General features: G+C 32.2%; 1 long non-coding RNA gene across 1 annotated transcript in view; it reads left to right on the top strand.

The window, feature by feature from the left end:
• LOC136090741 (uncharacterized) overlaps positions 1 to 539 on the top strand; it is a 1,467-nt gene extending 928 nt beyond the window's left edge. The window contains exon 4 of the long non-coding RNA XR_010643681.1: positions 405 to 539. This is a non-coding gene — a long non-coding RNA (uncharacterized LOC136090741). The remainder of the gene's footprint in view (positions 1 to 404) is intronic.
• The last annotated feature ends 71,550 nt before the right edge of the window (positions 540 to 72,089 follow it).

Raw genomic sequence — 72,089 nt, 5'->3', positions numbered from 1 at the left:
TATTTTTTATAATCTGACTGTGCGATGATGTGCTTTGATTGTTTGAATATGTGATAAAATATCATAATATTAATTATCTGATTTAAATATTATATTGTTTTTATAAATAATGCCTAGTTACAACAAGTGGTATAACTTGCAAAATAAGTACTGCATGTGGTGTGATTTGCAACAATTGGTACCGCAAGTGGTGTGACTTGCAACTTTTTTTAAAGATGAATATGGCTTACGTTCTTGTCGTGTCTATTGTTGACAATGATCACCCTTTCCCATTTAAATGAGAAATGGTTACTTGGATGCATCTTGCTGAAATAAAATTTTATATAAATATCTCTCTATGTATATAATTATATTTTTTTTAAATATTCACATATTTTTTATAACCAATATCAATTTTTTTTCAGGTTGGAGAAGGAGGGGGGAGAGGAGAACATACCCCTACCCCTAAGTCACTGTATTCACCACTAGTATATGTTGTAAATTAGTAGAATATGATTTTTATTTGTAATACTAGATTTTCTTTTTTTAATAAATATACAAATATTTATTGAAATAAAACATTTTTTGATAATTGGGTGTGTTAAACCACCATCTCTTTATCCACCCTAACATAAAAGTACACTTATCATATTTGGCGGTGGTTTAAAACTAATTTACATTAAGTTTTATTATATAAAAAATACCAATTTTACAAAAAAAAAGCTCTTCTATAATAGTAATATGCATTTTGGGTTTGTAAAGATGGTGGTTAGGCACCCACTTAGCCCCTTGATACGACCAATGGTTAAACACTATTAATTATATGAAGCCCACTGTTATATTTATTTTTTGATTCCATGTTTTTGGCATATGGATAAGAATGGCCAAAGTTATAATATTTTTAGTGAAGAAAACTAAATTTTGACCACAGTTTCCTCAACTATTCTATATATCAAAAATTTTCTACTAAAATTTGCTTAATTTTTTGGTAAAATTGTCTAATTTTGATAATTTTTCACCTTTAAAATACTGTATTAGAAGGCTTTCGAATAATATAACATTCTAGTCTTTAATCCACTTAAATTTTCATGCCACATACCTAATAATTAGTAAATAAAATATAGGAAAAATTCTTCTTAGAAAATACTGCTATGAAAACTCTTCAAATTTCAAATTGGCTTGCAGTTGAAGGTTCTTTTAATTTCCTTATAGGAAGGTAAGTCGTCAAGTACAGTCTGCCAATACCTAAAAAACAAAACTTATCAATTAACATATATGTTCTATTTTCATTCAAGGAGTTTAGCACCAGCAAACATTGCTTTAGTGGATTTGCAGTGGACCTATATAGGCGTTTTTTTTGGCGGTTCATTGGAGTTTTACTCATCGGTTTCTTAGTGGACCAATAGTGGCAGCCACTATAAATGGCAAGCCGATAACTTTCCGACATTTAATAGTGGCTAATCATTGGCTAGCCACTTTTGACCGCTGCCTATAATGGTCCACTAAACTACCGATGAGCAAAACTGTAGCGATCCGCTCAAAATGCCTATATAGGTCCACTGAAAACCCGCTATAGCATGTTTGCTAGGGCCTTGATTTAAGTATGTGGTGGATTAAATAGCTAAACTTAACTTAAGCTTAAACCAATAAAACTACTATATACATCTACACCTTAATTTATTCAAAAAAAATAAAAAGCATAACATTAAGAAACGCATTATTTTATTGATAATTTTGTAACAGGTAATACTTATAAAAACTAATAGAAATTAGTTTCATATTTTGAATATGCTATCTTTTTTAATAAGGTTATATGAAAATATCATAAAATGATATAAATAAAATCCAAGTGTAAAAAATAGAATGAAATAATTTGAATAATTATAATTTTTGAAATTGAGATATAATCAAAATGCAATTGAATTTTCAGAAATAAAATGAAACCAAAAAATTTGTTGCTTGTATATTCTTTTTGATTTTTGCCTGCACCAATAATATGCCATAATATATGAGCAACTTTGCATGTCATTACATCTGTGATACCTATTTTGAAATTCACAATATTTACTTAGATCATGGCTATACTTAGATAACCTTAGCACAAACATGAAGGTTTTAAATAATCTGATACCTTGTCAGAGGCGGTTCTACAACCAAAATGAGGGGGTGAATCCTTAAAAAGTACAGACTGGCTTCTATTAAAAAAAAAGGTCCTCAAAACTAAAATTTACTCGACTGATTTGTGTCAAATACCCGACTAACCGACTAAATTTGTAAAAAAACCAACTTTAACTTGAAAATTAGTTTGGGACAGGGGAAATAGAGCACCACCCTACCCCACCCACTCACACCACCCCAACCTACCCTAACTCTCCTTAAAACAAACATTTATATCTGTAAAAATATAAAATTTATTAACACTTTTGTTCATTACTTTTATAATGTAATATTATACTCAAATAATCGTTTGAATATACTAATTATAATTCCTAAAACACGTTTTTGTAGCTGTTTATACTTTTTATTCAAAGTAGCACCAGTCTTTACATTCGTTAAAGTCTTTCAATTTTAAAACTGTTGGAATCAATAATAAACTTCGATAATAAAAGTGTTTATCAGCTTAACTTGATAATATGTAAACAAGTAAAAAATTTATCCTTCATAACAATATTTAATGAAGTTACAATACAAGTATACAAAAAAAAAGCAAAATAAAATCCAGACAATTTTAAAATTATTTAGTGTGCTTAATTATAACGTAATGATTTCAAATAAACATAAACTTACTTCATAATATAATCTGATTGCATTTCTCGGTAAACCATGGACAACACTGATGTTTAGCCAGTTACACGTTGGAAGATGAGATATATGTAAAAAAAATTTCACACTGTTTTATATGTATACTATTTATACCTATTAGTAAATATTATTTTTACAAGATATATTTTATCAACTATAAAATTTTATAAAAAAATTTTTAATTATCAAGTGACAAATAAATAAAAAATTTTATAAAATTTACATTTTAACATGCAAGATAAAGTCAAAAAAGTAGTTGTTTTTTCTTAATCAAATAATAAAAAAATAGCTTTTAAGAATGGCTGCCAATTTTCTGAAAATTAGTCAAAGTGTCACATGGAATCATCAGAGATAAACTCATATTTATCTTTTACTTCATTTATATGAAAATTCCACAAATGTTCCTTAGTGTGTTTTTAAAAATAGTTCATTATTTTAGGTTTTTAGACATTTTGAAAATCAATGTTTTGAAAATGTTAATTTTAACAACAACAACAAAAAAAGACATCTTAAGATATATTCATTAATTTTCAAAATCTCTACCTAAAAAGAAAGATAATAATGCAAGTATCAATTTCAAATGTAAAGCTGTGTGTAAAGAAGAGTTAACATAGTGGTTTATCGAGCATCTTTTTGTAGACTTATTTATTATGATTTAAATAATACAAAGAATGGGTAAAAAAAAATTTTTTTTTCTTCTTTTTAACATTTTCGCTTCCATTAAGGCTAAAAGCAACCATTATTAGAATTGGAAGTTACTGGAGGAGAAAAGATGAAGATTGCAGAGCAAGATAACAATTGACAAACGATTGCAAATTATATAAATCAGAAAAGAAAGATGAAGGAATTAAATTTCAAAGAACTGATGTTCGAGAAAAATAACTATAGAAATAATAGTTGTTGGAGTAAGAAAGTGTCGAGCTCGAAGAAGAAATGCAACCTTGGCAGGTGCTATTTTTGCAACGGATTTAATATATGGTTTCCAAAAGTGATTGGAAGTAAGAGTTAATCCTAGAAGATGAAGAGTAGATAACTCATCAAGTACATTTCAGTTCATAAATATAGGAAGATCGAAATTTTTGCGATAACGATTAGCTGAATAAAATTGAGTTTTATCTGAATTAGACTTAAACAGCCACTGTGAGCCCCATGCTGTAGCAGAAATGAGATCCTTTTCAAGCTCAAATGCCCCCTCCAAGTAATCAGAGAGGCTAAGAGAGAAGTAAGAGAGGCTGGCTTCTTATCATGATAAGAATAAATGATAGAATAAAGACTAATAGGACGGTAGTTAGACGAATCAGATCGCTCTCCAGAATTCTTGAAAATAGAAATAATAGAAGCCGCTTTCCAGCAGGCTGAAAAGCTCCTAAAAGTACTTCTGCAAGACTATATCAGGTATATTATCCGGACCACAAACTGTAAAAGAGTCTGAGCAGGAAACTACCGAGGCCCATTGCAAAGAAAATCACGGAAAGCGTCCCAGTCAGCTTTGAGGTAGTTTTAAGTGGTACAATGATAGGAGGATTCAGATGATGAAAAAGAAGTATAAGGTAACAATGTTAAAGAGATCACATCGTGAGCGGAAGCACACGATGTGATCTCTTTAGGGTCAGAGACAAGGCTTAAGTTGAGTAGAGAAAGTACATAGTTCGGGTCATCTTGAAAGCGAGTTGGAAAAATGACTATTTGAGTTAGTTAGATTGAGAAAGACAAAAGATGAGGGTTTTAACGCCAGAAGAGTCACTGACACTTCAGCCAAGCCATTTAGTGTAATGAGCATTAAAGTCACTAACACCTACCATATTGGTTTATGGATAAAGAGAAAGGGCTTGGTCATTTTGATCACCAATAACATCAAAAAGAGCACAGCCTTGAGATGAAGGAAAGCGATATAAAGCAAAAATAAAGGCAATAGAGTGAACTGATGCTAAACGAAAAAACATAAAAGAATAGAAAGTGGATTCAAACCTTGTTTCCCGACAAACTGGTGAATTCTTACGAATGTAAATGCTCAGGCAAAGCATGTAACTTTTTGAGTCTAAAGGAAGATAACTAACATCACTTAGATTACAAGATGATGCAGCTGAACTCAAATTAGTCTCATAAAGAGCAAGTAGGTCTGGTGAACTTTGCAATAGATAAAACTCAATAGAGGAAAAGCTACTTCAAAGACCACGAATATTAGTGAATGATAGGCTTAGAGAACTTGATAATGACGACGGTTTTTTGTGTTTTATAGTTTTTGGTTCTTTATTCACTTTTAAAATTGTTAAAGAACTTGACTCAAAGCAAAGACAGTACTCAGTACGCTGTTTAATAGCCCACACAATTGCCTCAATAATATTAATATACCCAAATTCGTAACAAACGGCTCCAAATGTGGTCTTGACAATGCACACCGAAAGTATGAACAGGGACACCATCCATGCTCAACACGGCACTGTTAATACCTTGATATTTTTCAGCTGTTAATGGAATCAGCCTCTCTGATAGCTACCTTAAATTTACGGAAACTTGATTACCAGCCGGCATCAGAATCATAAATCTGATTTTTAGAGCAGTACCTTCGTTAAGATATTAGAATGAGTTGCCTAGTCATAATAACAGAGACACAAGCAAAACCCATACATTGAGTCAAAAAGATCCAGCATTCAACATCCTAAACTGGAAGCAATTTTTCAAAACTATATTTGTGTTAGTCTAATATATGAAGAAGGAGTGCGTCAACTTAGAGAATCTGTTGACTGGTAAACTTAGAGAATCTAAGGCTGTTCAACTTAGAGAAATTGTTTACCCATTAAGTCTTTGCCAAGGGGGTTTTTTACAAGACAGTAGCCGGATGCATTTAACGAAAGCCCAAGATGAGTGTTTTTATCGAGGCAGCATCTCTAGCCATTACTCAAACAAGAACCCAAGGCAGGGGGATTTAGGTTTGAGTTGGATTCTTATATATATATATATATATATATATATATTATATATATATATATATATATATATATATATATATATATTTATATATATTTATATATATATATATTTATATATATATATATATATATATATATATAATATATATATATATATATATAAATATACATATATATATATATATATATATATATATATATATATATATATATACATATATATATATATATATATATATATATATATATATATATGTATGTCTGTATGTGTGTATGTATGTATGTATGTATGTATGTATGTATGTATGTGTGTATATATGTATATGTGCATATATACAGGGTTGCTACTATAACTCTGACGATACTCTCCACTATAACTCTCACCATACTCTCCACTATAGCTCTGACTATACTCCACTCTAACTCTGTTTATATGTATATGTAGATATATATATACAAGTTTGCCACTATAACTTGTATATTCTTCCATTAACAAAAAATATAACTAATATTTCAAAAAATTAACACGTCAAGAAATTAAACTTTTGACCAATTAAGACATGAACCTTGGTCACTTAATTGTATATTTTAGTGTAGACTTGACCAAACGTACAAACTTTCCAGTCTACTCGACATTTAGTTTTAATAGTCGAGCTGAAAGATTTTTGGCGAAAAATTAACGCCTTGTAGGTACACAATTGATGGCTTTGTTTTGAGGATGTTCTTTTTTAGATGCTCCTTGTTATAAGAAAAAAATATTTATTCACACATTTTTTTGCATATATGATAAGCCGCACACCTTTGCAAAATATAACGAGAAGTTTCCTAATTCTATGTTTCTGCACATTCTGCAATATCCTTTTCTTTCCAGCATGCAACCTCCAAAAAGGTATCTAACCATATTTCTAAACTAAATACATTTAAAGCATAACAAAAGAACAATATACCAACTAGTATAATCAAAGATAGTATTGTTATTTATTCCGATTTTATATGTACAGACTATAATTACGCTATTTCAAAGAACATTTTCCCAGACCTATTGAAAATTGCTGATATTACTCCGATACACAATAATAGCTCCTAAGCAGATAAAAGCAACTTCAGGCCAATCAGTATTCTATTTAACCTATCTTAGGTATATGAATGATGTGTGTATGAGGATATAGCTGGCTTCTTTGAAACAATTTTATCTAGACCTCAATACGGTTTTCATAAAGGTTATAGTGCTCAACAATGTGTGATTGCAATGACCAAAAAATGGAAAAAGCCTTAGATTACAACGGATGCTTTGGCGCTGATTTCTCTTAAGTCTTTGATTGCATACCCCATGCGTTACTAATGGCCAAACTAGATGTCTAAGGTTTTAATTGAAACATTATAATGTTTATGTCTACCTATCTAATGAATCGAAAACAAAGAGTAAGAATAAATGATGAATTTAGTTGTTGCACTAATATGCTTTACAGAGTTCCGCATGGTTTGATTCACGAACCATTGTTATTTAACATTTTTACATGTGATTTTTTTTTTCTTACTGACGTTGAAGTTGCTGAATATGCAAATGACAATACCCATACTGCATGAGAAAAGACGCTACTTCTCTAACTGCCAACCTCCAAAAAGCCACAAATCAATTTTTAGTATGGTTCAAAAATAATGGAATGAAGGCGAATCCTGAAAAATATCATTAGCAAACATAGTAACCTTGAAGTTACTATTTCTAATTTAACAATTACAACATCCAAAAGTGTTAAGTTACTAGGAGTAAAACTCAAGAACAAACTTTCCTTCGAAGAGCATGTGAACACTTATGCAAATATGCCAGCAGAAAAATAAACGCACTTTTAAGAGGCGCACCATTTATGTCTTTCAAACAACGTAAACTTACACTTTCTGCATTTATAACTTCAAACTTCTCATACTGCCCCCTTATATGGATGTTTCACAATAAGATAATAAATAAGCGTATAAATCGAATCCATGAGAGAGCTTTTAGAATTATCTAAAGAGACTATTAACCTCCATTTGGCACTCTCTTACTAGACAGCGGGACTTTGGTGATTTTTGTTAGTTTTTGATACTCTAAATGGCTTTTTTATTATTATTAATATATTTATCGGTTATCTTATATTATACATTTATAACGATATTTATTTTTTAAGGATAATTTTCAGTTGACTCCAATTAGCCAATTATATAGCCATCATTGTAAAAATCATGTTTCAATTATAAATAAATTACAAACAAATGCAAACACAAAAAAAAAAAAATGTTGATATTAATGGATAAAAATGAATGTCGTATTACTTATATTAAAAAATTACACTTTTAAATATAGTACTTAAATTAATTATTGTAAGTCTATATAGTATTTGTAAGGATATTGTAATTAAAATGCAGTAGTGGTGTAGTGGCAGAGCGCTTGCTTTATAAGCGAGAGGTTCCGAGTTCAATCCCCACCACGTCCCTGGCAGGACCGCTCTCAACTTGTTTCTTCGCGCAGTGGCCTTGTTCCTTAAGGTTTGTGTTTCGGAGTTATAGAGCTGAGGTAACATTGTTTGAATATTTCAATGTAATATATTTTATTATATTATTATAAGTAAATATTTGTTTTGAAGTCATGAATACTTATTAACTTTATCATTTATTACTTTATTCAAGTAAAATAAGCAAACAATTTGTATACCTAAATTAAAGATAGGATTAGATTGGTTAGAGTAATTTAGCGTCTAAAGTTATTATATCAATCAAAAAAAATTAAAATGACAAGACTATCGTAGACGTAACTACCTACAATCATTTGTAGTAATTTTAACTAAGTGTATAGGGTGAACGGCAGACTTTAAAAAAACGCACCCTTGACTCGGTTATATATAGAAAATTTTCGTTTTGCTGCTGAAAAACTATTTTTCCTTGGCTAAATAAACAAGTTAGACTTAAATACGTTTTCAAGATTCACCTCCTTACAACAACTTAAAGCAAAACGACTGATAAATAAATAGTAAACGAGTTTCGGGTGCGCTATTTTAACTCATGGAAGTTAAAAACCTTGCTTCGCGACAATCTACTTTTCTAAATGCCAACAAATCAATGGACTCTGATGTTTTAGAAATTATTTATGGCCATTTTAACACAGTGGAAAAATATGAGTTGCTGACTCTCGTTATGATAGCCAGAACTTTTTTTCTAAGTATTGTAAATAGTTTAAATTCATTTTGTAAATGCTAGTGTGATTGTGTAATAGAAGGCATTCATCTTTGTTATAAGAGGTGGTACAAACCACTGCTTATGCTATGTCGCGACGTTGTTAATTTTTTAATGTCAAAATTAAACATGGATGGTACAGGAAATTTTAAAATTTTCCATTTAGAAAATCCTTTATATGTATTTTTGTTCTGTGTAATTCCTATTTTGATTTACACAATGTAACAAAAAAAACTTTTTCTCTGATAATCGATATTTTTTGATGTTTCTTATTTAATTTGAGTATGCTGAGTCTGAGTATGACATTGGTTTTTTTATTGCATCAACCGTTTGATCATTAAACCAAAAATTTAATTAAACATATAATTAATATTAATCATATTGCATGAAATACAATTTTAGCCACTATATAAAATTTACTTGTTCAAAAATGTTATGCTATGTTACATAACGTCATGTTGCATCACGTTACATACATATATTACTTAATGTTAAATTATGTTCTAATGTTATAGTTTCTCAAAATCTCAAAAACCACTAGAAGTGTACAGTAGAACGTGGTTTTTTTTTATGGAGTTTATCCTCATTGCGTATCAAACATTAGATGTAGTTACCCATTATAGCTGCATCCCATCTGCCCTGGTATCTTTTCTCAATTGCATGGATATCCTGATAAAAACGTTCTCCATGCTCTTTACTCACATCAACCAAATTTGGTCTAAAACATTCCAAGTGTGAGTGCATGTAATGCAGCTTTATTGACATTCTACATATCATTTCTGCTAAATACACCTGCTGAATTTTTTGCATCTGACACCTTTGGAAACATCTGCCAAATATGCGTGACTGAGTGTGTGTGTGTGTGTGTGTGTGTGTGTGTGTGTGTGTGTGTGTGTGTCAATGAACCCAATTAATAATGTTTTTACTTAATTAGGCATAATGGACATTTCATGCTAAATTACACAAACAAATAACAAGGAAAAATCATGTTTTACAAAATTCTTAATTTTATTATAAAACCACAATTATTAAAATTTATGCAATTTACAAGAGATAAAATATAGCGTAACGCTGTTATGGTTACAGACACATCGTGACTACTTCAGTATTTGTATACTGAAACTTTTTAGTTCCTGTGTACTGGTCACGCAAGTATCTGTATCGAAATAAATCAAGTGGAAGGTCGTGAGTATTTGTCGGAAGTCGTTTATACAATGGCGTCTTATGCGAAAGTTTCCGCTTCGGTTCATCCCGTCAGCGAACGAATTATCGAATTCAGAACTTATATGGATCCACGACAATCTGGTGTTTATCGTTATGTTAATGATCGTGCCAAGGAAATTAATGACAAAATTCTAGAGAAGGTTGGACGAAACAAAATCAAAAGCCTTACTTATCATCGTGATGGCAGATGGATTGCCGTTTTTATGTCTGTAAAAGATGCCGAAGCAATGTCGCGTAACGAGATTACAGTTTCGGAATGTAAAATGCCAGTCTTCTTTAGAAAACGCGATGAATATGGTTTCTTAATAACTATTAAATGTGACCCAGTTATAGAAGACGAACAGCTTGTCGAAAAACTCCAACCGTACATCGAAAAGGTTTTATCGATTAAGTACTCAACATACGATTTTGATAACTCTATTAAAGATGGTCGTCGTTTGTTTAGAGTACAGCTCAAAGTTCTAGCGAGGGACATTCCGCACCATGTTGAAATAAATAATGCTAGAATTTTGTTGAACTTTGCGGGAAAGGAGTTTTTATGTCGAATATGTCAAAATTTTCACGTACCAAAAGAGAATTGTTCGGCTGTTAACCCAGCTAAAATACGACCCAAAATCAGTAATGTAATACAGAAGTGTGATCAAAAGCAAGTTGATGACGTCAAAGCGATTAAAAATGCAATTTTCCAATTCACACCACCAACTCCTCTCAGCTCTACCAATACATTTTCAAGAGGAGAGATAAATAATTTTGTTTATATAAAAAAGAAAGAAAATGTTTTTGATAGTTTAAGGAAAGAAGACCTCGAGTTACCAAGCGAAATAAAAAACAAAATCCTTGTAACACAAAAAGAATACAAATCGGCTTTTGACGCTGCAAGACAGCAGGAAAAGTCAATACATCCTGTTGAAGATTTAGTAATTGAAGAAAATCCTTTCATTGATGTCGTGTCTAAAAAAACCAAAAATAAAGAAAGAAAGATTTTAAAGAAGACAGAAGAAGGAGAAGTTTCAACAGAGAGCGATATCGAATACGAGTCGGAAGTCGATATAACGATGGCAAGTAACGTTAGTGAACGTAAACGACTACACCCGCAAACACCGGTGAAAGAGAGACAGTATAATAAAGAAAAACGGAGCTTAAAACCGAAATGGATTACTTAAAAAAAGACTGTTTTGTGATACTAATTATATATATTGAGGTTTTGCTCAATAGCTTTCACCTGATCTAAATATGAAAGGTTCCTCTTAAAAATATTTTAAACTAAGTAAGGAAAATCTTAATAAAAAATTTAAAAACTAATAAATAAAAACAAAAAACAAAAAAGAAAAATGGAAGTTTTAAAATTTTACACCTCAAACGTTAATGGATTAAATAACGGAATTAAGATAAAAACAATTGTTAATAATTTCAAACACAACCCATGTGACGTTTTTCTTTTGCAGGAAACTCATTTGAATAATAAAAATATTAATTTGTTAAAGAATGTATGGGAAGGTGATGTTTTTTACTCACCGTCCGATACATCATTTACACGCGGCACAGCCATTTTGTTTAAATATAACCACGATAAACCAATTTTAGTAGGAAATGACTCGAAAGGCAATTATAATTATGTAGCTATAAAAATTAATGGTATAAATTATTTAATCATTAATGTTTACGCACCATCCGGGGTTGGAATATCTCAAAAATTAAGAACAAATTTGTTTAACGATTTAAATAATGAGTTTAGCAATAAAGACTTAAATGATTTTAATATTGTAATGGGTGGTGATTTCAACATCACTTTGTCTGAAAAAGATAGATACCCAGTCATGTTCAGAAGTGAATGTCCCTCGTGTAAAACTTTAAAAACCCTCTTAAACCTATTAGAAATTGAAGATACATGGCGTGTCTTCAACCCCAATAAACAAGAGTATACCTATGCTGCCACTAACGGTGTGTCCCGTTCTCGGCTGGATCGCTTATATATGAGTAAAAAATGTAGACAAAATATAAAAACATTTTTTGAGCCCACTATATTTACTGACCATTATAATGCTCAAGTAGCTTTTTTAAGTAAAAGAGTCTTTTCGCTAAAGTCAGAAATATGGATATTAAATAACAAACATTTAGAAAATATCCATTTTAATGCTCATATAGAAGCGTTTTGGAACGAATGGGGACAGCAAAGGTGTGTGTATGAAAATGTCAAGGAATGGTGGGAGGACGGTAAAGAGAATATAAAAATTATTTCGAAAAAATTTAGCAAAAAACTTAAACAAAAACAAAACAAAAAAGAATATAAATTGATCAAATTATTAAAAAACGCATCAAAAAAAATGCATATAAATCCCAAGATGAAAAAACTCTACGATGATATAAAAAATAAACTTGAAAATATAGAAATAGAAAAAGCCAAATGCGCGGCAATAAGAGCGAAAATTCAGTGGAGGTTAGAAGGAGAAAAATGTTCGAATTTTTTTTTTGGATTAGAAAAACAAAAACTTGCCAAGCAATATGTCTCTGAAATAAATTGCAGAGATGGGCTGGTTAAAACTGACTCAAAAGAAATTTTATTGGAGTTTGAAAATTTTTACAGAAACTTATATAAATTCAAAGAAAACGACAAACATTCTCAAGAGTTTTTGTTTTTAAATGCTAAAGTTAAAAAAGTTACAAAAAAAGAAAACAAAATGTTAAAACAAGAGATTTCCGAAAAAGAGGTAAAACAAGCTCTAAGCCAAATGAAAAATAATAAGTCACGAGGGTCAGACGGTTTAACCATTGAATTTTATAAACATTTTTTCATTTTGTTTAAAAAAGATTTGATTGCAACTTTAAATAATGTTTTGGTTACAGGCGAAATGACAAAATCGCAAAAGGAAGCGTTAATTACGTGTATTTTTAAAAAAGGAAATAAAAACGATATTGCGAATTGGAGACCCATTTCGTTGACAAATGTTGATTATAAAATATTAACAAAAGTTTTGGCCAACAGGCTTAGAGATGTTTTGCCTAACATAATACATAGCAATCAAACTGCGTGCATCAAAAATAGAACAATATACTATAACCTAAGTTATACTAGAGACATTATTAGCATAGCTCAAAAAAGCAAGTTAGACGCTTGCATCCTTTCAATAGATCAGGTGAAAGCTTTTGATAGGGTTGATAGAGTTTTTTTGTTTGAAAGTTTAAAACATTTTGGATTTGGAAAAGTTTTTACATCTTTTATAAAAACAATTTATAATAATATAAATGCTAAAGTTAAAATAAATGGTATGTTATCGCAAAAAATAGATATTTTGAGAGGAGTAAGGCAAGGTTGTCCTTTGTCAATGATACTATACATCATTCAGGCAGAAGTATTTTAATCCTATATTAGACAAAACAAAAATATAAAAGGTATAAGTGTCGAAGGTAGTGAAACAAAAATACAGCAATACGCCGACGACACAAATTTCTATCTAATCGGAGATGATTCCATTAGAGAGGTAGGAAAAGCCTTAAGATTAAACCAAAAAGCTACTGGTGCTAAAATAAACATTGCCAAATGCCAAGGCATATGGCTAGGCAAAAACATTTTTAAAGATAAAAGCGAACATTTAAATTTCAATTGGGAAGAAAACGTCTCTAAAAGTTTAGGTGTCTTTTTCTCAAATAACGCAAACTTCCGGTACGAAACATACTGGAAGGAGCGTTTTTACAAAATGGAAAACTCTCTTCAAAAATGGCAAAAGTACAACTTGTCGCTTAAGGGCAGAAAAACAATAATAAATTCATTGATTATCCCACAAGCTCTGCATTTGGCCTTTATAGCGCCCTTACCTGGCAAAGCCATTTTAAATAAAATTGAAACAAAAATTAGTAACTTTTATTGGGGAGGCAGAATTTGTAGATTAAGCAAGACAAAAACACAACAAAAGATAAATGAGGGTGGCGCAGGAGTTAACTGCTTAATAAATAAACTTAAAGCAATTCAACTGCAATGGGTCAGCAAACTTTTTAACGAAAACTTATGCGGCCCTTGGAAAGATGCAATGTTTTGCATTTTTAATAATTATAGAAATGCAAACCAAGGTAAACACATTTTCGAAACAATCCCTACTAAAATCAAATTATTACCCCCGTTTTATTCTCAACTCTTAGTTAATTGGCATAAACTAAAACAAAAGCATATTGTACCTGTAACCGATATAGAACAAATTTTAAATCAGCCTCTCTTTTTCAATTTAATGATAAAAACATCTTCGAATAAGTATCTAACTCCAAGCGAAATCCATATTAAAAATGATATAATCCTTGTAGCTGACATTACCAAAACATTTCAACCGGGTTTTTTTAATTACAAAAGTATTGGCTTGAGCGAGAAAGAATTAGAATTTATTACAAAAGCATTGCCAAGAAGATGGAATAAAAAAATATTATCAGAATGTCAAAACTATGATTTTAAAAAGTCTCCATTGTATGTAGCTAAAAGAAAACCAAAATACGAATATAAAAATCTAACTGTTTTAACTTTATACAAATTATTAAATAAACCAACGAAAAAGTTAAATTATAAATTTTATGAATGGAAAAATACTTTTGAAAGCATGAAAGATATAAAAGAAAAAGATTGGAAACGTTTTTTTATAAAACTTCAGAAAAGAAATACAAACAATAAGGCGAGTGAAATTCTATTCAAAACTGCACATTTCATATTGCCAACTAATGAAAAAATGCTTGACCTTAAAGTAAGAAAAGACAAACTTTGTCCACAATGCAAACTAAAAGATGAAAATACTGCACACATGATGTATCAATGTGAAAAAGTACAGCCTTTTATATTTTTTGTACTAGATATTTTAGATCAGCTCTACCCTAGCGAATATCCTCATATTAACAATTTTAAGTTTATATTTTTTGGATACGAAAAAAATCAAGCCCAGAGATGTTTTGGGGCTTTGTTGTTGGAGATTTTTATATGAGAAATTTATTTTAACAGAATGAAAAGTCAATATGAAAACAAAGTTTTTACGAAAAAATATTTGTTAGAAAAGTTCAAAAAAAAAGTTAAAAGAATGTTTTTAAATGAATTTTTAATGCTGAAACAACAAAATAAACAAGAAAAACACATAAATGAAATAAGAAACATTTTTATAAATGGAAGATTAAATTTGATTTCAGATATTCGTGACTATTTCGATTAATTCTTATTTTTTCTTTTTTTCTTCGGGAATTAATTTTTTTATTTTTTGGTGTTAGTTATTTTTATTATATTTACGGGTCCGAAGGATATCTTTGTAATCTTTTTTTTTTTTTTTTTTTTTCGTTTCGTTTTTTTCGTTTTTTTTAAAAAAAACCTTGTAAATTATTTATGAAGACGTCAGTATGGCAATTAGCTGGATGACGGAATAAACTACAATATTATACTTCAGTATTTGTGTTAATAAGGTATGCACCACTAATGTTTCGTGTCATTTTCGATTTTCGGGGTTTCGGGCTGGTACATATTATTAAAAAAAAACGAAATTTGTATGATGAGCGGGGTCTTTATATCTTTGTTTAAGCTTTTTCTGTACATTTAATAATTTTTGCGCTGACTATATAACGTATCCGCTGTTATTTATTACGCATATACTAGTAAAATAGTTTTTCGTAACTGCTGTTGATATTTTTTCTTTTTCTTTTATTTTTTTTTCCGTTTTATTCCGAAGAGTTTTCGTTTATTTAAGGTAAAACCGAAAACATTGAAAAATAGGCGGTATCTAGTGTTTTATATTTTTTTGATACGGGTTCAGTTTGTGTGACTTTAGTTAGAGTTGTTATTAGTATTTTAAACTTTATAAAATTGGAATCAGATAGAAGTCGCATAATAAACAAAAAAGCAAAGTAACATGTATGTACAATGCGATATCGAGAAAAATCTTCAACAAAACTGCCGTTAAGAAAGCTTTTTCAAAAACTGCTACTAAATTTTGACTTGACAAGGTGACGCGTCAGTTAGGTTAAGAAGAAAATCAAGTTAAGTAAAACCCAGTAAGCTCGTAAAATAGCAACGCTTATGCATGACGTTTCGAAAGTTTCTAAATAAAAGCTTTAAGTTTTCTAAATTATAAACATCCGATTTAATTAAAGTATTTACAAGTAAGTAAGTAAGTAAGTAAGTAAGTAAGTAAGTAAGTAAGTAAGTAAGTAAGTAAGTAAGTAAGTAAGTAAGTAAGTAAGTAAGTAAGTTACACAAAGTTAATGTTAAAACAGTTCAAAATGAGTAGAAATTACAAAAATCAATGAGATGCTGACAATTTATTTAAAAACAGTATGTCAATGTGAGTTTCAATAAACTAAACATCTTTTTTTCAATTTCCCGCAGTCTGTTTTGATAACAGTGTCGGACAATAAAAATCAGTTGTGCGTGCGTGCGTGCGTGACTGAGTTTGTTTGTGTGTGTGGTTGTCTGTGTGGTTGTGTGTGTGGTTGTGTGTTGTTGTGTGTGGTTGTGTGTGTGTGTGTGTGTGTGTGTGTGTGTGTGTCAATCAACCCAATTGATAATGTTTTCACTTAATTAGGCATAATGGACATTTTATGTTAAATTACACAAACAAATAATAAGGAAAAATCATGTTTTCAAAATTCTTACTTTTATTATAAAACCACAATTAATAACGTTAATGCAATTTAGGGCATATAAAATCAAGCGAAACCTGACTACGGAAAAAAACACATCTAAACTTTTTCAGTATTTGTGTTAATAAGGTATGCGCGGAAAAAAACACATCTAAACTTTTTCAGTATTTGTGTTAAAAAGGTATGCACCACTAATATTGGCATCAATCAAAATGGCGAAAAGTTATGCTGGTGCTCTTGGTTCCGTAATCACATCTGCTCATCCCAATAGTAATCTTGGAATTTTCAACACTAAATTCGAAGTCGACAATGCGAACGTTCTAATTTGTAGGTATTGGGATCTTAACGTTTCCGTTAGTGATTTTCTTGCTAGCTTGGCTGAAAAGAAGCTACTTAGTAATGTGTGGGGAGTCACTAGACATTATTCCAACAAGTTGTTCGAGTTTGCCGTTACAAACAACTCGTCTTTGACATCCTTTTTAGAAGCTGAAATTGAAATTAAAGGTATGGTTTTAAACTTCCAGCAAAAGTTCGTACGAAAAGTTCACGTCCTGGTTCAGAACATTCCAATAGGAACTCTTAGGAATGGCTGCCAAAGCGCCATTATCCTGCTTGGCAAACATCTAGCTGCTGGACGTGGAGAGTTTGACTCTTTCTACCTACAGAAATGCAAGGTCCTAGGAGAGGACATTTTCACTGGAAACGTCATAATAATTATCAAGAACTGGCACAACCCCACTCTAAATCCACTACCCCGCTACCAAAAAGTTGATGGTCTTAATTTACGTTATAAACATCCTGGCCAGCCCGAACCCAACCCTAAAGTAACAAACTAAACCGATCCACCCACCAATTCTTTACAACCAACTACACCGCAGATCGACAACGAATTTGTAGAAATTAAAGTAAACAACGCCAGTATCGAGAACGATGTAGATACTAATCCTGAAAAAGAAATCATCAAGGAAAAAGAAAATGGTGTTAAAACCAAAAAGGCACGTTCCACCCAACCAACGAGAAAACGTTTGGGGCAGTTGGAACGCGGCACCCCCAAAAAACTGATAAACAACGCGGAGTTAAAAGTGTCTCTAGAAGAAGTTTGTTTTTTAGAAGAAAATGAGAAAATGTCTTACGAAGATGATATTGACTTGCTAGTTATAGACGAACAATATGATAGCCAAACATGTGCGGAAAAGAAATCGTAAGTTTATTTCTCTCTCATATGTTTTCTTTTTATCTCACTTTTTAGCTTTGTTCTCAAATCAGACTATTATTTCGACTTTTTTTTTTTTGTTCTAAACTATTATTTCTTTTTCTTTCTACAAAAATTCTTTTTCTACGTTCTATTTTAAACTTCATTAATTATGCATGTCACGTTTTTAAAAAAGCGCTTAAGCTGTCGTAATTTGTATTGTTGTAGTTCGCGCTTTTTTGTGGAATGTTATGGTTTAGTGAATCCTATTGTTCGTATTACGTCAGTTCAAACGAAAACTCGTGCTGTAAGGTTAAGGTTTTTATGATTGTGTTTTTTATGTCAGGTTGTAAAATTATTATATTCATGTTTAAGATACACGAGTTTTCAAATTAGGAAACCTGATCCTCTCCATCATGACAATTAATATTTTAACGTGCAACATAAATGGTCTAAACGATCAAGAAAAACGCAATAATTTTTTTGGGTTTCTCAAAAAATCCACCTTCGATCTTATCCTCCTTCAGGAAACAAAATCCGGACCGTCCACTATTAAACAGTGGAGTGACGAATGGACTGGCGAGTCTATTTGGAACTCAGGTCCGAGTCATAACTGTTGTGGGGTGGCGATACTCTCCAAATCCAATGTGTCCTTGCACGAACTAAAAAGGGACAACAACGGAAGAATATTAAATGTCATGATAAAAATTGATGAACACGAAATGCAGGTGCTGAATATTTACGCGCCCAATGTGCCGAGAGAAAGGCGCCTCTTTTTTGGCGACCTTGGAGATTTCTTGCAGGACACAGGACTACCCGTCCTGATGGCCGGGGATTTCAACATGGTCGAAAGCCTGCCTCTTGACACAGAGGGCACAAACAACGCTAAATATCACACCTACGGCATTGCTGAACTCGGGGTCCTCCAAGGTAAGTATAACCTCGTAGATGTTTATCGTTACAAATTTCCCAACAAAAGAGAATTCACATGGCGCAATCAGACGGTCAAATGTCGACTCGACAGAGTCTACTGCCCTGATAAAGTCGCCAAAAAAACAACATACAACAAAATTCTCACCAACCCTTTTTCCGACCACGAGTTCGTGTCAACAACTGTCATTTTTAGTAAAACCAGGAGAGGACCAGGATACTGGAAATTAAACTGCTCCCTTTTGGAAATAGAGGTACATAGGCAAAAAATTGAGCTCTTAATTCGAGATTGGCAAACAAGAAAACGGTCCTATACGTCAATTTTAAAATGGTGGGACGACTGCAAACTTTTTGTTAGGGCTGAATTACAACACATATCGATACAGGAAAGTGCGAAAAACAAAAAAAATATCAAAAGGATTGAAAACGAAATCCAACGGGAGCGACAAAACGCTAACCCGAATTTAGATAGCATCAAAGAAAAACGTGATGCTCTTTTCTTGCTCCAGTTTCCCGGAGCGTTTATTCGCACGAAACAAAAACTAATCGAAGAAGGAGAAAAACCTTCAAAATTTTTGTATAATTTGGAAAAAGTTCAACAGCGGAACAAGTCAATTACCGAAATTCGCAAGAATGACGGCACATTGGCGAGTGAACCTGGTGAAATACTAAACTCCCTAGTTTCATATTACAAAAACATTTACACCAAAACTAGTTTATGCAAAGACAGCCAAAACTATGTCTTGTCACACATCACTAAACGTTTAAGTGATGATGAAAATCAATTTTTAAACACCCGCCTGTCCGTCGCCGAACTAAAAGAAGCCCTTTTTAAATTTGAAAACGGAAAATCTCCGGGCTTTGACGGACTTCCAGCTGAATTTTATAAAACCTTTTGGCACATTTTAGAAAAAGATTTTGAAGAACTTGCCTACGAAATACTTTTCGTAGAAAAAAACACCAGCCACTCTATGAAAAAATCTATTATTTCACTGATCCCCAAACAAGGAGATCTTACCGAATGCAAAAACTGGAGGCCCATATCCTTAATCGGCGCTGATTACAAAATAATCACAAAAGCGCTGGCCCTAAGACTTGCAAAAGTAATGGGGAAAATTATAGAACCAAATCAAACTTGCGGAATCCCAGGTAGAACAATATTCTCAAATTTACATTTAGTCCGTGATCTTATAGATTACGCGCAATTTAAAAATCTACCTAGTTTCATTTTGTCAATAGACCAAGAAAAGGCGTTTGATAAAGTCGATCGTGCGTTTCTGCTTCAGATTCTCCGAAAATTCAATCTCGGAGAAAATCTTGTATCTTTTGTTAACACCTTATATTCAGAAGTTTCGGCATCTGTTCTGAATTGCGGTTTCCTGTCAGCCTCCTTCCCTACGGAAAGGGGAGTTAGACAGGGCGATCCCCTCTCTCTCTTGCTGTATGTTTTTGTTGCCGAAGCTCTCGCTTTGGTGATCAGAGCAGATGGCAGAATAGAGGGTTTCCCGCTACCAGGTACACCTACACCCCTTAAAATACAGCAGTACGCAGACGATTCGAACTTTTTTGCCAGGGACGTAAAATCAGTCCGTTGTTTCTTCGAAAAAGTAAAACTGTTTGAAAAAGCAAGTGGTTCAGTGATCAATGCCTCAAAAACCAAGGGTCTCGCCCTTGGGGGTTTTTGATCCCAAAATGTACCCGGAATTGGACGGCATAGAGTGGAACAACAACACCGGTTTCAAAATTTTAGGTGTTACTTTTTACACCAGACTGAGCGACACTACCAATTTCAACTGGTTAGTAACTCTAAACAAAATAGAGAAAAAACTCAAGTTTCTGGGACTACGTACTTTGTCACTTAGGGGAAAGACTATGTTGATAAATACGTTAGCAATGTCAAAAGTATGGTTTCTGGCAAACGTGCTGCCCGTTCCCGAATGGGTAATAGAACGTCTGCACAGAGCCATTTTCGAAAATCTGTGGCAAAAGACCAATTACAATCCGGTCAAGAGAGAGACACTTTTCTTACCCGTCAAAAGCGGGGGTCTCGGAATTTTATCACCGAAGGAGCAAAGTCTTGCACTTCGCCTCAAAACACTCTTTCAACTGAAAGAATGCGAAGAGGACAAAGCTCACGATTATTACTACTTTTCAAAGTATTGGTTGGCGAGTTCACTTATAAAATTTACGAACCAAAACCAAAGCTGGAACTTTTTAAAGCAGAACAATTTTCCAAAACACTGGGACAACAAAACGTCTCAGTACTACAAAACAACAATAGAAATATTAGGCAAAAACGGGTCCCTTTTTAACATCCCCCTAAAAACAACAAAAAATTTTTACTTAGAAGTGGCAAAAAACAAAAAGACAGTCGTACCAGCGGAACTTTTTTGGAACAGTTCAACAAAAACAACGATGCCGTGGACCCAAATTTGGAAAAAAAACTTCACCTCCCACGCATGCGGACCGACTCAAAACATCCTCTTTCGTTTTTTACACAACAGTTTACCATCTGCGGCCTTGCTAGCCAAAAGCACAAGGCAACAGATCGTCAAAAATAACAAATGCAAAACTTGTGGTAAAATCGAGGACAACATGCATATCTTTGCCTACTGCCCTCCTTCTGTTGAAATTTGGGAGTATTTTAAACATGTATATAACTCCTTGACATCCCGAAACAGCTTTTCTCCGATAAATTCGATTTTCTCGATTGAAACAGCGAGTTTATCGGAGAAAAACCCCACTTCGCAGCTGCTGTTGACACTCACTCAAACCATCATGAGTGCAATATGGAACAGTAGATGTCACCACATGTTTAGTAACAAAAAAATTGACCCAATGGCAGTGATCAGGGTAATAATCAGGAACATCAGGAATATTATTATCTTAAAATATAATTATCATGTCCGTAGAAACACCGCGGACATTTTCTGTGAGTATTTTTGTATAAAAAATGTTTTCTGCCAAGTAGAGAATGGAAGTCTGAAACTAAACATATGAGCTGAAAAAAAACAACGGCTCGTGGTATGTTTAGTAAAGACTTTCTTCCCTCTTGCCCTTTTTTTATGTTATACAACAAACTTATTATTATATAAAATTAGCAAATCACTGCCAGACCTTATTATATGAAATATTATTTTAAAACATAAATTTTTTTATCTATAGTGTTCGTAACTAAATGTTTATGTTAAAGTCCTGTAATTCCGTTTTTTTAATTTTTATGGATATAAATCTTTCTTTTACCTTATGAACCTCTCCTTAACCTATTTTGAATCTTCTTTCTTCTTTTTACCTAATCTGAACTCATGATTTCTTTCCGCACAACGGCCAAAAAATAAAAAACCAAAAAATACAAAAAAATATAAAACCAAAAAACACAAAAAAATATAAAATCAAAAAACACAAAAAAATTAAAAATTAAAAATACAAAATTTATGTAATAAAATTTAAAAAACAAAAAATGTATATATTTACGCTATATTGTAACAACATATATTGTAAAAACTTAAAAAAATTAGTTAATCATATTAAAAAATTGTATATATTTATTATTTTGTAATAAAAAAAAAAAAAAAAAAAAAAAATGCACGGAAAAAAACACATCTAAACTTTTTCAGTATTTGTGTTAATAAGGTATGAGTATTTGTGTTAATAAGGTATGCACCACATCTGTTTGGCTGAAGTTTATTTAGAGATCGGGAAAATTTATTAAGACACTGCTAGTTTTGCTTATTGTTGTCGTAATATGGCTAGTTACGCGAGTGTTACATCTTCGAAATCTAATCGACTTGAATGCATTTTAGACTTACATGTTTATATGGATCCGACCGAAAGCTTTAATAAAAAATATCAAGAAAACAGAGCTCAAGAAATTTACGAGAAAGTATCATTAATTATCGGGAAAAATAAAATCAATAGTTTAACTTACAACAAAAAAGGAAATTGGGTGATGGAACTAAAAAGAAAAGAAGACGCTATACATGTTAGCGAATCAACCATTCAATTATCTGGAAGTAACCAAAACATCAATCTAAAAATACGTTCTGACATAGGGCTACTAATTACGGTTAAATGCGACCCATTAGTCGAAGACCATGATATTCTTTCAGAATTGGATCCATTTATTAGGGAAGTATATTCAATAACACACACAACATATAAATTTGACCGTAATTTAAAAGACGGCCGACGATTATTTCGAGTTAATCCAAAAGTAAAATTAGAGGAGATCCCTCATACCATTGAAATTGGTGGAATCAAAATAGCTTTACACTATGCAGGTAAATCCTTTCTTTGTTCTACATGCCAGTATTCTCATCCGCCTCAACAACGGTGTATTGCTCGAAAACCTACGGAAAAACCAACTGCAGACACTATTCCAAATAAACACAATAATAAAGACAAAAACGAATCGAATGATTTCGTACCTAGTTATCAACTAGCTGAAAATAATAATGAATTGACATCAAAATTATCCGAAAGCAAAGTAACCAAAATTGCTCCTACTGAACCAGCATTTGAAACTGTGAAAAGTAAAAGTCAAAAAAAAGAGGAAAGAAAGATAAAGAAGACCATAAACGAACAAAATGAGTTTAGCGATATAGAATCAGATATGGAAGAAGGCGAAATACGGCAAAACGATAAAAACATTTATAAAAGAAATGCCCCACCACCGACTCCTCAAAAAATTGACCCGAAGAGATTACCAAGAAAAAAAGCGGTATGAGATATTTTTATACTATATTATTGTTATTGTTATTTTTTTCTCTAATTTATCTGGTTTAATCTTTTTATTTTATTTTTTACGAGAAAACTTTTTTGTAAATGTAAAACATCTGACATTCCATTCCTTATTGCAAGAAACGCATCTTAATGCACAAAACGCAGAAAATTTTATAAAACTTTGGAATAATCCTGGCTACTATTCTAACGGTACGTCACACACAGGAGGTACTATAACATTAATTAATAAAACAAAGCATAATCTAAAAATAATTAACCATTACGAAGACCACGAAAGTCATTTTAATTACATACTTGTAGGAAACGATTATCACAGTTTTTTAATAATAAATGTTTACGGAAAATCCGGTTCAAGTTATGCTGACCAAATCAAAAGGAAAAATTTATTTAAAGAAATAACAAAAACAATTAAAACAAAAATTTTAAATAATATGTCTATCATATTTGGAGGTGATTTTAATATGGTCCTAGATGATATTGATCGATATCCACAAATAAACAGAAAAAAATGTTTGTCAACAAATGATTTTAAAACTTTATTAAAAACTTTAAACATCGAAGACACTTGGCGTATTTTTAATCCACATGCCCAAGAATACACCTATAAATCAACAAACAACGTAACATTCTCTCGACTTGACCGGATATATATAAGTAAACACATGCGCCATTTTACCTCCATTGAACACGAACCAATGACATTTACTGATCATCACAATGCCGTATGTGCGGCGATTTCTATAAATAACATTGATATTGGAAAAGAAGTTTGGATTTTAAATAATAAAAATTTAAAAAAAATAGAATACATTGAAAACATTTCCCAAATTATTAAATCACACGCCTCAATAATTGATCATTCCAAAAATAAAACTACTGACTGGGACCATCTAAAAAAACAAATAAAAATATTTTCACAAAAATTCAGCAAAACGGAAGCTAAAGTAACTCGAATTCAAGAATACAGACTAAAAAAACAATTAAAAAACTCGTTAAAATAAGCCCATAACAACCCAAAAATGAAAAACTTGAGTGATGCATTAAAAACAAAACTTGAAATGTATGAAAAAAATAGAGCCAAAGGTGCTGAAATCCGAGCAAAGGTTAAATGGCGAACAGAGGGTGAAAAATCGAGCAAATTCTTCTTCCACCTGGAAAAATCAAAAGTTCCTAAACAAGTCATAACATTAATAAAAGACAAAGACGGAATTGAAAAAAGTAACACCAAAGACATAACTAAAGCTTTTGAACATTTCTACCAAAAACTATACAAAGACACTAAAAATGATATCACACTCCAAAAATTCATACTTGATAATTCGGATATTAAAAAAATATCTAAACAACAACAACGATCATTGGACGAACCAATAACATTATCTGAAGTCAAAAACGCATTAACGAATATGAAAAATAACAAATCACCCGGGAATGATGGTTTAACAGTCGAATTTTACAAATCAAACTTTGATACTATTGGTAAAATTTTAGTTAATATTCTAAATGATATCATAAAAAAACACGAGATGTCGGAAACACAAAAACAAGCCATCATAACATGTTTATTTAAAAAGGGCGAAAAAACTGACATTTCCAATTGGAGACCGATATCTCTATTAAACACAGATTACAAAATACTCACCAAAATCATAGCAAACCGACTAGCAAAAATACTCCCAACAATCATACACGAAAACCAAACAGCAAGTGTTCCCCACAGAACGATATATCAAAATCTTGCATATACAAGAGACATAATTTATATAGCTAACAAAATTAATTTAGATGCCTCCATTGTGTCAATAGACCAAATAAAAGCCTTTGACCGTGTGGACAGGAATTTTTTATATGATTGCTTATTTAAATTTGGTTTTAGTGTTGTCTTTATCAATGTAATTAAAACATTATATTATGACATCAGTGCATATCTTAAAATAAACGGTTATTTATCAAACAAAATAAATATATACAGAGGAGTTAGGCAAGGATGTCCCCTTTCCATGATACTATATATAATTCAGGCAGAGGTTTTTGCAGGATTTATTAGGAAATCCAGAAATTAAAGGAATCACAATCGACAATAAAGAAACTAAACTGCAACAGTATGCGGATGACACTGTCTTTTTCCTATCGACTGACAACTCAATAATAGCTTTAGGCAACGCTCTAAACATATACAAACGAGGTACAGGAACAAAGTTGAACATTTCCAAATGCCAAGGTCTGTGGCTTGGACGAAACAGATCTATAATAAAAGACAGTTTTCTAAATTTCGTATGGCATGATACTACTCTTAAGAGTCTAGGTGTTAATTTCTCTAATTCTAATCAATATATTAACCGACAATGGAACGAGAGCATAGAAAAATTGGACAAAAAGATAGAAAAGTGGGAAAGACTTAAATTATCGATTAAAGGAAAAGCTCTAATAATCAACCAAACACTACTAAGTGGCCTATGGCATCTTGCTTTCACCCTACCTATACCATGTGACAAAACAATAAAACTATTAGAACGAAAAATCGACAACTTCCTCTGGAATAATAGCTCCATAAAAACACCTAAACAAATTTCCAAACTCCCAATCAATAAAGGCGGTTTAAACATTATCGACGTGAAAAAAAAACTGCAATCGATTCAACTAAGTTGGATTTCCGAATATTTTGATGACAGCAAACAGGGAGCGTGGAAAGATTCAGCCCTTCATATTTTTAATAATTACCGACATGCAAATCAAGGAAATCTTATATTTCTCAGAACGCATTCTTCAAACTCATTAAAAACTCTACCCCCCTACTACCGTCAAACAATAAAAACGTGGAGTCATCTCTATAGAAAATTTAACAACCACAAAAATCTTACCATCGAGGAAATACTAAACCAACCCATATTCTACAATCCATAGAGAAATAAACAATAATATAACTAATGTTTCGTGTCATTTTCGATTTTCGGGGTTTCGGGCTGGTACATATTATTAAAAAAAAACGAAATTTGTATGATGAGCGGGGTCTTTATATCTTTGTTTAAGCTTTTTCTGTACATTTAATAATTTTTGCGCTGACTATATAACGTATCCGCTGTTATTTATTACGCATATACTAGTAAAATAGTTTTTCGTAACTGCTGTTGATATTTTTTCTTTTTCTTTTATTTTTTTTTTCCGTTTTATTCCGAAGAGTTTTCGTTTATTTAAGGTAAAACCGAAAACATTGAAAAATAGGCGGTATCTAGTGTTTTATATTTTTTTGATACGGGTTCAGTTTGTGTGACTTTAGTTAGAGTTGTTATTAGTATTTTAAACTTTATAAAATTGGAATCAGATAGAAGTCGCATAATAAACAAAAAAGCAAAGTAACATGTATGTACAATGCGATATCGAGAAAAATCTTCAACAAAACTGCCGTTAAGAAAGCTTTTTCAAAAACTGCTACTAAATTTTGACTTGACAAGGTGACGCGTCAGTTAGGTTAAGAAGAAAATCAAGTTAAGTAAAACCCAGTAAGCTCGTAAAATAGCAACGCTTATGCATGACGTTTCGAAAGTTTCTAAATAAAAGCTTTAAGTTTTCTAAATTATAAACATCCGATTTAATTAAAGTATTTACAAGTAAGTAAGTAAGTAAGTAAGTAAGTAAGTAAGTAAGTAAGTAAGTAAGTAAGTTACACAAAGTTAATGTTAAAACAGTTCAAAATGAGTAGAAATTACAAAAATCAATGAGATGCTGACAATTTATTCAAAAACAGTATGTCAATGTGAGTTTCAATAAACTAAACATCTTTTTTTCAATTTCCCGCAGTCTGTTTTGATAACAGTGTCGGACAATAAAAATCAGTTGTGCGTGCGTGCGTGCGTGACTGAGTTTGTTTGTGTGTGTGGTTGTCTGTGTGGTTGTGTGTGTGGTTGTGTGTGTGGTTGTGTGTGTGTGTGTGTGTGTGTGTGTGTCAATCAACCCAATTGATAATGTTTTCACTTAATTAGGCATAATGGACATTTTATGTTAAATTACACAAACAAATAATAAGGAAAAATCATGTTTTCAAAATTCTTACTTTTATTATAAAACCACAATTAATAACGTTAATGCAATTTAGGGCATATAAAATCAAGCGAAACCTGACTACGGAAAAAAACGCTTCTAAACTTTTTCAGTATTTGTGTTAATAAGTCTTCCTTGTGCTTTTTGCCGTTTAATTATCGTTTGAAGATTTTTTTCGTCACGCATTTAATTGAGTTTAATTTATTTGAGTGGTGTTCATGGCTAAAAGTTATGCTGGTGTTTTGTCGTCCGGTAGCACTGCTGTTCCATCCAGAACCAATCTTGGTATTTTCAACGCTAAGACAGAGATTGACAATTCAAATGTTCTCATTTGTCGATACGGTGATTTAAACGTGAGCGTCAATGATTTTCTTTTAAGTTTAGCCGAGAAGAAGTTACTTGGCAATGTTTGGGGTGTGACAAGGCATTACATCAACAAGCATTTTGAGTTCGCCGTTGTTAACAACTCGTCTGTCGCAACTTACCTTGAGGCAGAAATTGAAATGAAAGGATGCGTTTTGAAGTTCCAACAAAAATATGTTCGAAAAATTCACGTTTTGGTTCAAAACATTCCCATAGGTACTCTTAGGAATGGATGTCAGAGCGCCATCATCCTGCTTGGTAAACATCTAGCTGCAGGACGAGGTGAGTTTGACTCCTTCTACTTACAAAAGTGCAAGGCTCATGGGGAGGATATATACACAGGTAATGTAATAATTATTATTAAAAACTGGACCAACCCAAGCATAAACCCTCTACCCCGCTATCAAAACGTCGATGGACTCAACCTACGCTACAAACACTCTGGCCAGCCCGAACCTAACCCATCAAATTTAAAAAACACAACCATTCCATCCGTATCTTCCACACAACCCACAGAAACACAAGTCAACATTGTGGAAAACGACGTTCAAAACGCCTGTGTTGAGGTAAATGCTAAAGTTGATTCCGGGGAAAAACGTCTTAGTGAAAAAGAACATCAATCAAAAACACCGAAAGCAAAACCCATCCAACCGACCAGAAAACGTTTGGGGCATTCGGAATGCGAAACCCCAAAAAAATTAATAAACACAAACGATACAAAGGAAGGCATGTCTTTGGAAGAAGTTCTTTTGTCAGAAGAAAATGTGGAAATGTGTTTCGAAGTCGAAACGGACTGTTTAATAATTGATGAGGAATTTGACAGCCAAATTGGTGCGGTAAAGAAATCGTAAGTTTAATTCTCTCTCTCTTTTTTTTTCGTCTCATCTTATTTTTTTAGCTTTGTTCTCAAATCAGATTATTATTTCGAATTTTTTGTTCTAAACTTTTATTTCTTTTTCTTACTACAAAAATTCCATTTTCACGTTCTATTTTTTTACTCATTAATTATGCATGTCACGTTTTTGAATAAGCGCTTAAGCTGTCGTAATTCGTATTGTTGTAGTTCGCGCTTTTTTGTGAAATGTTATGGTCCAGTGCGTCCTATTGTTCGTATTACGTCAGTTCAAACTAAAACTCGTGCTATAAGGTTAAGGTTTTTATGTTGCTGTTTTTTATGTCAGGTTGTAAAATTATTATATTCATGTTTAAGGTACACGAGTTTTCAAATTAGGAAACCTGATCCTCTCCATCATGGCTATTAATATTTTAACGTGCAACATAAATGGTCTAAACGATCAAGAAAAACGCAATAATTTTTTTGGGTTTCTCAAAAAATCCACCTTCGATCTTATCCTCCTTTAGGAAACAAAATCCGGACCGTCCACTGTTAAACAGTGGAGTGACGAATGGACTGGCGAGTCTATTTGGAACTCAGGTCCGAGTCATAACTGTTGTGGGGTGGCGATACTCTCCAAATCCAATGTGTCCTTGCACGAACTAAAAAGGGACAACAACGGAAGAATATTAAATGTCATGATAAAAATTGATGAACACGAAATGCAGGTGCTGAATATTTACGCGCCCAATGTGCCGAGAGAAAGGCGCCTCTTTTTTGGCGACCTTGGAGATTTCTTGCAGGACACAGGACTACCCGTCCTGATGGCCGGGGATTTCAACATGGTCGAAAGCCTGCCTCTTGACACAGAGGGCACAAACAACGCTAAATATCACACCTACGGCATTGCTGAACTCGGGGTCCTCCAAGGTAAGTATAACCTCGTAGATGTTTATCGTTACAAATTTCCCAACAAAAGAGAATTCACATGGCGCAATCAGACGGTCAAATGTAGACTCGACAGATTCTACTGCCCTGATAAAGTCGCCAAAAAAACAACATACAACAAAATTCTCACCAACCCTTTTTCCGACCACGAGTTCGTGTCAACAACTGTCAATTTTAGTAAAACCAGGAGAGGACCAGGATACTGGAAATTAAACTGCTCCCTTTTGGAAATAGAGGTACATAGGCAAAATATTGAGCTCTTAATTCGAGATTGGCAAACAAGAAAACGGTCCTATACGTCAATTTTAAAATGGTGGGACGACTGCAAACTTTTTGTTAGGGCTGAATTACAACACATATCGATACAGGAAAGTGCGAAAAACAAAAAAAATATCAAAAGGATTGAAAACGAAATCCAACGGGAGCGACAAAACGCTAACCCGAATTTAGATAGCATCAAAGAAAAACGCGATGCTCTTTTCTTGCTCCAGTTTCCCGGAGCGTTTATTCGCACGAAACAAAAACTAATCGAAGAAGGAGAAAAACCTTCAAAATTTTTGTATAATTTGGAAAAAGTTCAACAGCGGAACAAGTCAATTACCGAAATTCGCAAGAATGACGGCACATTGACGAGTGAACCTGGCGAAATACTAAACTCCCTAGTTTCATATTACAAAAACATTTACACCAAAACTAGTTTATGCAAAGACAGCCAAAACTATGTCTTGTCACACATCACTAAACGTTTAAGTGATGATGAAAATCAATTTTTAAACACCCGCCTGTCCGTCGCCGAACTAAAAGAAGCCCTTTTTAAATTTGAAAACGGAAAATCTCCGGGCTTTGACGGACTTCCAGCTGAATTTTATAAAACCTTTTGGCACATTTTAGAAAAAGATTTTGAAGAACTTGCCTACGAAATACTTTTCGTAGAAAAAAACACCAGCCACTCTATGAAAAAATCTATTATTTCACTGATCCCCAAACAAGGAGATCTTACCGAATGCAAAAACTGGAGGCCCATATCCCTAATCGGCGCTGATTACAAAATAATCACAAAAGCGCTGGCCCTAAGACTTGCAAAAGTAATGGGGAAAATTATAGAACCAAATCAAACTTGCGGAATCCCAGGTAGAACAATATTCTCAAATTTACATTTAGTCCGTGATCTTATAGATTACGCGCAATTTAAAAGTCTACCTAGTTTCATTTTGTCAATAGACCAAGAAAAGGCGTTTGATAAAGTCGATCGTGCGTTTCTGCTTCAGATTCTCCGAAAATTCAATCTCGGAGAAAATTTTGTATCTTTTGTTAACACCTTATATTCAGAAGTTTCGGCATCTGTTCTGAATTGCGGTTTCCTGTCAGCCTCCTTCCCTACGGAAAGGGGAGTTAGACAGGGCGATCCCCTCTCTCTCTTGCTGTATGTTTTTGTCGCCGAAGCTCTCGCTTTGGTGATCAGAGCAGATGGCAGAATAGAGGGTTTCCCGCTACCAGGTACACCTAAACCCCTTAAAATACAGCAGTACGCAGACGATTCGAACTTTTTTGCCAGGGACGTAAAATCAGTCCGTTGTTTCTTCGAAAAAGTAAAACTGTTTGAAAAAGCAAGTGGTTCAGTGATCAATGCCTCAAAAACCAAGGGTCTCGCCCTTGGGGGTTTTGATCCCAAAATGTACCCGGAATTGGACGGCATAGAGTGGAACAACAACACCGGTTTCAAAATTTTAGGTGTTACTTTTTACACCAGACTGAGCGATACTACCAATTTCAACTGGTTAGTAACTCTAAACAAAATAGAGAAAAAATTCAAGTTTCTGGGACTACGTACTTTGTCACTTAGGGGAAAGACTATGTTGATAAATACGTTAGCAATGTCAAAAGTATGGTTTCTGGCAAACGTGCTGCCCATTCCCGAATGGGTAATAGAACGTCTGCACAGAGCCATTTTCGAAAATCTGTGGCAAAAGACCTATTACAATCCGGTCAAGAGAGAAACACTTTTCTTACCCGTCAAAAGCGGGGGTCTCGGAATTTTATCACCGAAGGAGCAAAGTCTTGCACTTCGCCTCAAAACACTCTTTCAACTGAAAGAATGCGAAGAGGACAAAGCTCACGATTATTACTACTTTTCAAAGTATTGGTTGGCGAGTTCACTTATAAAATTTACGAACCAAAACCAAAGCTGGAACTTTTTAAAGCAGAACAATTTTCCAAAACACTGGGACAACAAAACGTCTCAGTACTACAAAACAACAATAGAAATATTAGGCAAAAACGGGTCCCTTTTTAACATCCCCCTAAAAACAACAAAAAATTTTTACTTAGAAGTGGCAAAAAACAAAAAGACAGTCGTGCCAGCAGAACTTTTTTGGAACAGTTCAACAAAAACAACGATGCCGTGGACCCAAATTTGGAAAAAAAACTTCACCTCCCACGCATGCGGACCGACTCAAAACATCCTCTTTCGTTTTTTACACAACAGTTTACCATCTGCGGCCTTGCTAGCCAAAAGCACAAGGCAACAGATCGTTAAAAATAACAAATGCAAAACTTGTGGTAAAATCGAGGACAACATGCATATCTTTGCCTACTGCCCTCCTTCTGTTGAAATTTGGGAGTATTTTAAACATGTATATAACTCCTTGACATCCCGAAACAACTTTTCTCCGATAAATTCGATTTTCTCGATTGAAACAGCGAGTTTATCGGAGAAAAACCCCACTTCACAGCTGCTGTTGACACTCACTCAAACCATCATGAGTGCAATATGGAACAGTAGATGTCACCACATGTTTAGTAACAAAAAAATTGACCCAATGGCAGTGATCAGGGTAATAATCAGGAACATCAGGAATATTATTATCTTAAAATATAATTATCATGTCCGTAGAAACACCGCGGACATTTTCTGTGAGTATTTTTGTATAAAAAATGTTTTCTGTCAAGTAGAGAATGGAAGTCTGAAACTAAACATATGAGCTGAAATAAGACAACGGCTCGTGGTATGTTTAGTAAAGACTTTCTTCCCTCTTGCACTTTTTTTTATGTTATACAACAAACTTATTATTATATAAAATTAGCAAATCACTGCCAGACCTTATTATATGAAATATTATTTTAAAACATAAATTTTTTATCTATATTGTTCGTTATGAAATGTTTATGTTAAAATCCTGTAATTCCGTTTTTTTAATTTTTATGGATATAAATCTTTCTTTTACCTTATGAACCTCTCCTTAACCTATTTTGAATCTTCTTTCTTCTTTTTACCTTATCTGAACTCTTGATTTCTTTCCGCACAACGGCAAAAAAATAAAAAACAAAAAATACAAAAAAATATAAAACCAAAAAACACAAAAAAATATAAAATCAAAAAACACAAAAAAATAAAAAATTAAAAATACAAAAATTATGTTGTAAAATTTAAAAAACAAAAAAATGTATATATTTACGCTATATTGTAACAACATATATTGTAAAAACTTAAAAAATTTAGTTAATAATATTAAAAAATTGTATATATTTATTATTTTGTAATAAAAAAAAAAAAAAAAAAAAAAAAAAATGCACCACTAATGTTTCGTGTCATTTTCGATTTTCGGGGTTTCGGGCTGGTACATATTATTAAAAAAAAACGAAATTTGTATGATGAGCGGGGTCTTTATATCTTTGTTTAAGCTTTTTCTGTACATTTAATAATTTTTGCGCTGACTATATAACGTATCCGCTGTTATTTATTACGCATATACTAGTAAAATAGTTTTTCGTAACTGCTGTTGATATTTTTTCTTTTTCTTTTATTTTTTTTTTCCGTTTTATTCCGAAGAGTTTTCGTTTATTTAAGGTAAAACCGAAAACATTGAAAAATAGGCGGTATCTAGTGTTTTATATTTTTTTGATACGGGTTCAGTTTGTGTGACTTTAGTTAGAGTTGTTATTAGTATTTTAAACTTTATAAAATTGGAATCAGATAGAAGTCGCATAATAAACAAAAAAGCAAAGTAACATGTATGTACAATGCGATATCGAGAAAAATCTTCAACAAAACTGCCGTTAAGAAAGCTTTTTCAAAAACTGCTACTAAATTTTGACTTGACAAGGTGACGCGTCAGTTAGGTTAAGAAGAAAATCAAGTTAAGTAAAACCCAGTAAGCTCGTAAAATAGCAACGCTTATGCATGACGTTTCGAAAGTTTCTAAATAAAAGCTTTAAGTTTTCTAAATTATAAACATCCGATTTAATTAAAGTATTTACAAGTAAGTAAGTAAGTAAGTAAGTAAGTAAGTAAGTAAGTAAGTAAGTAAGTAAGTTACACAAAGTTAATGTTAAAACAGTTCAAAATGAGTAGAAATTACAAAAATCAATGAGATGCTGACAATTTATTCAAAAACAGTATGTCAATGTGAGTTTCAATAAACTAAACATCTTTTTTTCAATTTCCCGCAGTCTGTTTTGATAACAGTGTCGGACAATAAAAATCAGTTGTGCGTGCGTGCGTGCGTGACTGAGTTTGTTTGTGTGTGTGGTTGTCTGTGTGGTTGTGTGTGTGGTTGTGTGTGTGGTTGTGTGTGTGTGTGTGTGTGTGTGTGTGTGTCAATCAACCCAATTGATAATGTTTTCACTTAATTAGGCATAATGGACATTTTATGTTAAATTACACAAACAAATAATAAGGAAAAATCATGTTTTCAAAATTCTTACTTTTATTATAAAACCACAATTAATAACGTTAATGCAATTTAGGGCATATAAAATCAAGCGAAACCTGACTACGGAAAAAAACACATCTAAACTTTTTCAGTATTTGTGTTAATAAGTCTTCCTTGTGGTTTTTGCCGTTTAATTATCGTTTGAAGATTTTTTTTGTCACGTATTTAATTGAGTTTAATTTATTTGAGTGGTATTCATGGCTAAAAGTTATGCTGGTGTTTTATCGTCCGGTAGCACTGCTGTTCCATCCAGAACCATTCTTGGTATTTTCAACGCTAAGACAGAGATTGACAATTCAAATGTTCTCATTTGTCGATACGGTGATTTAAACGTGAGCGTCAATGATTTTCTTTTAAGTTTAGCCGAGAAGAAGTTACTTGGCAATGTTTGGGGTGTGACAAGGCATTACATCAACAAGCATTTTGAGTTCGCCGTTGTTAACAACTCGTCTGTCGCAACTTACCTTGAGGCAGAAATTGAAATGAAAGGATGCGTTTTGAAGTTCCAACAAAAATATGTTCGAAAAATTCACGTTTTGGTTCAAAACATTCCCATAGGTACTCTTAGGAATGGATGTCAGAGCGCCATCATCCTGCTTGGTAAACATCTAGCTGCAGGACGAGGTGAGTTTGACTCCTTCTACTTACAAAAGTGCAAGGCTCATGGGGAGGATATATACACAGGTAATGTAATAATTATTATTAAAAACTGGACCAACCCAAGCATAAACCCTCTACCCCGCTATCAAAACGTCGATGGACTCAACCTACGCTACAAACACTCTGGCCAGCCCGAACCTAACCCATCAAATTTAAAAAACACAACCATTCCATCCGTATCTTCCACACAACCCACAGAAACACAAGTCAACAGTGTGGAAAACGACGTTCAAAACGCCTGTGTTGAGGTAAATGCTAAAGTTGATTCCGGGGAAAAACGTCTTAGTGAAAAAGAACATCAACCAAAAACACCGAAAGCAAAACCCATCCAACCGACCAGAAAACGTTTGGGGCATTCGGAATGCGAAACCCCAAAAAAATTAATAAACACAAACGATACAAAGGAAGGCATGTCTTTGGAAGAAGTTCTTTTGTCAGAAGAAAATGTGGAAATGTGTTTCGAAGTCGAAACGGACTGTTTAATAATTGATGAGGAATTTGACAGCCAAATTGGTGCGGTAAAGAAATCGTAAGTTTAATTCTCTCTCTCTTTTTTTTTCGTCTCATCTTATTTTTTTAGCTTTGTTCTCAAATCAGATTATTATTTCGAATTTTTTGTTCTAAACTTTTATTTCTTTTTCTTACTACAAAAATTCCATTTTCACGTTCTATTTTTTTACTCATTAATTATGCATGTCACGTTTTTGAATAAGCGCTTAAGCTGTCGTAATTCGTATTGTTGTAGTTCGCGCTTTTTTGTGAAATGTTATGGTCCAGTGCGTCCTATTGTTCGTATTACGTCAGTTCAAACTAAAACTCGTGCTATAAGGTTAAGGTTTTTATGTTGCTGTTTTTTATGTCAGGTTGTAAAATTATTATATTCATGTTTAAGGTACACGAGTTTTCAAATTAGGAAACCTGATCCTCTCCATCATGGCTATTAATATTTTAACGTGCAACATAAATGGTCTAAACGATCAAGAAAAACGCAATAATTTTTTTGGGTTTCTCAAAAAATCCACCTTCGATCTTATCCTCCTTCAGGAAACAAAATCCGGACCGTCCACTGTTAAACAGTGGAGTGACGAATGGACTGGCGAGTCTATTTGGAACTCAGGTCCGAGTCATAACTGTTGTGGGGTGGCGATACTCTCCAAATCCAATGTGTCCTTGCACGAACTAAAAAGGGACAACAACGGAAGAATATTAAATGTCATGATAAAAATTGATGAACACGAAATGCAGGTGCTGAATATTTACGCGCCCAATGTGCCGAGAGAAAGGCGCCTCTTTTTTGGCGACCTTGGAGATTTCTTGCAGGACACAGGACTACCCGTCCTGATGGCCGGGGATTTCAACATGGTCGAAAGCCTGCCTCTTGACACAGAGGGCACAAACAACGCTAAATATCACACCTACGGCATTGCTGAACTCGGGGTCCTCCAAGGTAAGTATAACCTCGTAGATGTTTATCGTTACAAATTTCCCAACAAAAGAGAATTCACATGGCGCAATCAGACGGTCAAATGTAGACTCGACAGATTCTACTGCCCTGATAAAGTCGCCAAAAAAACAACATACAACAAAATTCTCACCAACCCTTTTTCCGACCACGAGTTCGTGTCAACAACTGTCAATTTTAGTAAAACCAGGAGAGGACCAGGATACTGGAAATTAAACTGCTCCCTTTTGGAAATAGAGGTACATAGGCAAAATATTGAGCTCTTAATTCGAGATTGGCAAACAAGAAAACGGTCCTATACGTCAATTTTAAAATGGTGGGACGACTGCAAACTTTTTGTTAGGGCTGAATTACAACACATATCGATACAGGAAAGTGCGAAAAACAAAAAAAATATCAAAAGGATTGAAAACGAAATCCAACGGGAGCGACAAAACGCTAACCCGAATTTAGATAGCATCAAAGAAAAACGCGATGCTCTTTTCTTGCTCCAGTTTCCCGGAGCGTTTATTCGCACGAAACAAAAACTAATCGAAGAAGGAGAAAAACCTTCAAAATTTTTGTATAATTTGGAAAAAGTTCAACAGCGGAACAAGTCAATTACCGAAATTCGCAAGAATGACGGCACATTGACGAGTGAACCTGGCGAAATACTAAACTCCCTAGTTTCATATTACAAAAACATTTACACCAAAACTAGTTTATGCAAAGACAGCCAAAACTATGTCTTGTCACACATCACTAAACGTTTAAGTGATGATGAAAATCAATTTTTAAACACCCGCCTGTCCGTCGCCGAACTAAAAGAAGCCCTTTTTAAATTTGAAAACGGAAAATCTCCGGGCTTTGACGGACTTCCAGCTGAATTTTATAAAACCTTTTGGCACATTTTAGAAAAAGATTTTGAAGAACTTGCCTACGAAATACTTTTCGTAGAAAAAAACACCAGCCACTCTATGAAAAAATCTATTATTTCACTGATCCCCAAACAAGGAGATCTTACCGAATGCAAAAACTGGAGGCCCATATCCCTAATCGGCGCTGATTACAAAATAATCACAAAAGCGCTGGCCCTAAGACTTGCAAAAGTAATGGGGAAAATTATAGAACCAAATCAAACTTGCGGAATCCCAGGTAGAACAATATTCTCAAATTTACATTTAGTCCGTGATCTTATAGATTACGCGCAATTTAAAAGTCTACCTAGTTTCATTTTGTCAATAGACCAAGAAAAGGCGTTTGATAAAGTCGATCGTGTGTTTCTGCTTCAGATTCTCCGAAAATTCAATCTCGGAGAAAATTTTGTATCTTTTGTTAACACCTTATATTCAGAAGTTTCGGCATCTGTTCTGAATTGCGGTTTCCTGTCAGCCTCCTTCCCTACGGAAAGGGGAGTTAGACAGGGCGATCCCCTCTCTCTCTTGCTGTATGTTTTTGTCGCCGAAGCTCTCGCTTTGGTGATCAGAGCAGATGGCAGAATAGAGGGTTTCCCGCTACCAGGTACACCTAAACCCCTTAAAATACAGCAGTACGCAGACGATTCGAACTTTTTTGCCAGGGACGTAAAATCAGTCCGTTGTTTCTTCGAAAAAGTAAAACTGTTTGAAAAAGCAAGTGGTTCAGTGATCAATGCCTCAAAAACCAAGGGTCTCGCCCTTGGGGGTTTTGATCCCAAAATGTACCCGGAATTGGACGGCATAGAGTGGAACAACAACACCGGTTTCAAAATTTTAGGTGTTACTTTTTACACCAGACTGAGCGATACTACCAATTTCAACTGGTTAGTAACTCTAAACAAAATAGAGAAAAAATTCAAGTTTCTGGGACTACGTACTTTGTCACTTAGGGGAAAGACTATGTTGATAAATACGTTAGCAATGTCAAAAGTATGGTTTCTGGCAAACGTGCTGCCCGTTCCCGAATGGGTAATAGAACGTCTGCACAGAGCCATTTTCGAAAATCTGTGGCAAAAGACCTATTACAATCCGGTCAAGAGAGAAACACTTTTCTTACCCGTCAAAAGCGGGGGTCTCGGAATTTTATCACCGAAGGAGCAAAGTCTTGCACTTCGCCTCAAAACACTCTTTCAACTGAAAGAATGCGAAGAGGACAAAGCTCACGATTATTACTACTTTTCAAAGTATTGGTTGGCGAGTTCACTTATAAAATTTACGAACCAAAACCAAAGCTGGAACTTTTTAAAGCAGAACAATTTTCCAAAACACTGGGACAACAAAACGTTTCAGTACTACAAAACAACAATAGAAATATTAGGCAAAAACGGGTCCCTTTTTAACATCCCCCTAAAAACAACAAAAAATTTTTACTTAGAAGTGGCAAAAAACAAAAAGACAGTCGTGCCAGCAGAACTTTTTTGGAACAGTTCAACAAAAACAACGATGCCGTGGACCCAAATTTGGAAAAAAAACTTCACCTCCCACGCATGCGGACCGACTCAAAACATCCTCTTTCGTTTTTTACACAACAGTTTACCATCTGCGGCCTTGCTAGCCAAAAGCACAAGGCAACAGATCGTTAAAAATAACAAATGCAAAACTTGTGGTAAAATCGAGGACAACATGCATATCTTTGCCTACTGCCCTCCTTCTGTTGAAATTTGGGAGTATTTTAAACATGTATATAACTCCTTGACATCCCGAAACAACTTTTCTCCGATAAATTCGATTTTCTCGATTGAAACAGCGAGTTTATCGGAGAAAAACCCCACTTCACAGCTGCTGTTGACACTCACTCAAACCATCATGAGTGCAATATGGAACAGTAGATGTCACCACATGTTTAGTAACAAAAAAATTGACCCAATGGCAGTGATCAGGGTAATAATCAGGAACATCAGGAATATTATTATCTTAAAATATAATTATCATGTCCGTAGAAACACCGCGGACATTTTCTGTGAGTATTTTTGTATAAAAAATGTTTTCTGTCAAGTAGAGAATGGAAGTCTGAAACTAAACATATGAGCTGAAAAAAAACAACGGCTCGTGGTATGTTTAGTAAAGACTTTCTTCCCTCTTGCCCTTTTTTTATGTTATACAACAAACTTATTATTATATAAAATTAGCAAATCACTGCCAGACCTTATTATATGAAATATTATTTTAAAACATAAATTTTTTATCTATATTGTTCGTTATGAAATGTTTATGTTAAAGTCCTGTAATTCCGTTTTTTTAATTTTTATGGATATAAATCTTTCTTTTACCTTATGAACCTCTCCTTAACCTATTTTGAATCTTCTTTCTTCTTTTTACCTTATCTGAACTCTTGATTTCTTTCCGCACAACGGCAAAAAAATAAAAAACAAAAAATACAAAAAAATATAAAACCAAAAAACACAAAAAAATATAAAATCAAAAAACACAAAAAAATAAAAAATTAAAAATACAAAAATTATGTTGTAAAATTTAAAAAACAAAAAAATGTATATATTTACGCTATATTGTAACAACATATATTGTAAAAACTTAAAAAATTTAGTTAATAATATTAAAAAATTGTATATATTTATTATTTTGTAATAAAAAAAAAAAAAAAAAAAAAAAAAATGCACCACTAAAAAAAAAAAAAAAAAATGCACCATAAAAAAAAATCCGTTTACTTAGTTGTGGTTACCGATTATTAGTATAATTTTTATTTTAATATGGCAATAAGTTATGCTGGTGCGTTGACCTCTGGGAAATCATCTGTGCTGACGAAAACCAATCTTGGAATTTTTGGATCGAAAGCCGAAGTCGATAACTCCAACGTTTTAGTGTGCCGTTACGGTGATTTGAATTGTAGTGTGAACGACTTTCTTTCTGCCTTGGCTGATAAAAAGTTACTTGGAAATGTTTGGGGTGTAACGAGACACTACGCCAACAAACTCTTTGAATTTGCAGTGGTAAACATCTCATCTTTGTCATCCTTTCTCGACACTGAAATTGAAGTCAAAGGTTGCTCTTTAACTTTTCAGCAGAAGTTCATTCGAAAGGTGCACGTGCTGGTCCAAAATATCCCCATTGGCACGCTAAGAAATGGGTGTCAAAGCGCCATCGTCCTGCTTGGCAAGCACTTGGCTGTAGGAAGAGGGGAGTTTGACTCGTTTTATTTGCAGAAATGTAAATCGCACGGTGAGGATATCTTCACTGGTAATGTAATTATTATTATCAGAAGCTGGAAGAATCCCACCCAAAATCCTCTACCTCGATATCAAAACGTTGACGGACTCACCCTAAGGTATAAGCATCAAGGCCAGCCCGAATCCACTCCAAAGTCATCAAACCCAACCATTGTACCCTCAGATCCAATAAAACCCACTATATCACAAGTCGACAGCGCAAGTATAGACATTGATGTTAACAGTGGCAGCGTTGACATCAGTGTCGACATGGATACTAATAATAAAGAGCATAGTGGAAAAAAACAGTCCTCAAAAACACGAAAATCCGCCCAGCCGACGAGAAAACGACTGGGAATTTCGGAATGTGAAACTCCAAAAAAGGTAACAAACACAGCAGAGAAAAAAGAACCCGCGTGTTTGGATGAAGTTTTGTTTTTGAAAGAAAAAGATGTTTTGACGTGTTTTGACGACGAAGCGGATTCTCTCGTAATCGATGAAGACTATGAAAGCCAACTGTGTGCGGAAAAGAAATCGTAAGATTTTTATTTCCTCTCATTTTTTTCGTTTCAATTTTCTTCTTTTAACTTTGTTCTCAAATCAGACTTTTTTTTCGAACTTTTTCGCTCTAAATTTTTATTTTTATTTTTCTGCAAAAAAATCCTTTTTTTCGACTTTTTTCTGTTCTTTTTTTAATTTCTCATTAGTTATGCATGACACGTTTCTTAACGAGCGCTTAAGCTGTGCATGTTTGTATTGTTGTAGTTCGCGCTTTTGTGTAAAATTGTATGGTCCAGTGCGTCCATCTGTTTGTATTACGTCAGTTAAATGGAAAACTCGTGCATTAAGATTAAGACTTTTATGTTCGTTTTATTTGTGTCAGGTTGTAAAATTATTATATTTACGTTTAAGCGACACGAGTTTTCAAACTAAGAAAGCTGTTTCTCTCCACCATGGCAATTAACATTTTAACATGGAACATAAACGGTCTAAACGACCAAACTAAACGCGACAATTTTTTTGGTTTTCTTAAAAAGTCCTCCTACGATCTCATCCTCCTTCAGGAAACAAAGTCCGGACCGTCCACTGTTAAGCAGTGGGGTGACGAATGGACTGGCGAGTCTATTTGGAACTCTGGTCCGAGCCATAGTTGTTGCGGGGTGGCTATTCTCTCTAAATCCAACATTTCGTTAACCGAACTAAAAAGGGACGCTAACGGTAGAATTTTAAACGCCATGATCAAAATTGACGAACACGAAATGCAGGTGCTGAATATTTACGCGCCCAATGTGCCGAGAGAAAGGCGCCTTTTTTTTGGCGACCTTGGCGAATTCTCGCAGGACACAGGACTACCCGTCCTGCTGGCCGGGGACTTCAACATGGTCGAAAGCCTGCCTCTTGACACAGAAGGAACAAACAACGCTAAATATCACACCTACGGCATTTCTGAACTCGGGGTCTTCCGAGGTAAGTATAACCTAGTAGATGTTTTTCGTTATAAGTTTTCCACCAAACGAGAATTCACATGGCGCAATCAGACGGTCAAATGTAGACTCGACAGAATCTACTGCCCTGATAAAGTCGCCAAAAAAACAACACGCTCCAAAATTCTCACCAACCCTTTTTCCGACCACGAGTTCGTGTCAACAACTGTCAACTTTAGTCAATTTAGGAGAGGACCAGGTTACTGGAAATTAAATTGTTCTCTTTTGGAAATAGAGGTGCATAGACAAAAAATTGAACTCTTAATTCAAGATTGGCAAACAAAAAAACGGTCCTACACGTCAATTTTAAAATGGTGGGACGACTGCAAACTTTTTGTAAGGGCTGAATTACAACACATATCGATACAGGAAAGTGCGAAAAACAAAAAACAAATGAAAAGGATTGAAAACGAAATCCAACGGGAGCAACAAAATGCTAACCCGAATTTAGATAGCATCAAAGAAAAACGCGATGCTCTTTTCTTGCTCCAGTTTCCCGGAGCGTTTATTCGCATGAAACAAAAACTAATCGAAGAAGGAGAAAAACCTTCCAAATTTTTGTATAATTGGGAAAAAACTCGACAGCGGAACAAGTCAATTACCGAAATTCGCAAGAATGACGGCACATTGACGAGTGAACCTGGCGAAATACTCAACTCCCTAGCAACTTATTATAAAAACATTTACACCAAAACAAATTTATGCAAAGACAGCCAAAACCGTGTCTTGTCACACATCACTAAACGTTTGAGTGATGATGAAAACGAATTTTTAAACACCCGCCTAACCGGCGCGGAACTAAAAGAGGCCCTTTTTAAATTTGAAAACGGAAAATCTCCGGGCTATGACGGATTTCCAGCTGAATTTTACAAAACTTTTTGGCACGTTTTAGAAAAAGATTTTGAAGAACTTGCTTACGAAATTCTTTTCGTAGAAAAAAACACGAGCCGCTCTATGAAAAAATCAATAATTTCACTTATTCCCAAACAAGGAGATCTTACTAAATGCAAAAATTGGAGGCCTATATCTTTAATCGGCGCTGATTACAAAATAATCACAAAAGCGCTGGCCCTAAGACTTGCAAAAGTAATGGGGAAAATTATAGAACCAAATCAAACTTGCGGAATTCCAGGTAGAAACATTTTTTCAAATTTACACCTAATACGTGATCTTATAGATTACGCCGAATTTAAAAAACTACCTAGTTTCATTTTGACAATAGATCAAGAAAAGGCGTTTGACAAAGTCGATCGCGCGTTTCTGCTGCAGATTCTCCGAAAATTCAATCTCGGAGAAAATTTCGTATCATTCATTAACACCTTGTATTCAGATGTTTCGGCAACTGTTCTGAATTGCGGCTTCCTGTCTACCTCCTTTCTTACGGAAAGGGGAGTCAGACAGGGAGACCCACTCTCTCTTTTGCTGTACGTTTTTGTTGCTGAAGCTTTGGCTTTGGTGATCAGAGCGGATAGCAGAATAGAGGGTTTTCCTCTGCCGGGAACACGAAAACCTCTAAAACTACAGCAGTACGCAGACGATTTGAACTTTTTTGCTAAGGACGTAAAATGTGTCCGCTATTTCTTTGAAAACCTAAAACTATTCGAAAAAGCAAGTGGTTCAGTGATCAACGCCTCAAAAACCAAGGGTCTCGCTCTTGGGGGTTTTGATCCCGAAATTTACACACAATTGGACGACATAGAGTGGAACAATGACACCGGTTTCAAAATTTTAGGTGTCACATTTTACACCAGACTGAGCGATACTACCAATTTCAACTGGCAAGTAGCTCTTAACAAAACAGAGAAAAAGCTCAAGTTTCTGGGACTGCGTACTTTGTCACTTAGGGGAAAGACTAATCTGATAAATACGCTAGCAATGTCAAAAGTGTGGTTTCTAGCAAACGTTTTGCCCACTCCCGAGTGGGTAATAGAGCGTTTGCATCGAGCCATTTTCGAAAATCTGTGGCAAAAGACCAATTTCAACCCGGTCAAACGAGAGACGCTTTTCTTACCCGTCAAAAGCGGGGGTCTCGGAATTTTATCACCGAAGGAGCAAAGTCTTGCGATCCGCCTCAAAACGCTCTTTCAAATAAAAGAACGCGAAGAGGACAAAACTCACGATTCTTACTACTTTTCAAAGTATTGGGTGGCAAGTTCACTTGTTAAATATACTAAGCAAAACGAAAGCTGGAATTTTTTAAGGCAAAACACGTTTCCAAAACACTGGGACAACAAAATGTCTCAGTACTACAAAAATACAATTGATATCTTAGATAAACACGGGTCCCTCTTTAACATCCCCCTAAAATCAACAAAAAATTTTTACTTAGAAGTGGCAAAAAACAAAAAGACAGTCGTGCCAGCAGAACTTTTCTGGAACAGTTCAACAAAAACAACAATGCCGTGGACCCAAATTTGGAAAAGAAATTTTACCTCCCACGCATACGGACCGACTCAAAACATCCTCTTTCGATTTCTCCATAACAGCTTACCCTCTGCTGCCTTGCTTGCCAAAAGCACAAGGCAACAGATCGTCAAAAACAACAAATGTAAAACTTGCGGTAAAATTGAGGACAACCTGCACATCTTTGCCTACTGTCCTCCTTCTGTTACAATATGGGAATACTTTAAACATGTATATAACTCCTTGACATCCCAAAACAACTTTTCTCCAATAAATTGCATCTTCTCGATTGAGACTGCGAATTTATCGGAGAAAAACCCTACCTCGCAGCTGCTGTTGACAGTCACTCAAACCATTATGAGTGAAATATGGAACAGCAGATGCCACCATATGTATAAAAATTCAAATATTGACCCAACGGCAGTGATCAGGATAATTACCAGAAACATCAGGAATATTATTACTTTAAAATATAATTATCATGTCCGTAGAAACACCACGGACATTTTTTGTCAACTTTATTGTATTAAAAACGTTTTTTGTGAAATAGAGAACGGGAACCTGAAACTAAACATATGAGCCAAACTAACACACTGGCTCGTAGATAGAACTAAATGTTTAGTTGAGTGTTCCCGTGTCCATTAAACATATAATTTTTTTACAACAAAATTATTGTTATTTATGATTAAACAATCACTGCCAGCCCTTAGTTTTTTTCAGATATATTTTATTATTTGCATTTTTTTCTGTAGATTTCGTAATGTGATGATTTGTGTAAAAGTCCTGTAATTTTTTTAGTATTAATTAAAAAAATCTTACTTAACTAAATATACTTAAATAATCTTTACAAACTTCATTATCAACATTCTTCTATATTCTCGATTTCTTTCCGCACATAGGCTCAAAAAAACAAAAAAACACAAAAAAATATAAAATTAAAAATACAAAAAAATAAAAAACTTAAAAACACAAAAAAATAAAAATACAAAAAACCAAACAAAAATTAAAAAATGTATATATATATATATATAAACACGACTTTGTTTTTAAAATATTGGCATAGTAACTAATAAATTTTTTAAAATAGATCAAAGTAAATTAAATGTAAAAAGCCTGTTTTTTTTTCTTTTGCGTTCTTATAATATAAAAGAGAAATATAATAAGTGTATCATAAAAATAGTAATAAACGGAAAAATATATAATGTTAAACAATTTGAAATATCAATGTAAATATGCGTATTTATTATGCAGATATAGTAAAGAAATTTGTAAATATTTATTATTTTGTAATAAAAAAAAAAAAAAAAAAAAAAAAAATGCACCACAAATGTTTCGTGTCATTTTCGATTTTCGGGGTTTCGGGCTGGTACATATTATTAAAAAAAAACGAAATTTGTATGATGAGCGGGGTCTTTATATCTTTGTTTAAGCTTTTTCTGTACATTTAATAATTTTTGCGCTGACTATATAACGTATCCGCTGTTATTTATTACGCATATACTAGTAAAATAGTTTTTCGTAACTGCTGTTGATATTTTTTCTTTTTCTTTTCTTTTTTTTTTCCGTTTTATTCCGAAGAGTTTTCGCTTATTTAAGGTAAAACCGAAAACATTGAAAAATAGGCGGTATCTAGTGTTTTATATTTTTTTGATACGGGTTCAGTTTGTGTGACTTTAGTTAGAGTTGTTATTAGTATTTTAAACTTTATAAAATTGGAATCAGATAGAAGTCGCATAATAAACAAAAAAGCAAAGTAACATGTATGTACAATGCGATATCGAGAAAAATCTTCAACAAAACTGCCGTTAAGAAAGCTTTTTCAAAAACTGCTACTAAATTTTGACTTGACAAGGTGACGCGTCAGTTAGGTTAAGAAGAAAATCAAGTTAAGTAAAACCCAGTAAGCTCGTAAAATAGCAACGCTTATGCATGACGTTTCGAAAGTTTCTAAATAAAAGCTTTAAGTTTTCTAAATTATAAACATCCGATTTAATTAAAGTATTTACAAGAAAGTAAGTAAGTAAGTAAGTAAGTAAGTAAGTAAGTAAGTAAGTAAGTAAGTAAGTAAAATCGACCATCCGATAATTTTATCATGCTGCTTGTGGTTTTTAAAGTTTTTTTGAGGTGAACGACATTTATATTTTTTTTTAATATTTTCAAAATCATGTGGTAATTTTTTGTTGGATTTTTATATTTTGAATTTCTTACTTCCGATAAACTAATTTATTGTTTTATTCGGTATGCAAAGTTTAGAAATTAGAAAAGTTTTTTTTTATTGGTGTAAAATAAGGAATTTAAAAATAATATAGCGACTGTATGATATTTTGTGGACTACGAAAATTTCCGTTAAATAATCAGGTTTGAGATTTATAATAAGAAGATAAATAATAAAATGATAAGTTTAGCGCTATCCTAAAATATAAATGGGTATAGCTAAAAATTCAGATCGAAGATTTTTTTGTTAAAAAAAAGTATTTTTAAATCGTACTTAATTTTCTAAATTTTATTAAGATATTAATTAAATATTTTTTTTAAGTAAAACGAATATTATAGTTTAACAATATGATCTGTTCTGATCGTGTACTGGCAATTTTTAAAAATTATTAGTTCTTTTTAAATCGTACTTCTAGTTGTTTTTGTGAAAATTAAATAGAAATATCGTGTTTTGACAACTCCATATAGTTAATATACGCCAGAACCTTTAGAACTAGGATCAATAATAAATTAACGGACTTTTTCAAATGATTTTATCTAAATTTATGTTACCGCCGATTAGCGATGACTCCAAAATTGTGTTCCTTAGATTCACAATTACGAGTAGTAATAATTACTAGTTAAAAATTATACGAAAGTACGAGTAGTTGAAAATTATATGAAAAAAGAAAAGTTTCTTCAGATATTAAAAAAACCTGAAGCAAAGAAAATTATTCTTGATTTGCGAAACAGAAAACTTTTTTTAATGTCATTTGTTTAACTGAAACTTGATGATATATATATATATATATATATATATATATATATATATATATATATATATATATATATATATATATATATATATATATATATATATATATATATATATATATATATATATATATATATATATATATATATATATATATATATATATTGGACAAAACATTTGCAACCGAACAATTCTAAAAAGTGTTTCTAATTTTGCATGTCTTAAAAACGAAACGAACTATATTACTACAGCAAACAGTTCAGGAGTCTGGAGTCATAGCATGCTTTGACACAAGCAATCAGCTAACAGGTGACAGCACACAGGTAGAATTTCGTTGACAAGTGCCATTTTGCAGCGGACAAAACAAGTGCAACTTTTTTGGTTTGTTTAATTTTTTTAAGTCTGGTCTGTGTCAACATAACGGAAGCTTTTTAATAATTAAAGGAAGTATCTAGAAGTTTCCAGAAGTTTCCAGAAGAAGCATCTGGAAGCATTCAGTAGCATCCAAAAGTATCCAGAAACATTCAGAAGCATCCAGACGCATCAAGAAGCTTCCAGAAGCATCGAAAAGAAGCATCTAGAATCTTCCAGAATAGGTTCACACAGGTTCATTTTACTATATAAGACATGTAAATCGACATGTAATTCAGTCAGTATATGGAAGTCACTCAGTCAGTATTATCAAGACAGTTTATCGAAGTGAGTTTTATCAAAGTTTTTTATCGAAGAACATCAATATAAGAAGTGAAATACAACAAGTGTTTCATTACATCAATACAGTCCACATCCAACCAAGACGTTGTGTTCCACAGAGCATTATTGTATCATCACAAGGTAAATGTAACACGGTAAGCCTTATGAAGCGTGATTATTTATTTTTATTATTTTTTTGACCTGAATAATAATCTTTTGAGTCATGCGTCAAATAACAGTGTTAAATATTTTGTAGATACTCTTTTACAAAATAACCTCATTCCAACAATAACTAAGCCAACAAGAATCACAAAAAGTTCCTCTACCCTTCTAGATAACATAATTACTAATAATTTTTCTAATAGCTGCTTTAGTACAGATATAATAAAGACTGATTTGACAGACCATTTTCCCACATTTCTTATAACAAAAAACATAACCCTGATAATATTTATACAAAGCACATTATCTATAAGTGACAGATCAATGAAAACTCCATACAACAATTTTGCAACCTTCTAATTAACTTCGTTAATTGGGAGCTTGATCTCTAACAATGCTTATGAACTTTTCCTAACGCAATATCTAACTTTGAGTATATCTAGCTTTGACTAAACTGTATTACTAAGCTTAAAAAGTAACAAAAGTACAGGATCGGAAAAAGTTAGCGTTAATATATTAAAATTATTCTATGATATAATTGAACCACTTTGTTTCATATCTTCAATCGGTCACTTAAATCACGTAAATTGAAAAATCCGGATGATTTAAAATCCGGATAATTTAAAAATTGCTAGAGTAACTCCAGTATTTAAGTCTGGAGACGAGTCAGAACCTTCTAATTACAGGCCTATATCTGTTTTATCTTGTTTCTCGAAATTGCTTAAACGTATAGTGTACAGTAGACTGTATAATCATTTAACTGAAAACAACATGTTGTACAGTAAGCAAATTGGTTTCGAAAAAACAACATTCAACAGATCACGCAATAGTAAAGTTAGTTAATCACTTATCTAATGCTTTTACAGAAGACTGTTTTACGTTAGGAGTTTTGATTGATCTGTCGAAAGCTTTTGATACGGTGAATCATTCCATTCTTATAAAAAAATTGGAATATTACGGAATAAAGGAGACACACTTATTCTGGTTTGAAAATTACCTTTTAAACAGAAAACAATATGTTCAATTTGAAAATTTAGAAACGACTAAAACTGTAAATTGCGGTGTCCCACAGGGTTCTATACTTGGACCTTTACTTTTTTTACTATACATAAACGGTTTGTCTTCAACAACAAACATATCAAATTTTATTTTATTCAAATCTCTCTTATTCTCACAAAAATATTGAAACACTTTTCACAGTAGTAAATGAAGAATTAAATAAAGTAAATGAATGGTTTATATGCAATAAATTGTTTTTGAATGTTCAAAAAACCTAATTTTCTCTTTTCCATAAACCAATCAAAACAAACGAATTACCACTTATTCTTTCCAATCTTTTGATGAATAAAACTAACATCAAAAGGCAAATATCTATAAACTTTTTAGGTGTGAACTTTGATGAAAATCTATCTTGGAAAGCTCATATAAACTCTATAGAAAAAAAATCTCAAAAAACATTGATCTATAGAGTTAACCACATATTATACATAGTATCTTAACTTACGGCAAGTATCATGTGGGCAAGTACTAATCACACTAAACTAAAAAAACTTTATAGCAAGCAAAAACATGCTGTTAGAATCATATTTGAAGCCAATAAAGCGGTTTCTTGTGAACTTCTTTTACGTATAATTGGTGTATAAATGGTGGAATATTTTCAAACTTAATACCCATTTTGTTTTACAGTTCATGTATAAAGTAAGATATGGACTCTTCCCCAAAATATTCAAAACTTGTTTTAAAGAAATACACCATGAATATGCAACAAGATTTTCCGCATACGGCTTTGTTATACCAAAATCTTATTCTAAACAAATTTCTTATTCAATTCAGAATCGCGGACCACTTTTGTGGAAAAGATTCCCAAATATTGTTTCTGGAAAAAAAAAAATCTCTACATCAGTTTTAAACTAATTCAAAACATTTTTTGTTAAACACAGATTTTGATTTATATTATTCTATTATATTATTCTATTATTATATTCTATTATTCTATTATATTAAGTCTTTTTTTTTAAATAGATCAGATATATAATTTAAAAACTAAAAAACAAGGTAATTATTCCTTGTAATCATTAAAAATCACATTTTCTCGCTTTCTATTTTTTGTGTGCATATATATACATATATACGCACGCAAATAACTCTTCTTCTTTTCACAAATAAATCTTTTTTTGAGGCAGAAACTTGCTTTTCCACTGCAAGTGAGCGATATCTTTCTTTAACCCACTCCTCAAATAACATCAAGGAGACTACGATTTTCCAATTAAAAAAATTGAAAGTCTTTCTTCTTTAACATTACCTGCGGCCATCCCAGTAAGGCGAACTTTACTATACTTGCCTCTTATGCACTTTTCATTTTTTAAATGTAAACTTTTGTCAGGCAAACATTGGTAGAAAAGACCGAATTCATTGGCAAAAAAAGTATTTTCAAATGGGTATCGAGAGAGAATTGTAGGCAGCGTGGTTTCGAGTCATAGAGCGATTATCTAATCGTTAACAGACTTTGCCTCTCCAGGAATGGTTTTGAAAGATGTACCATATCTACAAAAAAAAAGTTGTAATCGCTTTGACGTAACTTATACGTGCGATAAGTACGTTTGAATTTAACTTCGAGGTCTTTGCAAGTTTCCAGAATGTCTAATTCTAGAAAATATTTACTTTATTTTTTTTAAAGCAATTAAAGAAAAAGCTGTATAATAATCATATACTGTATTGTCGTTAATCATAAAAGTTTTTTAATTAGATTTAAAAAAAAAAATCTAATTAAAAAATTTTAATTAGATTTTAAATACAAAAACTTTTTGTATAAAATGGTGCACTTTCAACTTAATTTCATTAGTTTCCCAGTGGAATTCAACTTGTCACATATTGTTCATATTGAAAAGAAATATTCTTGCCTCATTTCAACAATCAAAAATGTCACCAAGAAAAAACAAAATCTGGAGATATTTTTAAAAAACAAGTGACGGTGCTGAATGCAAGGCGTGCAAAAAGTCTTTGAAAACAAAAGATGGAAACACAAGCCGACTCTATCGTCACCTCGAAAAAAAACACAGCCAAGATTACGTTGAGTATTCTGAAAAAACTGACGACTCTCTTCTTCCTCCTCCTAAAAAGAAACAACAAACCATGGTTGAAATGCTTGAAACAAAGTCCAAATATGACAAAGACAATTTCATTCAAAAACAGTTTGACTCTGCAATGGTGGATTACTTTTGCATCTTTTCATCATCCTTTGCATCCTTTTCATCCTGGCATCCTTTTCAGCAGTCGAAGGAAGAAATCAAGAAATTGTTTGACATTGCAAACCCTAAAATGAGCCTTCATCACAGAATAACATATTCAAGAAAGCTTTCAATTCGGTCAAGAGAAGTTCACGCAGGAATGAAGAGCATAATAACGGAGATTACGCTAAATCTAAAAAGTGCTGCATTTACTTCTGACCTTTGGACTTCTAGAGCTCAGGACAGCTACACCTCTTGGTCTTTTCATGCTATTGACAAAAATTGGAGACTACATCCACTGGACACCCCATGTCCAACAGTTCCCAGGCAGACACACATGTATCTTAATTGAAGGAAAGCTGGATTCTTTCTTAGAAGAACTAAATTTGCCTGCTGATTTGCCAATGTACTGCGTGAACGACCAGGCAAGAAACATGAAACTTGCAGTCAAATTGTCAGCGCCTTGACCAATACTTGTACAACAATCATATTTTGCTATGTGCAGTTCGAGACTCATTTGGAATGACTGCTGGAATGGATGATGCGTTGCAAACATGCAAAGTTTTGGCTTCTTTAACTCACCAGTCAACAGTTGCAGTTGAGTTGCTTGAATCAGAATCAGACGCTCAAGGATTCAATTTTAGACAGTTACGCCAATCTGTTGACACAAGATGGAATAGTGAACTGGATTGCATGGCTTCTGTCCTACATCTAAAGAGTGCAATTATTATGTGCAAATGAAGATATTTTTTCTTCAAAGACCATCAGTGCATCACAGTGGAAATCAATCGCGGGAGCAGTAGAAATTTTGGCACCACTCAAAGAAGCTACAGAAACTTGGTCGGCTGAGTCTATTCCAACAATTAACCCTGTTGCCGATTCTTTTTATTTAATCCATGACAAAATTGATCAATTTATTGAGACGGATGGAAAAAATGGCTACGGTGTCTTGTATGCAAAAAACTTGAAAAGCTGCATTGAGAAAAGATTTCCTCTTTGTCACACTGGAAACTTATTGAGTGCTGCAGCAAACTACTTAAATCCTGCTTTAAAGGGACTTCACTTGAAGCTCTTCAAAAATTTCAAACAAAAAAAGAATGGTTAGCCTCACAGGTTAAGGATAATGTTGAGTGCCAACCTGTTGCCAGAGTCCTTTCAGCAGATTTGTCCCCTAATTCAAAACTGAAGCGCAAGTTAAACGTCAGACTTGAAACACAAGAGCCAACATCTGAACTGAATCCTATTTTGAGCGATATGTGCCAGTATGAATATCTCCCTGATGCCAAAAAAGACTTTCCGTTTCTTGATTGGTGGAAATTGCATTCAAATACATCGCCAGAACTCTCTTCATTAGCTAGACAAATTTTAGCTATTCCAGCAAGTTCAACTAAGTGAGACAGAGTTTTTAGCTCAGGTGGAAATGTCGTCCGATCATCCAGACAGAACTTACACATAGAAAAAGTAGAACAAATCATCTTAATCAGAGAAAACATTGTCTTATTGGAAAAGTTTGGCAAAAAAATTCTGAATTAATATTTGAAAAAGTTGTTTACATTTGACATATGTCATTTGTTTCTATTTGTCAAAACCATGTTTACATTTTTTTTTTTTACTTGGATTTTAATAAATTTGTTTTACAAAAATTGTTAAATTTCTCGTCTCGTCTCGTTCTCGGTCTCACGAGAAGTACTTAAAAGTCATTGTAAAAACTGATGTTTCTGATCATTTTCCTATTTTTTCCACCATAAGCGAAAGGTAACAATTAAAAAAGTGTTTATAACAACACTAACCTAAATTTATTTAAAGAGCAACTTTTGAATCAAAACTGGAGCTATGACATTTCAATGACGATATAAACCTCATCTATAACTCCTTCTTTAAGACTTTTTATAAAATCTACAACGCAAACTTTTCATTGCGTGAAATAATTCTTAATGCCAAAGACCTACTTTGTTTCTTGAATAAATAAAGGAATTAAATAGTCCGTTGATCAACTTATTTTATTAACAACTAATTAAGTTCAACTCTAAACTTTTCAAATCTAACATATAGTGAATTTGAAATAGCACATAAAGCAATACAAAGAAATAAAGCAACTGGGCCTGATGGTATAAATGGGAAAATTATAACCAACTCTTTGTTGTGATAAAAGATATCCTCTTTAAAATTTATAAAGCATCTGTTATTCAAGGATCTTTCCCAGATTGCTTGAAAATAGCAAAACCAACTCAAATCTTTAAAACAGGTGACCCTAAAAAGTAAAAAATTATCGTCCTACCTCAGTTCTACCAGTCTTTTAAAGCTGGAAAGCTATGGTTTAGGAAAGAAAACCCTAAACTGGTTTAAAAGTTATCTGAGTAACTGTAAACAATTTGTTTATTACAAGGAAACTTCGTCGCAATTATTGGCTAATGTGGCTGGATAACTCAGTTGGTTAGAGCGTAAATTTTTTTAGAGCAGCCTTGGCGCAGTGGTAGCGCACTTGCCTCAGAAAAATCCGTAGTTGAAAACCACTTTTGGGCAAGTTTTACGACATCGGTTAGAAAGGAGGCGAGAACTTCAAATTAAATGCTCATCCGTGGTGCTCTGTGATAAGACCGTAAGGCACAACTAATTTTGTCAGTCGTTTTTCAAGCTTAACACCACTTCCTAAAGAAATGAAAGTTTTGAATATTTATGAACTAAATGTTTTAAAGACTTTATGTTTTAAGTTTAAATGTAAAGAAAATATATCACCTAGTGTGTTTATAAATCTTCATAATCTGAAACCTAAAAACAAATACGATCTTCGTGCCAGTTAAAGTATCGATAAGCCATTTTGCCAAACTAAATTTGACCAGTTTTGTATTTCTTATTGCGGTTCTTCTCTTTGGAATAAAATAATTATACCTAACTTTGATTTTTCTTTTAAGTGGTCTTATTCCTCTTTTAAACGGAAAGTAAAAGAAATTAACTTTTCCACACAAAATATTTATATCTATTTTTAGTACACTAGTTTTTTTTTTTAAATTTATACTTTATTTTGTTTATTATATAGATTGTGAAGAACATTGTAATATTTTTTGTTATATATATTGTGAAGAATATTATAATATTTTTGTTATATAGATTGTGAAGAAATTTGTAATCTTTTTTTTTATATAAATTGTAAAAGGCTTCATGATAAGATCCTGTGGTCTTCTAGAAGTCATGTTTCTAAGAGCCTAATTTAGCTTAAGTAAACAATAAATTTTTGTTAATTAGTAAATAATATTTTTAGTAAAATGTTTTAAGAATTGTTGAATGAATAATTTGTGAAATTATTGTATGTTTAAATAGTTTAAATAAAAACAGGAAATATTTTCGTAGTTAACGTACTACATTTTCAAAAGATAAATTTACAATTTAAAACTCTGGTTATAAATATAAAATCAAAATTTTAAGACATTGCAGAGAAATAATAACAGACAAATGGAATTGTTACAAACCAATAAAAATTATAATTTAAATTATGAAACCATAAGTAGTAAAAAGATAAAAATAAAATTATAAGTAAATAAAAAATAAAAAAAAGTAAATCAAACAATAAAAAAACTAGATAAAGAAATTTATATTATAATAAACAGTTTGTTTATATAAAGATGGGTTTTCCCACTTAATATGGAGTGCTTCTTTAAATTTCAACTTGTTTTTGTTAGAAGCAGTAACCAAAATTTTAAAACAATTATAGTTACTTAGATTTTTACAATTAACAGATGAAATTAAATGCTCATAAATATTAGATTGTTTGTCACTTGTAAGATGCTCATGAATCCTTGTTGTTAAGTGTCTGGAGGTTTCTCCAATATAACTGGCATTACATCCAGTACAAGAAAATTTGTAAACAAAATTTGATTTGAGCAGCTTAGGAAGTGGATCTTTTATAACGTAAACTATTTTGTAACTTGTTGGTAGTGAAAGTTAAATTAATTATAACATCTTTACAATATTTTTTAATGATTTTATTAAATTTAGATTTGGTAAAATTTGAGTAAAGACCTACAAATGGAAGCTTATAATATCTTATATTATGGTTATCAATACTATTTTATCAACAAATAGTTTAATTTTAGTGTCAATTATTTTAGGTGTGTATTGGTTATTTTCTAAAACAATAGATATATTTTTTATGTCCTTTTCAAACCCTAGCCATGTGTTGTTGATTTTATACGTTCTATCAATTAAACAACGTATAGGTCTAATTTTATAACAATAGGGAACAAAACTGGAAAATTTTTGTAAAAGACCAGTATATGTTTTATTGTGATAAACTGATGTGGAAAGCGAAACGGAGTTATTGATAAGAGCATCTAAAAATGCAATTTAATTATCTTGTTCTTTTTCCACAGTAAATTTTAAGTTTTTATGTTGTTTATCAAGATGTGTAAAAAAATTCCTGAACTTCAAATTCTTAATTAAAAATGGCGATAATATCATCCACATAACGTTTATAGAAAATCGAAATGGAGGAAGAGCAATTACTAACCCATTTTTGGTTCGTGAAACCCAATAAAAATATTAGCTAAAATTGGCGCTAAAGGCTTTTAACTCTTTCATAACGCTTGATGATCTTTTTATCTCTCGTTTTATCTAACATTACCACTTTTTCGCATAACCTAACTGAACAACAGCCTATTGCAAATCAATTTTTAATTAAAAAAAAAAAAAAAATGATACGATTCCGTATTAATGCATGCATACTATTTCAGGTTCAACACTTGTTGGATGACTGGTCATTAAACAATCAAAAACTGTGTGAAAATACTCCCCATGTTTATTTTCTTGTGAAAAGTACTCCTACTAATTTTTTATTATTTCTTTCAGATCTTTATGGTTACTTTCTTATAAGACTTTTTTACTATGTAAGATATAAGACTTTCTTGTATCTTTTTTAGTAAGAAGAATCCATTTTTTTAGTAAGAAGAATGCATTATTACATATTTTTTCACTGATATAAAAACTACACCGTTTTTTGGCACGTATTCATAATGATTTACTTAAAGCATTCATAATTATCAAAATTTCTTTAGGGATTTTCTTTTATTTTTTGCAAGGTTATCACATTATTCATCATGACTGCCGATGCGATTGTTGCCGTTGACGTCAGAGCGACTTATTCAAAAATATTTCTTATTTTTTTCTCTTTAATCTTTTTTTTTTTAATTTCAAAATTAAAACTTGATTATCAAACAACTAAAACTTAACATCAGATTAATATACAATAATATTTTCAAGTATGTATTTTCGTTTATAAAGATTTTTACTTTTATTCTAATCAGGGGCGGATCCAGCATTATTTGGTCTACGTGATAGCTGAGTTCCAGGCATAGAGCAAAATCTAAACATTTATATTTTATATTTATGTCAAATAAGGATGATTTGCAAAAAATTGGAGCCTGGGAACAAAAAAGCCGTTTAATAAAATAAAGGCTTATTAAACTTTACTAAACGGCATAAAAGTGCTTTATAAAAGTGCTTTATAAAAGTGCATATAAAACAAAATTTAGCAAATATTGACACAATAAAATTTCTAAGTAAAATTAAATCTATCAAATATTTTTTAAGTTTAATCTCATTAGCAGAAAATAAAAGTTTACATTAAGATTAAGTTAAAGATTACTAATAAAATTGATAAACTCATAAGCATATATTTTAGTTTACTATTTTCTCTGGTTAATGCATTATCAAAAATCTTCCTAGTATACCCTCTACCGCTTGTTTATCATGCACCTGTTTTTGTGCAATATCAACTTTTACATTCGTATCCTGAACGTCTGATTTTGTAACCTGATTTGTAACTGCAAAAAACTGGGGTAAAATAGTTAGCATTTTTTTTTCTTTCTGGCGAGCCACTGTCAGTGGCTCTGTATATTTTGTATCTTGTTTCTATAATCCCACTTTTATAACTTTCATGGTTCTAGTTTTTTAGGTTTTCAATTGTCAGTTCCTTTGTTATTGTTTATGTTTATTTATGTTGGTCTAAAGCATTTTTTATATAAAAATTAGCACATTTTGGGTAAGATATTTTTAAAAAAATGCTACTGAGAGAATGAGTTAACAATATTTTACGAACCATCATGGTGACTTTTATTTCTACAATTTGACATTTCAAAGTATAAAAAACTGAAGGATAGGCTGACTCTAGTTTATCTAAGTATACTCTCTTCTATTAGACCAGTTCCACACAGTGATGAATTGCCTGTTCCTAACCCACCTCAATCTGAAGAAGCAGCTGCATATCATTTTAATGTAGACACACCGGATGAACTGATGACTGTGATTTCAGGGAATCGAATGACTCACCTCATTTCTCTAACAAACAAGAACTTGATGACTTAGTACGACAATAGGTCTCACTAAATCAAATGCAGAACTTTTGACATTACATTTGAAAGAATAGAATATTAGATCCAAGCTGCAGATAAGAATCAGTGTGCTAATGTCATTACGTTCGTGGCCTATTTGATGACATTGACATTGTTCACAATCCTGAAGACAAGAGGTTATTCATTGGCAGTTCAACAAGAAGTCTAGAGACAGTTTTGCTCCATAACGAAAACCAATTTACTTTAATTCAAGTAGCTCATTCCGTTCATCTAAAGGAAGACTACAAGAACATGAAGTTGTTGCTTGAAAAAATCAACTACAACAGTTTCAAGTGAGATGTATGTGGAGACTTTAAGATGCTAGCGTTTCTTCTCGATCTACAAGGAGGATACACTAAGTGCTCATGTTTTCTTTGTTTATGGGATAGCAGGGCTGCGGATCAGCACTTCACGAGACGTGAGTGGCCAGTAAAAGAACATTTACAGCCTGGTTCGCACATTGTTATCAATCAATCCCTGATACCTGTTGAGAAATCTTACTACCACCCCTTCAAATTAAACTAGGTCTTGTCAAACATTTTGTCAAAGAATTAAACCCATGTAGGGTGTTGTTCCAGCATATTCGGCAGATGTTTCCAAAGGTGTCAGATGCAAAAAATTCAACAGGTGTATTTCTCAGATATGATATGTAGAATTTCAATAAAGCTGCATTACATGCACTCACACTTTGAATGTTTTAGACCAAAATTGGTTGATGTGAGTAAAGAGCATGGAGAACGTTTTTATCAGGATATCCATGCAATTGAGAAAAGATACCAGGGCAGATGGGATGCAGCTATAATGGGTAACATTAAGTAATATATGTATGTAACGTGATGCAACATGACATTATGTAACATAGCATAACATTTTTGAAGTAAATTTTATATAGTGACTAAAATTGTATCTCATGCAATATGATTAATATTAAAAATAAGTTTAATTAAATTTTTGGTTTAATGATCAAACGGTTGATGCAATAAAAAACCCAATGTCATACTCAGACTCAGCATACTCAAATTAAATAAGAAACATCAAAAAATTTCGATAATCAGAGAAAAAGTTTTTTTTGTTACATTGTGTAAATCAAAATTGGAATTACACAGAACAACAATACATATAAAGGATTTTCTAAATGGAAGATTTCAAAATTTCCTGTACCATCCATGTTTAATTTTGACATTATAAAATTAACAACGTCGCGACATAGCATAAGCAATGTTTTGTACCACCTCTTATAACAAAGATGAATGCCTTCTATTACACAATCACACTAGCATTTACAAAATGAATTTAAACTGTTTACAATAATTAGAAAAAAAGTTCTGGCTATCATAACGAGAGTCAGCAACTCATATTTTTCCACTGTGTTAAAATGGCCATAAATAATTTCTAAAACATCACAGTCCATTGATTTGTTGGCATTTAGAAAAGTAGATTGTCGCGAAGCGAGGTTTTTAACTTCCATGAGTTAAAATAGCGCACCCGGAACTCGTTTATTATTTATTTATCAGTCGTTTTGCTTTAAGTTGTTGTAAGGAGGTGAATCTTGAAAACGTATTTAAGTCTAATTTATTTAATTAGCCAAGGAAAAATAGTTTTTCAGCAGCAAAACGAAAATTTTCTTTATATAACCGTGTCAAGGGTGCGTTTTTTTAAAGTCTGCCGTTCACCCTATACACTTAGTTAAAATTAATACAAATGATTGTAGGTAGTTACGTCTACGATAGTCTTGTCATTTTAATTTTTTTTGATTGATATAATAACTTTAGACGCTAAATTACTCTAAACAATCTAATCCTATCTTTAATTTAGCTATACAAATTGTTTGCTTATTTTAATAATATTTGAATAAAGTAATAAATGATAAAGTTAATAAGTATTCACGACTTCAATACAAATATTTACTTATAATAATATAATAAAGTATATTACATTGAAATATTCAAACAATGTTACCTCAGCTCTATATCTCCGAAACACGAACCTTAAGGAACAAGGCCACTGCGCGAAGAAACAAGTTGAGAGCGGTCCTACCTGGGACGTGGTGGGGATTGAACTCGGAACCTCTCGCTTATAAAGCAAGCGCTCTGCCACTACACCACTACTGCATTTTAATTACAATTATAATTACAATATACCAACAAATACTATATATACTTACAATAATTAATTCAAGTACTATATTTAAAAGTGTAATTTTTTAATATAAGTAATACGACATTCATTTTTATCCATTAATATCAACATTTTTTTTTTTTTGTTTGCATTTATTTGTAATTTATTTATAATTGAAACATGATTTTTACAATGATGGCTATATAATTGGCTAATTGGAGTCAACTGAAACTTATCCTTCAAAAACAAATATCGTTATAAATGTATATTATAAGATAACCGATAAATATATTAATAATAATAAAAAAGCCATTTAGAGTATCAAAAACTAACAAAAATCACCAAAGTCCCGCTGTATAGTAAGAGAGTGCCATATGGAGGTTAATAGTCTCTTCAGATAATTCTAAAAGCTTTTCATGGATTCCATTTATACGCTTATTTATTATCTTATTGTGAAACATCCATATAAGGGGGCAGTATGAGAAGTTTGAAGTTATAAATGCAGAAAGTGTAAGTTTACGTTGTTTGAAAGACATAAATGGTGCGCCTCTTAAAAGTGCGTTTATTTTTCTGCTGGCATATTTGCATAAGTGTTCACATGCTCTTCGAAGGAAAGTTTGTTCTTGAGTTTTTCTCCGAGTAACTTTACACTTTTGGATGTTGTAACTGTTAAATTAGAAATAGTAACTGCAAGGTTACTATGTTTGCTAATAAAAAGGTGATATTTTTCAGGATTCGCCTTCATTTCATTATTTTTGAACCATACTAAAAATTGATTTGCGGCTTTTTGGAGGTTGGCAGTTAGAGAAGTAGCGTCTTTCCTCATGCAGTATGGGTATTGTCATTTGCATAATCCGCAACTTCAACGTCAGTAAGAAAAAAAAAATCCCATGTAAAAATGTTAAATAACAGAGGTTCGTGAATCAAACTTTGCGGAACTCTGTAAAGCATATTAGTGCAACAACTAAATTCATCATTTATTCTTACTCTTTGTTTTCTATTCATTAGATAGGAAGACATAAACATTATAATGTTTCAATTAAAACCTTAGACATCTAATTTGGCCATTAGTAACGCATGGGGTATGCAATCAAAGACTTTAGAGAAATCAGCGCCAAAGCATCCGTTGTAATCTAAGGCTTTTTCCATTTTTTGGTCATTGCAATCACACATTGTTGAGCACTATAACTTTTATGAAAACTGTATTGAGGTCTAGATAAAATTGTTTCAAAGAAGCCAGCTATATCCTCATACACACATCATTCATATACCTAAGATAGGTTAAATAGAATACTGATTAGCCTGAAGTTGCTTTTATCTGCTTAGGAGCTATTATTGTGTATCGGAGTAATATCAGCATTTTTCAATAGGTCTGGGAAAATGTTCTTTGAAATAGCGTAATTATAGTCTGTACATATAAAATCGGAATAAATAACAATACTATCTTTGATTGTACTAGTTGGTATATTGTTCTTTTGTTATGCTTTAAATAGGGTTTTTTGGTTCCGGGTACTCGGACTTGGACTCGGCGAGTCTGTGGGTAAATACCCGGATCCGATACCCGGTTTAAAGCTCGACGAGTCTCATGGTTTGAATGTTTTGCCTTGTTTCGTAGGCAGCGGTGCATCGTCGAGCTGGATCTCTACCTTTTCTAGAAAAATATAGTAGTAGGGTTTGTGAATCTAACTTAAAGTTGAACTTGGCCACGGCTTTTTAGATGTTTTGAGAACATTCAAATTTATGTATGTTTCCATGTATGTCCAAATACACACTAAAAGAATTAACTTCATAACTTTTTCATAAATTTTTTCTAATTGAATGTTTTTATATATAAGCGAATGCTTTAAAGGATTTGCTAGTATAATATGTTTTATATTAGCAAATGTTTTAAAAGCATTCGCTAATATAAAATCTTTGGATTAGAAAGATTGAACTTAATAAGTTAATTCTATTAGCGCGTATTTAAAAAACTTAAAAAAAAAATCACTTTTCATTTATTAATTACTCCTCTATTTTAGGAAAAAAGTGAAATATCATAATTTTACTAGAACGTTTTTTACAGCCCCATTTTGCCAAAGCACTCCAAAGTGTGGGAATACTTCACTCAATGTACCGATTTGAAAAGTGGAAAATGCAATAAGTCTTCAACATTCATATCAAACAAAGATGGAAATACTTCATCAATGATTAAACATTTAAAAGTTAAACATGGAATTTCTTTACTAACACGGGAAGAAATAGGAGAAAATTCTGGCACCAAACGGTTTAAAACTATCAGCACTATCGTTTACGTCGCAAGAAAGCCTTTAGAAGAAATTGTCTCTAAAATGGCCGCTCTTGATGGTATATCAGTTAGGGCGATTACAAAGTCTAGTTTTATTCGTGAAAGTTTAGTAAAATCATGTTATAATCTTCCTAAAGCCGAAAGAGATGTTATGAATTTAATTCATAAGTTTTATGAAAAAAAGAAGTTGGAAATATTAGAATTGTTGCAAGAAAAAATTGAAGAAGGCCGACGATTTAGCATTACACTTGATGAAAGGACGAGTATGAAAATTCGGAAATGTCTCAATATCAATTTGCATGGAATTGACTCTGAAGTTTATAATCTGGGTTTAGTGAGAATTTTTAACTCGTGTACAGCTGTACAATTAGTTGAAAAAGTAGAACAACATTTAAACACATATAATAATAATTTTAAAAAACATATAGCTGGTTCAACTGGCGACGGTGCAAGTAAAATGATAAAATTTGGACGAGAATCTCCTAGTCTCTATAATTTGTGTTTGAATCACACTATACACTTAACTGTTTGTGATGTACTATATAAAAAGAAAAATATTTTAGTCTTGCAAGATGAAAATCACGTTGATGGAGATAGAAATGAACATGGTCAAGATGATATTAATGATAATTGAGATGAAAATTATTATTCTGACAAGAGCGACGGTGACGTCGAAGAGTACGGACAAGTTGAATTAACAAATTTAGGCAATGTAGAAGAAAATATAAAAAGTGTTCGTATAATTGTTAAATTTTTTAAAAGTTCTTCTGTGAGAAATAATATTTTGCAAGAAAAGATCAAAATAGTTTTAGGAAATGAACTTCAGCTAGTGTTAGATGTAAGAACTCGTTGGAACTCAATGATCGAAATGATATCTAGATTTTTAAAATTATTTTATATCATTAAAGAAGCTCTGCAAGATATTGGAAGTAAACATTTAATAGAAAATAATAATATTGAATTATTAAATGATTTGGAAAATACTCTAAAGCCAATTAACTTAACTGTTGAAGCTCTTAGCAGAGACGATGCTAATCTTGCAACAGCCCGATTAGCAATTGGTTCTATGTTAAGAAAATTAAAAGAATCCAATGGTAATTTAAATAGAGAGCTATTAAGGACGATGAAAATTCAAATAAATAGCCGTAAAGACCAAGAAGTAGAAGAGCAATTAGATTCTCTTGTAAATGGTACTATGCCTTTAATGAAAATACAATCATTTACAACAGATTTACTGAAGAGATTGTTTGGTGAGGATGAAGAACAGCAAAACACGCATGAACAGGGGCATTCAGCTGAAAATAACGAAAATACTACAGGAAACACACTACCATTAACACTGGAGAAAGAACTACATAAAATATTTAAAGTGCGAAATGTCCAATTTTGCTAAGTTGATTTTGCTAGTATATTTACATGCATTTTATAAAATGCGATACTTTTAAAAAGGTAATGTCAAGTTTTTTTGGTAGTTTAAAATTATAATAAAAGTATAGAATAATATATTTACGTTAGACGATGAACTGGCTAAAAGTTGTTTTATTTACCTATACTATGTTTTATTTAACGTATACCAAATCCATTTTGAAAAATCGACGTGAGAACAAAAAATTCTTTCATGCTATTGTTAAAATTGGAAGTTAAAAAGATGTATTGGATCCGGACCCGAGCCCGGACCCGATATATATTCTTAGACTCGACTCGGACTTGTCGTGTCTAAAAATGCCGCATTTTCCCAAACCCTAGCTTTAAATTTATTTAGTTTAGAAATATGGTTAGATACCTTTTTGGAGGTTACATGCTGGAAAGAAAAGGATATTGCAGAATGTGCAGAAACATAGAATTAGGAAACTTCTCGTTATATTTTGCGAAGGTGTGCAGCTTATCATATATGCAAAAAAATGTGCGAATAAACATTTTTTTCTTATAACAAGGAGCATCTAAAAAAGAACATCCTCAAAACAAAGCCATCAATTGTGTAACTACAAGGCGTTAATTTTTCGCCAAAAATCTTTCAGCACGACTATTAAAACTAAATGTCGAGTAGACTGGAAAGTTTGTACGTTTGGTCAAGTCTACACTAAAATATACAATTAAGTAACCAAGGTTCATGTCTTAATTGGTCAAAAGTTTAATTTTTTGATGTGTTAATTTTTTGAAATATAAGTTATATTTTTTGTTCATGGAAGAATAGACAAGTTATAGTGGCAAACTTGTATATATTTATCCACATATAAATATAAACAGAGTTAGAGTGGAGTATAGTCAGAGCTATAGTGGAGAGTATAGTGAGAGTTATAGTGGAAAGTATAGTCAGTTATAGTAGCAACCCTGTATATATGCACATATACATATATACACACATACATACATACATACATATATATATATATATATATATATATATATATATATATATATATATATATATATATAATATATATATTTATATATATATATATATATATATATAAATATAAATATATATATATATAAAAATATAAATATATATATATATATATAAAAATCCAACTCAAACCTAAAACACCCTCTTCGTTGGGTTCTTGGTTGATAAAAGGCTAGAGATGGTGCCTCGATAAAAACACTCATCTTGGGCTTTCGTTAAATGCATCCGGCTACTGTCTTGTAAAAAACCTCCTAGGCAAAGACTTAATGGGTAAACAGATTCTCTAAGTTGAACAGCCTTAGATTCTCTAAGTTTACCAGTCAACAGATTCTCTAAGTTGACGCACTCCTTCTTCATATATTAGACTAACACAGATATATTTTTGAAAAATTGTTTCCAGTTTAGGATGTTGAATGCTGGATCTTTTTGACTCAATGTATGGGTTTTGCTTGTGTCTCTGTTATTATGACTAGGCAACTCATTCTAATATCTTAACGAAGGTACTGCTCTAAAAATCAGATTTATGATTCTGATGCCGGCTGGTAACCAAGTTTACCGAAATTTAAGGTAGCTATCAGAGAGGCTGATTCCATTAACAGCTGAAAAATATCAAGGTATTAACAGTGCCGTGTTGAGAATGGATGGTGTCCCTGTTCATACTTTCGGTGTGCATTGTCAAGGCCACATGTGGAGCCGTTTGTTGCGAATTTGGGTATATTAATATTATTGAGGCAATTGTGTGGGCTATTAAACAGTGTACTGAGTACTGTCTTTGCTTTGAGTCAAGTTCTTTAACAATTTTAAAAGTGAATAAAAAACCAAAAACTATAAAACACAAAAAACCGTCGTCATTACCAAGTTCTCTAAGCCTATCATTCACTAATATTTGTGGTCTTCGAAGTAACTTTTCCTCTATTGAGTCTTATCCATTGTAGAGTTCACCAGACCTATTTGCTCCTTATGAGACTAATTTGAGTTCAGCTGCATCATCTTGTAATCTAAGTGATGTTAGTTATCTTCCTTTAGACTCAAAAAATTACATGCTTTGCCTGAGCATTTACATTCGTAAGAATTCACCAGATTGTCGGGAAACAAGGTTTGAATCCACTTTCTATTCTTTTATGTTCTTTCGTTTAGCATCAGTTCACTCTATTGCCTTTATTTTTGCTTTATATCGCTTTCCTTCATCTGAAGGCTGTGCTCTTTTCGATGTTATTGGTGATCAAAATGACCAAGCCCTCTCTCTTTATCCATAAACCAATATGGTAGGTGTTAGTGACTTTAATGCTCATTACACTAAATGGCTTGGCTGAAGTGTCAGTGACTCTTCTGGCGTTAAAACCCTTAACTTTTGTCTTTCTCAATCTAACTCAAATAGTCATTTTTCCAACTCGCTTTCCAGATGACCCGAACTATGTACTTTCTCTACTCAACTTAAGCCTTGTTTCTCACCCTAATCAGTGCTCGGTTTCTCCACATTCACTATTAGGTGCTTCCGCTCACGATGTGATCTCTTTAACATTGTTACCTTATACTTCTTCTTCATCATCTGAATCCACCTATCATCGTACCACTTAAAACTACCTCAAAGCTGACTGGGACGCTTTCCGTGATTTTCTTTGCAATGGGCCTTGGTAGTTTCCTGCTCAGACTCTTTTACAGTTTGTAATCCGGACAATATACCTGATATAGTCTTGCAGAAGTAATTTTAGGAGCTTTTCAGCCTGCTGGAAAGCGGCATCTAATATTCCTTTTTTCAAGAATTCTGGAGAGCGATCTGATTCGTCTAACTACCATCCTATTAGTCTTTATCCTATCATTTATTCTTATCATGATAAGAAGCCAGCCTTTCTTCCTTCTCTCTAAACCTCTCTGATTACTTGGAGGGGGCATTTGAGCTTGAAAAGCATCTCACTTCTGCTACAGCATGGGGCTCACAGTGGCTATTTAAGTCTAATTCAGATAAAACTCAATTTTAATCAGCTAATCGTTATCGCAAAAATTTCGATCTTCCTATATTTATGAACTGAAATGTACTTGATGAGTTATCTACTCTTCATCTTCTAGGATTAACTCTTACTTCCAATCATTTTTGGAAACCATATATCAAATCTGTTGCAAAAATAGCATCTGCCAAGGTTGCATTTCTTCCTCGAGCTCGACACTTTCTTACTCCAACAACTATTATTTCTATAGTTATTTTCCTCGAACATTAGTTCTTTGAAATTTACTTCCTTCATCTTCTTGAAATTTACTTCCTTCATCTTCTTGAAATTTACTTCCTTCATCTTCTTTTCTGATTCATATAATTTGCAATTGTTTGTCAATTGTTATCTTGCTCTGCAATCTTCATCTTTTCTCCTCCAGTAACTTCCAATTCTAATAATGGTTGCTTTTAGCCTTAATGGAAGCGAAAATGTTAAAAAGAAGAAGAAAAAAAAATAATTTTTACCCATTCTTTGTATTATTTAAATCATAATAAATAAGTCTACAAAAAGATGCTCGATAAACCACTATGTTAACTCTTCTTTACACACAGCTTTACATTTGAAATTGATACTTGCATTATTATCTTTCTTTTTAGGTAGAGATTTTGAAAATTAATGAATATATCTTAAGATGTCTTTTTTTGTTGTTGTTGTTAAAACTAACATTTTCAAAACATTGATTTTCAAAATGTCTAAAAACCTAAAATAATGAATTAGCTTTAAAAACACACCAAGGATCATTTGTGGAATTTTTTTATAAATGAAGTAAAAGATAAAAAAGATAAAAGAGTTTTTCTCTGATGATTCCATGTGACACTTTGACTAATTTTCAGAAAATTGGCAGCCATTCTTAAAACTTATTTTTTTATTATTTGATTAAGAAAAAACAACTACTTTTTTGACTTTATCTTGCATGTTAAAATATAAATTTTATAAAATTTTTTATTTATTTGTCACTTGATAATTAAAAATTTTTTTATAAAATTTTATAGTTGATAAAATATATCTTGTAAAAATAATATTTACTAATAGGTATAAATAGTATACATATAAAACAGTATGAAATTTTTTTTACATATATCTCATCTTCCAACGTGTAACTGGCTAAACATCAGTGTTGTCCATGGTTTACCGAGAAATGCAATCAGATTATATTATGAAGTAAGTTTTATGTTTATTTGAAATCATTACGTTATAATTAAGCACACTAAATAATTTTAAAATTGTCTGGATTTTATTTTGCTTTTTTTTTGTATACTTGTATTGTAGCTTCATTAAATATTGTTATGAAGGATAAATTTTTTACTTGTTTACATATTATCAAGTTAAGCTGATAAACACTTTTATTATCGAAGTTTATTATTGATTCCAACAGTTTTTAAATTGAAAGACTTTAAGGAATGTAAAGACTGGTGCTACTTTGAATAAAAAGTATAAACAGCTACAAAAACGTGTTTTAGGAATTATAATTAGTATATTCAAACGATTATTTGAGTATAATATTACATTATAAAAGTAATGAACTAAAGTGTTAACAAATTATACATTTTTACAGATATAAATGTTTTTTAAGGAGAGTTAGGGTGGGTAGGGGTAGTGTGGGTGGGTGGGGTAGGGTGGTGCTCTTTTTCCCCTGTCCCAAACTGATTTTCAAGTTAAAGTCGCTTTTTTTACGAATTTAGTCGGTTAGTCGGGTATTTGACACAAATCAGTCGAGTAAGTTTTAGTTTAGAGGACCTTTTTTTTTTAATAGAAGCCAGTCTGTACTTTTTAAGGATTCACCCCCTCATTTTGTTTGTAGAACCGCCTCTGACAAGGCATCAGATTATTTAAAACCTTCATGTTTGTGCTAAGGTTATCTAAGTATAGCCATGATCTAAGTAAATATTGTGAATTTCAAAATAGGTATCACAGATGTAATGACATGCAAAGCTGCTCATATATTATGGCATATTATTGATGCAGGCAAATATCAAAAAGAATATACAAGCAACAAATTTTTTGGTTTCATTTTATTTCTGAAAATTCAATTGCATTTTGATTATATCTCAATTTCAAAAATTATAATTATTCAAATTATTTAATTCTTTTTTTTAAACTTGGATTTTATTTATATCATTTTTGAGATATTTTCATATAACCTTATTAAAAAAGATAGCATATTCAAAATATGAAATTAATTTCTATTCAAAATATGAAATTAATTTCTAAATATTACCTGTTACAAAATTATCAATAAAATGATACGTTTCTTAATGTTATGCTTTTTATTTTTTTTGAATAAATTAAGGTGTAGATGTATATAGTAGTTCTATTGGTTTAAGCTTAAGTTAAGTTTAGCTATTTAATCCACCACATACTTAAATCAAGGCCCTAGCAAACATGCTATAGCGGGTTTTCAGTGGACCTATATAGGCATTTTGAGCGGATCGCTACAGTTTTGCTCATCGGTAATTTAGTGGACCATTATAGACAGCGGTCAAAAGTGCCAATGATTAGCCACTATTAAATGTCGGAAAGTTATCGGCTTGCCATTTATAGTGGCTGCCACTATTGGTCCACTAAGAAACCGATGAGTAAAACTCCAATGAACCGCCAAAAAAAACGCCTATATAGGTCCACTGCAAATCCACTAAAGCAATGTTTGCTGGTGCTAAACTCCTTGAATGAAAATAGAACATATATGTTAATTGATAAGTTTTGTTTTTTAGGTATTGGCAGACTGTACTTGACGACTTACCTTCCTGTAACGAAATTAAAAGAACCTTCAACTGCAAGCCAATTTGAAATTTAAAAAGTTTTTATAGCAGTATTTTCTAAGAAGAATTTTTCCTATATTTTATTTACTAATTAATAGGTATGTGGCATGAAAATTTAAGTGGATTAAAGACTAGAATGTTATATTATTCGAAAGCCTTCTAATGCCGTATTTTAAAGGTGAAAAATTATCAAAATTAGACTATTTTACCAAAAGTTATGCAAATTTTAGTAGAAAATTTTTGATATATGGAATAGTTGAGGAAACTGTGGTCAAATTTAGTTTTCTTCACTAAAAATATTATAACTTTGGCCATTCTTATCCATATGCCAAAAACATGGAATCAAAAAATAAATATAACAGTGGGCTTCATATAATTAATAGTGTTTAACCATTGGTCGTATCAAGGGGCTAAAGAGGGTGCCTAACCACCATCTTTACAAACCCAAAATGCATATTACTTTTATAGAAGAGCTTTTTTTTTTGTAAAATTGGTAATTTTTATATAAAAAAACTTAATGTAAATTATTTTTAAACCACCGCCAAATATGATAAGTGTACTTTTATGTTAGGGTGGATAAAGAGATGGTGGTTTAACACACCCAATTATCAAAAATGTTTTATTTCTATAAATATTTTTATATTTATTAAAAAAAGAAAATCTAGTATTACAAATAAAAATCATATTCTACTAATTTACAACATATACTAGTGGTGAATACAGTGACTTAGGGGTAAGGGTGTGTTCTCCTCTCCCCCCTCCTTCTCCAACCTGAAAAAAAATTGATATTGATTATAAAATATATGTGAATATTTAAAAAAAATATGATTATATACATAGAGAGAAATTAATATAAAATTTTATTTCAGCAAGATGCATCCAAGTAACCATTTCTCATTTAAACAGGAAAGGGTGATCATTGTCAACAATAGAAAACAGTTAAAACAATAAAAAAAGTTGCAAGTCACACCACTTGCGGTACCAATTGTTGCAAATCACACCACATGAAGTACTTATTTTGCAAGTTATACCACTTGTTGTAACCAGGCATTATTTATTAAAACAATATAATATTTAAATCATATAAGTAATACTATGATATTTTATCACATATTCAAACAATCAAAGCACATCATCGCACAGTCAGATTATAAAAAATATCAACTCTCCTGCTACTATACTAGTAACAAGTTGAAATTTGCTGAAACATTAAAGTTATGCCAAAATAAGTTTATGAACATTTGTTAAAGTTATAAACATGTAACTTTACATGTGTTTGCAGGACTAGACATAACTAAAAATTAAAAACAAACAAAAAAAATCAAATCCTTTAAATTTTATCAATCAATCAAAACACTAGAATTTACCAACTTACCAGCGTTAGTAGGAGGGTGCGCAACTAAAGATTAAAAAAAAAAAAGGTTCACTATATTTAAACTTATATATTAGATCATCTAACCAAAATATCAAAATATAAAATATACATCCTAACCAAACTAAATGTTGAGATCATGAAATATTACAACAAAAAAAAAGTAATGCATTTTGATTTACAAACTAAAAATACAAAAGATTTTAATATAAAATCATTTGTATTAACAACATTTAGGCAATCAAAAAAATCATTAAAATATTCGCAAAACTGTGCAGTTTCAGCACTATCAGATGGTGCATAAATTTCTAATGCAGTAGTACATGAATTACTTAAAACTTGTGCAGCTAAACGAATATTCATAGCTAAAACTGGAGTTACTTTAAGGTGCTCAACGATTAGCTTTAGACATGCATGTAGTTGATATTTCAAACAATCATATAATTGATATTTCAAACTTATATGAGACCATAAAATATGTAGACCCTGATTCCACATATAACGGTTGCTTTTACCAGCTCCAGAATGAGAAAGACTGTCCCTTGCTGTTTTATTTAAACGAGCGACATTGGAAATAAAATATATAAATCTTTTATCGCCATCATCAGTAAATAAATTATCAGTGCGATATGTCACATCAATATGACCATTATTATCTTCTTTCTCAGTCATATTAAATGCATTTGAAAATTTTTCTATTCGATGATGCTCTATGACAAGTAACGGCAACTACTTTAAAACCAACTGAGATTTCTAAAATGCCTACAGCTTTCTAAAACAGAAAAAAAAATTGTATTGATGTAATATTTATAGTAGCAAAGTTTGCAAAACTGTATTTGAAGGAATTTACATTACTTTTTATGAGGAAAAGTAATACATGAGAAGCAAGTTTGTCTGCCTGTTGCAATGTTGCAAAATTAATAATAGAATTGCCCAAATCAACATAACCAATTAATTCTCCAGAATGTTTGTCCCAAGATTTACTTAAATTTTCATTTCAACAAGAACTAGGACAATACACTTTTTTTGAGCTGAAAAAGTTTCAAATTTATCATTGAATTCTTTGATTATATTTTTAATAAATCCTAACTTTGGTTTCATA

The sequence above is a fragment of the Hydra vulgaris genome, chromosome 14, assembly GCF_038396675.1.
Source record: "Hydra vulgaris chromosome 14, alternate assembly HydraT2T_AEP".
In the NCBI taxonomy this organism is placed as follows: domain Eukaryota; kingdom Metazoa; phylum Cnidaria; class Hydrozoa; order Anthoathecata; family Hydridae; genus Hydra; species Hydra vulgaris.
This window is presented reverse-complemented; position numbering and strand designations above follow the sequence as displayed.